Source organism: Uloborus diversus, chromosome 8 (assembly GCF_026930045.1).
Source record: "Uloborus diversus isolate 005 chromosome 8, Udiv.v.3.1, whole genome shotgun sequence".
Classification (NCBI taxonomy): domain Eukaryota; kingdom Metazoa; phylum Arthropoda; class Arachnida; order Araneae; family Uloboridae; genus Uloborus; species Uloborus diversus.
In genome coordinates, this window is record NC_072738.1 from 104,930,261 (window position 1) to 105,002,349 (window position 72,089).

The window sequence follows — 72,089 nt, forward strand, 5'->3', positions numbered from 1 at the left end:
TTTGCGAGGCAGGAATTGCAGGCAAGAAACTTGCTTTCAATTTTCGCGTAGCTTGGCCGTGACTGCTCTAATATTTCTGGAGCTTTCTTGGTAAATGAGAAAGGTTCTAATAGAATAAATTAAACCTATTTAATTTTTCTAGATAGTTTACGACTGGCTTTAATAGGGGAGATTTCTTAATATTTCAGAAAGGTTACTGACTTTTATCAGAAAACGTTCCTGGTTTTTGTAAGATATGTTACTGACTGAAATTGGGCACATCAGCTGCCTATTATTTTCCAGGAACGTTTCTGAATCGTTTTTACAGTGTATTCATTTCACAAAACTCGAATAAAAATGAGTTTAGGAAAGTAGCACTGAGAATTTTTAAACTTTGTCCAGCAACAATGAACATTCTAGCGAGTGCAAAAGATATTGTGTTTTTTAAGTCCTAATCATGAGCTTGTTGAATATAACACTATTGAAGAATGAAGAGTGTGAAAATAAATTGAAAAATGTCCAAACGTACAGAGTGCTTGAAAAATCCTAGACAGAGTTTAAAAATTCATGGAAAAGCAACAAATTGTCAAATGAATATGCGATTTCTGCCAAAATACAGGCGTCCCTCGTATAACACGGTACTTGTACAACACGGTTTCGATATTACACGGTACCAAATTTGTGTTTATTATAACACGGTTTCGATATTACACGGTACGAAACTTGAATTTAATGCTTCATGGTTTTGATACAATACGAATATTATATTTATAAAAGATGGAATTTCATTTTTGTTTAATACATTCTGTTAAATTTTACTAATATCTCTATTAATACTTTGATTTGTTTTAATGAAATTTGGTTTCGATATAACACGATACACATCCCTTGATTTACATTATTTCTAAGTCTCGTATAACACGGTTTCGATATAACACGATACATCTTAACCCGATTTTTCTCATGCACAGACATAATTAGTATTAAAAATAAGTAAAATGTTTTTTTTTTTTTTAAAGTCTCGTATAACACGGTTTCGATACTACACGAAACAAATTAACCGTGTTATACGAGGGACACCCGTACTTCACAGGTTCAAGAATTTTTTTGTGGTATCGTAAAAAATAGGTAAAAAAGAAAAGTAAAAAAAGAAAAGGAAAGAAAACAGAGTAATTATAAGTAACTTACTGTGACGACTGTATCGTCACAAAGTAAAACAAACGTAATGCGTGGTTTTTAATAATTTTACTAAACAGAAGGCAATACTTTTCACCACTAGAGTTTCTGCGTATACCGTTTGTGGACATGGTATTAACTTGAGTACCGTTTATAGATGTAGCTCCAGCCAGACCCGACGAGAGGCCATATCAACCTAGTCGGAAACTAGGATCTTAGGGAGGCCCGGCGAAACTGACGTAAAAAATGAATGAAAGAAAAAATGTAAAGAACGATTAAAAAAAAAGAGAAAGGAAGAAAGAAAAGGGGGGGGGGGATTTCCAAATAACCGAAAACGTACGGAAAAAGTAAAAATTATTCTTTTGGTATTTACTGTTGTGGCACTTAGAGTTAATTGTTTTCTGGTAAGCAGTTTTTCTTTTTCTTTTCTTTTTTCCCCTTTCTTTTTTCTTTCTTCTTCTTTTCTCTTTTCCCCTATTTTTTGGAGAGGAGGTGGGGTCCGACGATATAATTGACAAGGGGCCCGCCTTTGCTCTCTGCGGCCCTGGTTCGAACAACATACAGTGGCTCCCAAAAGTGTTCGTACCCTTTGAAATCTTTTAGTAAAACCAAAATAACGCGAAACCGAATTCGAATATGAAGTCCAATATTTTTTCACATCATTCCTATGTCATTCTAAATACAACCCATTGGTTTTTTTCAAAATATTGACGGATCTTCGTTTTGAAATGGGTCAAAAAACGAAGAGATAGAGAAATAACACGCCACAAAAGTCATCGTACACTCCAATATTTTCGAATAAATTCATGATTCAAATTATCATATGCCGTTCATTTAATATTTTTGCATTATGTTGACCCTTAAAAATCATTTCGCTCTAATTTTTTGTTTATTTATTCCCTAATATTTTGCTTATTGCTTTAAAATGGCTGGTATTCAATAAAAACAACAAACACCATTCGAAATTTGATTTTTTTCCTCACGGTAGCGGTAAATTGGTTTAAAATATCTCAAAATTAGATGATTTATACCATTCCATAGTAAAGTGCTAGATAAAATGCTTTAAAGAAAAGAATCGGACCGAAAACAAGGTAAAAAAAGGTCAACTGGCAAAGTTAACAAAGCGTGATCGGAGATTTAAAGTTAAAAAAATTATGAAAAAATACACATTTGAGTGCTGAAAATGTTTCTGCAGAGTTAAATGAAAAATTTTACATTTAATTTTCACCTAAAATTGTTCCCCAAGTTCTCTGATTAGCTGGATTACATGGGACCTCTTCCCGCAGAAATTTTCTTGGTCGTGCGAAAAACATAAAGCTTACGCTTTTCGTCGCAAAATCAATGATAAATAAGCTGAAAACGTTTTACAGTTACGTCTTACTTACAGATAAAAATTGAATTTAACGTTTTTAGTTAAATTGTTGCATAATTGTAACTGGAAGAAAAAATTTGGAACTTAATGTTAAAAACCTAGTTGGATCAGTTAATCAGGACGGTGAAGGTGTTATAGTGTGAGGGTGCATATCAGCATCAGGACTTGGTAGTTAGGAATTTTTCGATGAAATGATGAATCATGCCGTTCCTTTAAGTATTTTAAAACCCAATTTCGAACTCTTAGCCAAAAATTTGGTTATTGGAAACAACTTTGTTTTTTATCAAGACAACGATAAGAAGCACACGGTTTTCAACGTTTGCGTCTAGTGCCTCGAAAATTGTCCTAAAGTTTTAAAAATACTTCCTCAATCGCCAGATTTGAACTTTATGCAACATATTTAGAGATATCTGGTGGCTAGATTACGAAAATACGGCTTTGAAACGAAAATAGAGCTAGAAACAGTAAGACTCAAAGTGTGGTTGATCACTTACTCAGAAATTACGCAACAAAAAGAAAGAAAAAAGAATGAAATCTATTCCTGAACGTTTAAAAGGTGTTGTTAATACTGCATAATCTTCTACTAAATAATAACTTAATAAAAAGTTAGATTATTCAATAATATATAGAAATTTTTTAAAGTGTACGAAGACTTATGTGAGATAAAATTTCCGGCACTTTTTGCTTTTTTATTTTTAAAAAATTAAGTTTTTATATTTTTTAAAAACGTTTCATGTAGTTTTGTTAAAAATTGATAATAGATCTTATAATTAAATACCTATTCCGAAATATTAATTCTAACCAATGGATAGGAGACAATTTCGCTAAAAGTCGTAGGTGTACGAACACTTTTGGGAGACACTGTATGTCGCGCACATTGAACTCTGGTAATAATATAGGCAGAGCTGCCAACAAAAAAACCGTAGTTTCTACAAATTACAACATTAAACTACGACGTTACGAAAGCGTGTGCAAAAATTACGATTTTCTGTTTTTTTTTTTTAAATTCTTAATCTCAAGAAGACACACGCACACACACAAAACTGCATGAAACTAAACAGTTAACTTCAAAATATCAAATTTCTAGACGTGTGCTGCCGGTTTAGTTTTTATGCAGTTTGTTTATCATTGTTTTCAAAACGCGGCAAAGATGTCCTATTTGACGAAGTTTTCCTCTCCCTCCCCCCTTCGAAATATTAAACTCATACCGCGTGCCAAAAGAGGCTCGAAAAGAAGTTTCCCGGCAACTCTAATAAACTTGAAAATACTTTAAAATCCAGTAATAAATACCATCATAAAATAAAAATATTAAGCGCCGGCAAGGTATCGAAATTTCTCGTTCACACCAGATCTAAATTGCCCGTGATTAATTTCCTTTCGGTTAATTGCTGGGGCTTCAGTTTTACTTCCCTAATTACATCGTCGACATAAATTCACGCCGCGCTTTGCACGCTATCAACGCCTTGAACTTGTACATAATTCTAACGGCACGTGTGGAAAAAGAAATGTCTATCATTTCTGCCCCCAACCTCCGTATCTGTAACGCCTCTTTTATTAAAAACGGTGAAGTTGGAATGACCTGCTAATTAATCTCGTATGCCATCTGCTTCTGCTGTGGCAGCCATCTTGCAAAAATTGCTTCTAACAGAAATTTATTCCATGCAATTTTGGCGTTAGTTTATTGAGTGAATCAGTTGATTCGACGATTTTAACGGAGATAATTTTTATATCGACTGTCAAAATACGTTTATCGTTTATTTCGAACGCTGCTGAAAGTCGTAGAGTGGCTTTGACAAGTTGAGGTATGGTCTTGACCACAAATAGAATACTAATTAACGTTGAATCGAATCGGGTACTTTCGAAGTCGTTTTGCAGAAGTTTTTCAATTGAAATCCGCGTCAATACCGCGTCTCTTTTTCAATGAACTCCCCGAAAAGAAGTTACCTTCATCAGGGTCATGCCTCAACTTATCAGAGCCACTCAATGCTCCCTAATTATATAAATTGTAAAGGAAGCAAGCATTAATGAAATACGCATATAGAGCATCAGATTTCTTTACATTTCACAAAAGAGAAAATTTCCTAACTACAAATGCGTTTCGAATCATATATCAGTAAATGTAGAAACTTTCAACTAATATATGCTTCGACTTAAATAAAGTAAAGGTTTTTTGCTTTCCTTCTTTCTTTCTCTCTTCTTCTTCATCATTTTTTTTCAATGTGAGCCTTATATATATATATATATATATATATATATATATATATATATATATATATATAAACTAGAAGTGTTCTTTTCAATTGGCATTCCGTATGGAAATCAGAAGTCTCGGGAATCTTTTTAATTAAGCTCTTTTCTCATCGTAAATCGTAATCAAGTGTATATTTATACGACAGACAGAGGAACTACAGGTAAATAATTACATTGTAAAATCAGAACTGTTGAAAAAATTAAGAAAGGGAATGACAAGAAATGCAATCATCTTTTTACACATTTAAATTTTTCAAATGCCTAATGCTGTTAAAATAGTTCTTTTAAATGCAATCTTAAAAAAGCTGCTTCTTCTAAAAAATAAATAATTCAACTAGTACCCTGAACTTAATGTACTTCTTAAAAGTCTTAAATTTTAAGCAAATGACTTTAACTAATTTATTTTTTAAAAATCCTTTATTTTTCTCGAAAGATTCATAAACATTTTACTCGTAGCATAAAATAAACTAATAAAATAAAAGTATTTATAAAAAGCTCACAGTAATTTAATTGCACAGCAGTTAATCAGAAATAATCTAGTAATTTAAAAACAGAATCAGCATCACATTGAGTTAATTTCAATGTGTTTGCTTTAGAATTGTATTTTATGTTTGAAAAGTATGATGATGAGCCTGAGTTTCTTTCAGACTAGACTTCTTAGCGATTCCTTAATCTTTTTATTTATTTATTTGTTTATTTTTGAGGCTACTAACAAACAGCATGCTAAGAAAAAGAACTTTTTTGGTTGAGTAATTGTTGCCAACAAAATGAAACTGCTTAGAAGCGATTTCCTGCGGAAGACTTCATTTGTTTCTTTGGCGAAAATTGTTCTGCAAACTCCTCCTTCTAAACACATGTAGTGCGTAACTGTCATATCGAATCTTAATACAACGCTCATAGAAACAGTCAGCTAAATGGAATTTGGCCTCTTCCAGTCAATCCCATATCAGCTGTCTTCCTTTGGTACAGCGGAACCATCTGTGACTTAACAACATGTAGGTCAGTAAGACATTGCAGATGGTCGTATGATTTTTCCATTTCCTTTGAATTTATATTTTCCCTTATAGGTGTAACCATTAATGTAGATTGAGATTATAGTAACACAGAAGTTTCCCCAACGTATAATATTGCCATTTTTAACGAGCTCAATTTGTACCTTTTCAATATAAAGCATTGTACGACTAGCTTTTACTGTACTGAAAATATTTCTTCTCTCTTTCTCTCTCTCTCTCTTTTTAATTTAAATTTTATTAGTTTGCTTTAGAATTAACCTAAATACATTATTACAATTAGCTGCAGTTTTTAAGTGCTGTAATCAGGAAATCACATTCTAATTTTATTTCATACTTTTTAGTAGAAACCAAACTTATAGAAATATTCTATGGAATTCGGTGAAACTGAAAAATTTCGGAAAACCAAATGAAGACAATCGCGAGTTTAGAGCCGAAAACTGCGGTAGACCACGAAATTAATTGGACAACGTTTGAAAAGCTAAATCTATTCCAACTAAACGGAGACTGGGACAGAGTTAGGAGGAAGTGCGGAAAAAAAATAATTAAAAGAGTGAAAAAAGAAAGAAAAGAAAGTAAAAAGAAAATGAAAGAAAAAAGAAAAGAAAGTAAACGAAAAGAAAAAAAGAAAGAAAGAAGGAAAAAGAGAAGAAAGGAAGAAGAAAAAAAAAACACTCACGCACATACACACTGTTGCTACCTTTTACTGATTCGACAAACAGAAGTTTGACACTAGTTTTACACAATCTCAAAGTTTTCTTCCTTCGCTAAAATCAAAAACGCTCTTCAGAAGGGGAAGAATTCGTTCCACGGAACACTCTTTTTCATCAAATAAATATAAAACCCAACGCCTTTGAAATAAAAAGTGATCGTTCCCTCTGAAAATCTCATTCAACAGAAGCACATTACTCTGGACTCTACTCTACTTAATACTTTCCCCAAACTAACAACTTATTTTCTTACCATTCTATGCGTTTCCCATCGCGTGTTGAACATCACGTTTGCGGGACGGGGGAAGGGGGGGGGGGCAGAAAGTGAAACCGATAATCAGCACCAATTACCACAATCGGGAAATGTTAAATCGACCCCAAGTAATCGCAGTTTCATTAAAACAACGTCTTCTCTCTTCCTAATCGCATTAATGAACTTTAATGGCGTGAAAACGCATCTCTCTTTTAATGTTCTGAGCTCAGACCCCCCTCTTGAAGAGGACCGAACCTGGTTCTTCCACCTGCTCCGTTTCTTCCCCATGGGTCGTGACGTTACAATGGTTCGAATTACTTAGACATCTGTATTTTCTTATTTTACAGAGACATATTTCGAGTCCTTATTGCACCATCTGTCTTTTGGATTTGTAAAGCTTAGATGAATTTACCAGAGCATAAAATAAAGATATTTTTTGTGTACTTAAGTTTAGCAGAGTTAGTAGACAAGCAGTAAGTCATTTTGAGACTGTTATTGAATAGATTTAATTTTTACAATCAAAAGAAAATTCTTTCTTCTTTTTTTATAATAGTTTTCAGCGTGGATTTTCGGGTATTAAATAATAAAGTTATATGTTAGGGTGCATCTTTAAAGTTAAAACGATATTTTCACCGTTTGGACGACGTTTCTGTAACTTGGAACAATATTTTCAGTAACCGATATATATATTTTTAAACATCGGATACTAAAAAATAAATAGCAACTTTAAATTACGCGTAGTTTAACGTTTTAATTTCTTTTTTTACTTTTTAAGCATAAAAGTATTGATTTAACTTTATCAGACAATGTTTTTGAGTTAGACTGCTTAGATAACTCCCGAAATGTCTTTATCGCTATTATAAATAGGATGTGGTAATAAAAATAAGACACTACATTGTTAACACCAATATTTTTAAATGTTGCTATTTATCTTTAAAGTTCAAACGGATTTTCACAGTTCGACGACCGTTGTTTCGGTGACTTGATGCAATATTTTCAGACGCCGTGGCGGCGGTATTTTTAAATTTTAGTATATAATTTTAAACATCGGACAATGTTTGAGTTACAGATAAACTGCTTAAATAACGGTCGAGATGTTTTAATCATTATTATAAACAGGATTAGTAAAAAAAAGAGATACTACATTTTTAACACCAATTAAAATATACAATAGTTTATTGAAGCCTTCTTCAACCAATCAAAAGGCTTCAATGTGCCGCCATTCTTTGCTTTACCTGAAATCTGAAGTTAATGAACTGTCACAAGGTTGTAAGCCTTCCCTGAAATAATTACAAATCGATATTATCACCTGTATCCTGTGTCTACAGACTTTGTTTTGGGCTTAAATGAAAGCCAATTAAACTTGCTGTAACAGCATATCGGTTTTTTGTCCCCCCATATAGAGTAGGAATTCATGTAGATATTTGACCCAAAATGTGATCGAAGCATAATTTTTTCATTTTTTGCTAAAATTTTTTGAAGTACGATATATTTTAAACTATTGGTCGTACAGAATGCCACTTGAGCTTAAATTGTTCAAGTACTTTACAATGGATAGTTACATTTAGCATCAAAAGTTGCATTATTAGGAGTTGTAAAGGAAAAACTAAAAAAAGTCCGGAAATTTCTCAGTTTTTCCCGAAGTACGCAGCGAGCAGTTGTTTTTGAAAACTGCAAATTTAGATTTACAGTTTCCAAACTGACCCAAACAACATATTAAAAAATTAGAACTACATCTCGCTTTGTGATTTTAGTGTCTAATATAACTGTACTATAATTCAACTTTTAGTTTAAATATTTGAAATATCTGTAATAATGTTAAAAAAAATTTGATTCTTGTTTCTTGATCAAATTTTCAGTTTTCCAAATGAATAATTTAGCTATTAAGTTTGTCATGCAAAAAGGTTATTTTTTTCATGAAACAAGGATTGCTTGGACAGCAGACCCGAAACTTAAGTTACGGGTTTGCTGCTTAATTATTCGTTTCAAATGCTCCGCTATTCTTTGTTTTACCTGAAATCTGAAGGTAATGAACTGTCACGATATTGCGCGAACATAGCAATGTACGCCTTCCCTGGAAATAATTGTAAATCGATATTATCACCTCGCTCAACAGTCTAGTCTCGTATTATGGCTTCGGGAAAAGATTAGTACTTCTGAAGAATGTCTTCCAGCTAATTGAGAATTCTATTCCCAGTTTCTCCGCCGAGAGTTGCCAAAAAGCCCAAACACAGGTCCCCAAGGGAACGCCACGATATATGACCACATGTGGGAAAAGTTTAGCTGCTATCTCATTTATAATCTTTAATTTTCTTTTTGTGCTTCAGGATGGCTTCTTGACTCTGATGAAATCTCGGAAAGATAATTAACTGCTGTATTTTTTAGTGAGCTTTTAAATTTATTGTTTGTCACGTTAAGCTTTCGTGGTAATCACCACTTAATTAATCTCGATTGTTACTATGGGGGCTTTGCGAAAATGCTTATTCGTTTAACTCCGAGACGCTTAAATAGTTAAACGTCTGTAACTACGTGAGCATTTATTTATCCTCACCATTTTTGATTAATTGTTGTGTTACTTGGAATCTTGAGATACTTGTGAATAAATATATGTTTTTGTCGTCCATTTTTAGAAAATGAGTTTCTAAGAATACTGTTTGAGATATATATTGAGCAATGATAGACGCGCTTGTTCGTAACAAAAGAAAAGATATATAAAATGTTGCAGGATAAATTATTAGTTTATGGGCGTGGTTTAGTTTTCTTTTGGATTGCTGTTGAACTGTTCTGTTGCAATGCTATAGTTCATGGAAGAAAAAACTAAGTATCACCGTGTTAAAACTTGCAGATTAAACTTTAACAGCTGTAAAAAATTAATAAATTTTCAACTATGACTTATACATATGTATTGAAATAAATTGTATGACACTGGTTTGACCAGTGATGGTCCCACTCACTTAGCTGTGGGCGTATTAAAAACTAGTAATGTCATGCTTGATGAATTCAATTATTTTAAGGACACAAAAAAAAAAGTAACACTTATGTTTTTTCAATAACATTTCAACCCACCAATTTGAGCAAGATTAAAATTAAAAAATGGATAACGGAAAAATTGCTTTAGAAAAATTCGTCTGAACAACAACAAAAATAAATAAATAAATAAAATAAATAGAGCTATTCTACTGTTGAACTGTTTATTTATCGTTTACCGAATTTAACTTGTGTTTTATCATCAGTCATAAACAATAATTTGGAGTAAGAATGCTTAATAAATTAATTATGATCATATTTGCCCGTAACTTATATACTTACCTTTACTTGACTAGTTATGGGAACATTAGCTTGAAATGATCTTAAGTATCTTAAGTAATGTCAAAAAGGTCCCTATCTGATATGAAAAAAAAGCTAAGGAATCAGAACGTACAACTTTAACTTCGAACTGATGAATAACAGCGAGTGATGTCTTTAAGAAAGAAACACATCCAAAACTTAAAAATACAAATAAAATTTACTATTGGTGACAGAGAAGAATCAAAATAATAAATTACACTGATGACTTATGTTTTGAAAAATGTGGTTTTCTTGAAAGATAATGTTTTGAGAATCCACTAATGCACTGTAAAAACATTCCGAAACGTTCCTGGTTATTTCCGTGGAACGTTTCGGGATTTCAGAGGTTTTTACCGATTTCCCCGCAAAATCAAGTATGTTTGCAAAAAGGTTTCCGGAATTGCTAAAAGATGCACGAATGCAGACGTTTCACTGGTGTGAAAAATGTTTTTTGCTACCAGTTTAAAGGTTGACTGAGCGTGTTTATTAAGTGTATCATCGGCTTTAGTTTAATTACGGCTCGTCTGGATTTGACTAAGCTCCCAATGGGAGCAAATAAGTCACTGGATAGCTGCAACTTTGCGAGGCAGGAATTGCAGGCAAGGAATATGTTTGGTTTTTGCTTGCAATTATTCGCGTAGCTATGGCCATGGTTGCGCTAATGCTTCTGGAACTTTCTTGGTAAACCAGGAAGGTTCTAATAGAATACATTAAATCTAGTCAATTTTTCCAGAAGGTTCACGACTGGCGCTTTAACAGGGGAGATTTCCCAGTATTTCAGGAAGGTTACTGACTTTTACCATAAAACGTTCCTGGTTTTTGTAAGATATGTTACTGGTTGAAATTGGGCACATCAGCTGCTTATTATTTTCCAGGAAAGTTTCTGAATCGTTTTTACAGTGTAGTGTTCCTATAATATCAATTACAAATTTGATATTCCCACTGCAAGGCAAGTATGCACATTACTGCTTTAGTGCCCATACAGTCATTTATTCTAATAAAAAGAAAATAAATTAAACAAGCGGAGAATTTTTGATTTTATTGACATGCTTGCTCAGAACACTTGTATAGAGCGATTTTTAGAACCTTCTTCGTTTTGATCGATTTCCTTGAAGCCCAAGTTGCCAAACTTGTTTTAATTTAACTGTTAAGAACTCACTTAAAGAATTATTTTTTACGTAACCAACCCGTAAATATTCGTAGATCCTGACTCAAAAAGAGCATGAGTTACGTATGGTATGGACTAGATGCGGAATAAGTTTATACATCCTGAAAATGTGCTGCGGTCCTTGGAATTAATAAGTTTATACATACTGAAAATGTGCTGCGGTCCTTGGAATCAATAAGTTTATGATTCAACTTAAGTTTTACTTTCATTCGTTAATACTTTTTCTGTATTTTATATCCCGTGAAATAGATGTTTAGTAGTTCGTGGTACTATATTAAACCTTTGACTATTCAATGTTTCAGCAAAAAAGCATCGCTATATTTATTATAACAATTTACAGCCAATCCCCATCCTTGTCATTCCAAATGTTCACAAGGTTTATTCAACTGCTATACCAAGTAAATTCTATCGGTACTCCAACATCTAATACAAAAGAAATCCGAAATTTTTAAAATGAGAATTCATTAATTGGAATTCGTACTAATTTAAACTTCAATGTATATATATACACAGTGCTGGCCAAATTATTAGACTAAAGAGATTTTTTTTGTACACTATTTGTACTAAAATACTATTTATTTTACTGTTAAAATACAATGCATGCTGTACACTGATTATTACGTTATTTTAGCATAATTTAATGTTTGCAGGATGGCAGCACTATCTGCTTTGTTTATGTTCTTTGTTGATCTACCTACCAGGAACATAACCTCAATCAGCTTAAACAGTTCACTCGTTCTTTTTATTAGTGTGTTCTGTTATATTTAAAGTCAGTTTTAGGTAATTAGTGAGTATGTGTATGCGAGAATATATAATAGTGAGTATAAGCAATTTTTTTCCTCCTTTTTTAAAAAAGTTAAGAAATGGTGTAAACCTTGTGAAAAGTATGCCAAAAAGACTTAAAATGCTCATCAAGAACAAGGGAATGCATACTAAACATTGGATAATTATTTCACTGTTCGTCAACGTGTCTATAGTTATGTAATCAATAAAGAATTTGCTTTAAAACAGTCTTAGTCTAATAATTTGGCCAGCACTGTATGTATAGTTTTCAAGTATTTTCTTTTACATTCCTATTGAATACAGTGAATATTACCGTCAACTACAACATAAAAAGTTTCATTCTTAAAAAAGATCAAAGCAATTCTGTCTTCCTAAGCAAATATGGTGCGTCTATCTCTTTATTTGTTTTCACGAAAGATTTGCTACGCTTGTACTATAGTTTAGCTGAAGTCGAACAAATAGTAAAAACTACTTGGATCAAAAATGAAGTTAGAATTGTACTCGAATGATGCAAATCATTATATCGTAAAAAATAAGAACTTCACATCATAAGTTTTACTTCAGTATTAATTTTATTTCAATAATTTTGAAGAAAACTTTAATCAACCTTGTCTTCGTTGCACGCAAGATGCAGGGCTTGATTACTGAACAGGCCGTGGCTTTGGCCCCCAAATGGCTAACATTGCTTCAGCCAATGGTTTAAATTGTGATGTTTGACCACGTGGAGGAAGGGGCAAAACAGTGTTTGTCACAGAGCTTCTCAATATCTCAATCGGGCCCTGAACGCGTTTCAATTTTGTTAGGATTTTGGAAGACACGAATGTGCTTAATACGATTGTGAATAAGCACGATAAACATGAATTGAGGCGGCGAGAAGCAAAGGGATGTTAATGGAGGATTTGAAGTTTTGAGTAAAACGCATTTAAAGTTCAGATCCTAGGTAAACTTTCATTGAATTGTTTTCCTAAATCATGCTGTATGGCAGAACCTACCAGGGCTACTAGTACGATCTCTTTCCCCATTACAAAGGAGAGGTTCCCTTATCATTTGCACTAGTTATCTTCAAAAATATGACTCTTACATCCCTGTTTCTCATTGCTTCAATTTTGCTTTCAAGACAGAAGAAAAGTATCAGCCTAAGGAAGTCGGGAAGATATAAAATAACTTCCTAATTTCGTAAATAAAGTTGACTCCATTTCATACAAAAATCAATCACAGTTTATTGAACATCATGTTGTTACAGCTCAAGAAGTCGGCGCTCAATTTCCATTAAAAATCTATCGAACACGATCTCGTGCGTCTTTTACTTTTTCACAATGAGGTGTTGCCATTCGGCAGTTTGTGCTAAAATGAAATAAATAAACAGTGCCGATCCTAGCAGGTGTGCAGGGTGTGCACCGCACAAGGGCGGCCAAAGCAAGGGGCGGCCGCATGCCGCATCATATAGTTCTTTTAATCAAGCAAAATTTTTTCAAGAATTTCTCACGAGATAACTTATAATAAGTCAAATAAATATGCTGAATTTTAAATATTCAATTATCAAAGTAAGTGTCGATTTCCCGACAGCATAGCATAGTTTAAGAAAAATAGATTGCTAGGGAACATTGTGTTGGTTCATTGTCCATTAATATCTACTCTTTACACACATGTTTCATTTGGTTGCAAAATTTGTGACAGAAGCAGTAATCAGGCATGAATACAGGGGAGGGGAGATGAGGGAAATGGCCCCCTCCTGAAGCAAGAAAGGGTGCCTTCTAAAAGGAGCATTCAGGGCCCAGAGCGGCCACTAATGTTTATCCCCCAAGCTTTTATAGACCTAAACAATAAAGACATATTTTATATAATATTTTTAAAAAAAGCTGTACTGATTAGATACTCTCGCAAGCATTTCAAACAACAAATTCTGTTTTCAACAATCGCAAGTGCGTGGAGAGACGGTGGAAAATTACGACTCCCCTGAGAGTCAAACATAGGAATGACGAACTAAAATTTTGTAATTTTCCCCCTTTACAGCATTCTTTTTCGAATTAAAATCGCGAATGAACTGCCCGGTTTCAGATCAGGACTCTTGCTCCGGGTAGTAAATTTAAATGTGGCTCCAAAATGATGACATGACCTCCTTGACGAGACTAAAGAAGGCTTAAAATTGCGTTTTTAGGACTAATTTTGCTGTTTGAACCACCGATCTTAAGGACCCAATTAAATCTCTGATTCACCCCTTCCACCTTAACTTAATCAAATATAGCCTGAAAATGTTGGCTTTAAAATCCAAAATGTGTTTTCAGAGGACAGCCCTTCTTAATGTCATCAAAATTTGCTTAATGATATTTTTCGTATTTCTTTTTCGAAATTTTTGCGATGGAGGGCCCCGAAATCCATTCCCAAACATTACTACCAAAGATAGTCTCAATTAGCGTCTTTAGAGAGGCCCCTATCCCACCCCCTCAGTTTTAAATTAACTTCAGTTTCAAAAAACAGTTCGTGAGGGCACCCTGAACCCCCGCCCGCTCTTTGTCTCATCGTTATCAAACAATGCGTAAAATACGATTATCTAAAAAACTATGGAGGAGAACTGCCTGTCTTATGTAACTGTTTACGGCGCTAGGGCATATACCCATCAATCGTGTTGAAGTGAGATGGACAAAAATCTATAGTTGTGTTTTTCAGATATTAATATCGAAAAATATTCGAAAGATCCGCCGAAGATTCCCAGTTTTGTTAACGTCACCAAAGATAGCATAAAATTGCGTTTTTAGAAATATCCACTTGGGAGCTTCAAAACCCTTCCTTCCCAAAAATAGCCTAAAATGGATTTTAGTTTCGCAAAATATTTTGGTTCGGAATGTTTTCACGTTTTCCCTATCGTTTTCAAATATAGCCAAAAATGGGTTTTTGAAACAATAGTGCAGAGAAATTACCGGAGGAAAGCCGCCAGATCCCCTACCGTCACCAAAGACAGAATAAATTTGCGTTTTAAACTTCAATTTCGAAAACTTTCGGTAGGAGATGATTGAATCTCCCTCCCTCTAGAAGCGTCAACCAAAATAACCCAAACCTGTTTGTTTAAAACTTCAGTTTCGGAAAATTTTCGGGAAGAGCGCCGATCTTTCCTAAGCTATGGTCACAAAAAATAGCTTCGAACTGATTTCAATTTTGAAAGAATTTTAGGAGAGAACAACATTACTTTTCCCCAAAAGTCTCGAAAAAGTTCCTAAAATTGTCGTAACGAACGTCAATTTCGAAAATTTCTCCGTGCACCTTCAATATACCCGACTCTTTTCTCCTTGCAACCAAACACAACCAAAGATTACTAAAACAATTTTTCGTACGCTAATTTCGAAAATTTTCTGGGAGCGCTCCCCCTCCCCTGGTTCCCTCACCTGGTCCCCCTCCTCCGTCCTTTCTCTGATGTCACCGAAGACAGACTATAAAATCCGTTTTTACGACAAGTAAATTTTAGTATCTATTACTTTCTTCAAAGATATAAATTGTACCTAAGGAGTTTCTTACTATAAAACTTTTCTTCCTTTTTATAAGTTCATCATTCTTGTTTTTTTTTTTTTTCTTTTCTTTTTTAAATTAGAACTTGATATAGAAATCTGAAGAAATATTTATATGAACGTCAAGGATTAGTCAAAATATGCAAATTACTCTTGAGGGGCGGCACATTAGATCTTTGCACACGGGTGGCCGACACCCTAGGATTGGCCCTGTAAATAAATAAATTTAACACTTGAAATACATTACAAATATCGATGAGGTGTTGCTTATATGTTACTAGAGATTACTTGGAATATTACTAATTGAGAAGGGCGCCTCAAGCCCTTTGTTGTTTGTCCCTAAATTAATTTTTGAAGTTATCTTCAGTTCATTATTTTTACCCTTATAACAGGAACCATCTCGAAGGGCTCACAGCTTGGGCGGAAACAGACTTTCAAGCTCCATCAACAGGTGGACGATGAAGACGAATCAAATTAATTCCAAAAGATGGAATAACAGTAATGAGAGAGAACTCCACGCAACAGATTTTCGATTTCTGACAGTTTCCCTCCTCACCACCTGTTGGCAGTTTCTAATCCAATTTTCGGAGGAGAAAGCAGGTCGCAAAAGTGGACCACAACAGTACTGGAAAAGAATTTCTACTTCTATTTCTCGGTATCGGTTTTCCTTTTGTGCATTGTGACCCCGTACCTGTTTCCTGGGACGCAGCACAGAACGTACGTGAGCTCCTTCACCTACTGCCAGCAGCCTGGTAGTGTTCTGTAGGTACTTCCGGGTGGAGGAATTCTCACACAGAAGTTCGATGCCCTGCTTGAGGGGTGCGGTGGGAAACCCCTGAAGATTCTTTTGGAGGGGGGAGATAAGAAAAGAACCCGTAAAGAAGCTTCAGAAAAAAAAAGTCTCTAGTATATAGGTATGGATTTTTTTTTTTTTTTCACCTACATGAAACCGCTATGTGTGGCAAAAGCACGTGGTTGTGTGCTATTCCGGGAAGTCAACCAGTCAAGCTTCATCCCCCTCCCCTTTGCCATCTTCTTTTTTTTTTTATTTTTCTAATATGTCTGATGCACGGTATATAAACACAAGTTTACAAGATCTAAGACTACCAATATCTGCCCATCTGTTGATTACTACTCTGTTTTCATATACTCCCTCTGTTTTCACTTTTATACATTCTGTGACTAGATAGCTTGTGCTCGTTTTAGCGAATTTCCTCTATTCGAACCAAATATTTTCATGTAAAATGGGGTTGCACCGATTCATCGGCAGTAATCAGTAATCCGGCCACATTGCCTATTATTTAAAATCGGCCAAATTTTGCCAATTAATGTTCGAAAAAATATTTTTTGAGTAAAATTACTTTAAGTATTCATCGAACAAGAACTTATGCTGAATGAATGCATTAACAATAAGAATATATGTAAGTTCATTGCTTAAAAGAAAAATTGGTGGGGTTGAGCTATGCATGTCCAATGTCCATCTCAGTTCAAACTTCGATACTCCCATCGGAAATCTACTCCCATTCGAACCTTTTTTTTTCTTTCGTTATTGAATTCACAGTTTATACGCATAACTAAAAAATGTATTTTACAATTTGTTTAAATTTTTTTTTCATTCAGAAAACTGTTTTGATTGTTTAATATTTTTTGATTTTGAAAAAAATGTTTTTCCATAAAAAGTGATGTGATTGGAGCGATGCCTTTTTTTTCTTTAAATTAAATTTTACTACTTCATATACGCACGTGTATACAATGTTCTGATTTTGTGATGTGCCGGATATCATAGGGAAAATAAAGATCTGTATCCGTATCCGTTATGTTTTTTATCGATGTGAAACGGAACTTTTATATTTTTAAATTTCAACATAGTATTTGAATTCTAAATGTAGGCAAGTATAAAACATTTTTAAATTCCATTTAAATTTGATTTTATTTCTTACTTAAATTAAGGATCTCATTTCTGAAGTCAATTTGTAACCACCGACTCAATAAGGAATTGAGAAATAAGTTTGACATTTGCATATGGGGGGTGTGTCTGCCTGTGCCATCGTAGCTCCTAAGCAGATGAACCGAGTTTCATAGTTCTTTTTTCGTCAAATGGTGGGTATTGAAAAAAAACGAATTGTTCTGTGTTTAATATTTGCTTGGAACTTCCAACTTACATGCAGTTGGAATTATAATGTTGTTAAGCAACTACAATTCTAAGTTATTATACACAGGATTGGGAGCTTTTTCATTGTTGGAACAAAAGGAGAAAAAGTTAAATGATTTCAAACTTCTATCTGCTGTTAGTTTCTATTTGTTAACAATATGTGCTCTGACCGACGAGATTCATCTTAATATGACGTCGGCCTTCCGGGGCGGTTTTTTTTAATTGCTATTTTTACTTTAACATTAGTTTTTGTTATTGATTTCGGGCTTATGTTCTTCTCCATTTTTGTTCTTCTTGGCATTCCCCCCCCCCCCAAAAGTGAGACTAAATGGTCTGTTTACTGTTTGTAAAGGTGTTTGGTTGTGTTATTTTGTTGGTAGCGGCGAGTCGGGAGGAATGGATCAGAGCTTCATATATGCCGAAATAAAATGAAATTTTTTTTTTCTCTAATATTAGTGGAGACTTCTTTAAAGAATGACACGTGTTTCGGGACTTCAAGGAACCCCTTTTTCAATGCAACAAAATGTGCAGTAAAAAAAACCGCCCACACGCACATAATACAATGATTTCACAAAGCTATGGGGTGGGGGGATCCATTGCTCCCCACTGAAACCCCTAATTGACAGGCCTGCCCTGCCCCAAAACCCAGATGAAAGTTCCTCCTACCATTTCTACCAGTTATTTTTAAAATTTTAATTTTGACAACTGCATCAAGGTGGTTTTTGATGTGCCACAGTATTTTCGAATTTGAAGAAAAACGAAGAACAGATGTATTTTACCTGCGCAAGAGGTCAGATATAATGTTGCTAATTTAATTAATTGCCAAATTGGACTGAGAACTGCATACCAACGGTATTTTCCCAGCGTGTAAAGAAATCATACGGGGAACGTATACGATAGCTTCCGATGAAACGAACGAGATGGTCAAAGGGCCAATTACACACGATGTTACCAGGCGAGGATTTAATAACATGACGCGTGAGGGGTGACATTAGAAAAACATTGGTTGAGAAACAAAAAATAGCTGCAAGATTTTTATATCAAGTTCATGAATCAACCGACATAAACGGTGCACTACTCTTTCTAATTAGGACGGAATTCAAGATCCTTATTTTTTCTGCGAAGAATTTTTTCGGCTTGCAAACATATGCTTAAATCTGGTGATGAAATATTCAACACGTTACAATTGCATAAATAAATAATTACATAAAATTACAATTGCGCAAACGCTTGCCGTTATGGAGCAGTGGCAATGACAGGAAATGTTGAAGGGTTCATGTTGAACGCGAGAAATTGAAGTTCAAAGGTTCAAATGTGTATTCTCCATATTGTGATAATCTCCTGGCAAGCAGATGAGTCAACCATGGTTAAGCAGTGAAAATCTTCAACTTCATGCAACTAAGACCACAGGTCTCATATTTTCATTGCACTTTATGAAGAGGTGGAGGCAAATCGCCTTTTCCTGCGCTTTTTCACACGGAGGTTAGCTAACTTTGTTGAAGCAAGGTCCAGCCAGGAATTTTCGAGTTGAGAGGATGAGGTACAAATTTCCGATGTTACACGACGAAATGAAACATCTCATTTTATTACTAGACAAATATTTTCTGGGAAAACAAGCGTACGCAGTTGATATTTTTGAGAATCTTAACGAACGGAATTGAACAATTCAAAGACGCGCTGTAAAAAAAATCCGAAACGTTACTGAGTATTTCCGTGTAACGTGTCGGGATTTTAATGGTTTTTATCCACTTCCTGGAAAAATCAAATATCATTGTCAAAAAGATTCCTGATTTGCTACAAGTTGCACGAATGCAGATTTCTCACTGTTGTGAAAAATATTTTTAGCTCCCAGTTTAAAGATTAACTGAGAGTATTTATAAGCTTACACTGAATTACGGCTCGTCAATGCTGATTAAACTAACAAAGGGAGCGAAAAAGTATGGACAGAGTAGCTTTACAAGAGTTGCAGGCGAGAACAATTCTCGATACCTGCTTGCAGTTCTGGCTTAGCTTTGGCCATGATTGCAATACTGCTTATGGGACTTTCTTAATAGATCAGGAAGAGATCAAGTTATTATATTATAACTACCAATGTTTGCTCTAAAAGTTCCAGACACGACTGGCAAAATCGGGGAGATTTTTGAATTTTTAATAAAGTTTCTGAGATAATTTCAGGAAGGTTGCTAATATTAACGGAAAACGTTCCTGGTTTTTGCAAGATATGTCACTGACAGAAATTGGGCACATCAGCTGCCCATTATTTTCCAGGAGCGTTTCTGAATCGTTTTTACAGTGCGCGGTAAGATTGTTTATATGAACATTTGGCCATGATTCAGAACAAAATTTTAGCATTACTTTTTCTTGACATGACTGAGTTGACGCCTCAGCGAGGAACTTAATTTGAAAGCATGAGAAAGGGTCATACACTTCAGAAACGACCGCTCCTTAAAACTGGGGTTCAATGAAGTGAGAATATGGACGTATATTGGCTGTGAGTAAAAAGAGTATACATAAAAACTCTGATCACGCTATCCAGAAGTTACAGTTACCATTTTAAAGAACATATCTTTTGTGACATGGAATTCATAGCATTGTAAATTTTCAAGCGCAACAAATATAATTTCTATATCCTTGATTTGAAAATTTTTCGCTTTCAAAGCAAGGTAGTGTAGCTTGACAACATAGAGCTGAATAAAAAGCGTCACAATCTCTGAAGACACAGGCACAAATGTGTCAGTCGTATTAAATTAAAGTTTGGTATTTGCTGACCGTAATAAGCACTAAAAACTCATGAAGCGAATAAATTCAATTTCTAAAGAAACTGAAATAATTTAAAGAATTCGAAAGGTTAATTCTTCAATTCGTATAGAAACACTTTTTTTTTTTTTTAATCCTCTCTTCCTTGCTTTAACTAGTGAATGATAACAGCATTGGGCATATTTACATATGAAATTTGGTTCAGTATGCCAGAAAGGGTCAGTCAAAAAGCTTGAACCTTGCCCCAGTGCAGCGGTCGGAAAACTATGACGAACCACGATCAGTAAAAAATTGGATCGCCAAAACTACTTTGGACGTAGAGCTCACACAAATAAATTTCTTCTGTGGACGACAATACCTTTTGGAACCACCCACACCAGTATTTATAACTAAACTATAGATTGGGGAAACCTAACCTGGCAGCATTGCAGATCCTAATCACAGCATTACTACGCTTCCAGGGTTTGCCATAGCTAAAGTTTTCTTGTTTACCATGTTTTCTAAATTATTAGCTGACTGATTTGAGCCACTTGCTTGACTCTCATAAAAGGTTCACAAATGTTTGGAAAGCAAATATTGCTCAAAACTTACGGCGCCTACCTTAAACATGGACTCTTTGCATAAAAAAAGAGCTTCCTGCATGAACCTCACTTGCAAAATCTCAAGACTGTAAATGTAATTTTTTCTGTTCATTTCTGAATACAAATACGCCTATCAATGGGGTTGTTTCAGTCAGTCAAAAGCATTGCTTTTTGTCACTGAAGTTGATAGAATGAGCAAATAAATAAATAAATAAATAAATAAAATAAAAAATAAATAAATGAATAAAAATAAAATAAAATAAAAAATAAAGTAGCATGAAGCGACGAAAAACTTATTTTCAAAACGTTCAATTTTCAAATTTGTCCGATTTTTCAAACAAGACGTGGCTTTTATGACGTCACAAGTGATGAACTTTGGCACGCTCTGGACTCCGATGAACATTTCTCATAAGTATCTGAACCTCACTAAAAATTATCTGCCAACCCCTGCCACAGTGCTTCACATGAGCTCACGTAAAGAGACAAAATCACATAACTTTCCCTATTCAAGTGACGAAGATCAATGATGTCAAAGATTCATGGGGTGAAAACGACATTACATGTGCGATTGCAAATTTTGAATAATGTTGAGTTTTTAAAAATATTGTTCTTAGTAAAAGAGGGGAAAAAACATCTTATGTAATGTTGGGAAGAAATGCAATCGAGGGAAGGAATCTTTTAAAAAAAAAAGAGCCGGTGGGGGGAAAGATGTTTTGTTACCATGGTAACAAAATCGTATAACGGAGCAACAGTAGTGCCATCTACTGAGAGAGATAGTATTTAATTTAAAACATTCAAGTAAATCGTTTTCAAACTTAAAATTATATTGGGTTAATTAATAAATACTGTTCCACCATGCTTATTGAATTTGTATGAATAAAGTAACGAAGACAGTTCATTTTTAAAGGAGGGAAACCATTTTTTTCTGGCAAAAATATAATATTTTTTCATTTACTTATCAATACTTCTAATAGTAAATACGGAATGCGTTCTCGTTCTTTTTTTTAGAAGTCAAATTTAAATTTCACAGAAATATTTTTTCATTTTTACATTTTCTACTAGAACATATTTTTTATACGAGTTTGTATGTGAACTTATGAACCATTTTTTTTACCTGCAACATGAATAAGAAAAAGGTTAATTAAAAAAAGAAAACAGGAAAAACAAAATGGGACTGGGACCAAGCTTTTGTAGTTGTTCATTTTTTAGAGTTTCGAAAAAAAAAAGTTCTCGCTTAATCCTAAAATAAGTAACAAAAATAAAGTAGACTTGGATCAATAGGGAAATTTGTGAAACGAAAGTTTTATAACAACGAAAGAAAATAAGAAACAAAAAATTAATTAATAGAAAGAAGTACAACTAATAACAAATGGAGATCAATTGATTTATATTAATAAGTATTAAATTATTTTTTAATACCGAAAAGTTTAATAAAACTGTTTAATATGTTTGTTTATGTATATAGTAAAACTGTATTCATATGAGTACAATGTGGAAAATATTTTCAGTTCGTTCTCAGATCGGAATGTTATTTACTTTATATAAGTTATTGAATTTCCAACAGCGATAAGATAAAGGTCATTTTGTAATCTTTTTTCCTTTTTTACATCGAGAAAAGGCCTTCGAGGAAAAAAATCAGATGAATTCATGGATGAATTGAAATAGACTATGGTGCTGCCATCTTTAAAAGGAAAGGCAAACTAAATGAAAAATAAAAATCGGCTGTAATCGCAAACTCGATGCAAGAGTAGAAAAAGAACATTTTCGTTACCATTATGTTTCCAATGTTCTTTCCTTTTTGTAGTATACAGTAGAACCTCGTTTATCCAGCTCCCGTTTATTCGCTTAAATAATAATTCTAATTTACGATCCGAGAACGGCTCTACAAATGCGCCAAATATTAGCTCTTTATTTTTATTAAATACACAACTCCTACATTGGTATATATAATCAAATATAAATGATAAAGTGCTTGCAAGTAACAACCCTATGTAATTGTTTTACAAAGCATCGTTGTTTGCTGTAATAAAATGTAAGTCTGCTTATTTACGAATATGTTTTACTTATTAACCCGGATTTTGGTCCCAGTTTGTCTGGATAAACGAGGTTGTACTGTCGTATTATTTTCTATGTTATCTGATTCCAACCCTCTGACCTTTTTTGCACAGTTGATAATATTACATACTTAAATTGATTAAAAAAACAGCAGTAATGTAGCACAAAAATTGCAAATTATTTCACACGTGTTTAGGGGTTACAAAAAAGTATTTTTTCAATGAACAAGACGTAAATGTATTTGATCGAATGCTCGTGTATCCATATGCTCAAAAGCCAAAATACACCCTTTGATCATTATAATAAACCGTTTACCCTACATGTGTATGCAATAATTCGCAAGTGCACATTTTTGTTCATAATTTAATTTTCATCACAAATTTTATTTATCGTTTCATTTTTACTGTTTGAAATATTATTTGTTTCACGAAATGAATAGTTCTCTTTCTGCGTGTTAATTAAGATTTGCTGTGTAATCTTTATTTAATGGGTTTCTGCATTTGAGCCAATTGTTATAAGGAGACGCAGTTTGGGCCATTCCACGGAAACCGGTAATTTTGTCCCGCACGTGACGCCTCATATATTTCGTTAAAAATAACAATTTAAAAAAGTAACGATAAGAATTTTATTTCTTAGCTAATTACAAACGAATATTTGTAATTTGTTGAGAAATTAACAAATTACAAACATTTTTTTGTTCCTTAAACAAAAGATATCGTCATTACTTTATAAATAATTATTATGAAAGGAAATATATGAACCGTCACGTGCGGGGCAAAGCGACTACTTTTTCGTGTTATGGTCGAACACATAACTTTTATCAATGGTTTAAACTATTGTGCCTCAATAAATGGTGCATGTTTCCTTTACATTGGAACCTTTGCTCTCAAAATCTAGTTTATTTTAACATTAATCTATTAATAGAGCAAAAATATTAACTGACTCACAAGCAACAAGAGATTGACTTTGTATGTCCCGCACGTGACGCATGCAAATAAATTAAATTTTAAGTGACAAAATTGTTTAATAAAAATATAACTGTGTCAGGAGTATCTTTGTATGAAATGTACGGATTGAAAAATGTGCTTACCCCTGTTTAATTAAAATATTAAGATCTATGACAAAATGTTAGCATCTTTTTGTCCAACACATGACGGTGGAATGGTTCAGTAATAAACTGCTGCATGTTGCATTTGCTATTTCCTCATTAAAAGCTTTCATTGAACTTTAATTTGTAGTTGTGTTTTTGTATTTAAACACACATTAGACTTTCATACCTACATCATTCATTACAAAATCATAGAAAAATTTCTGACTTCCTGTTCCTTCCAGAATGGAACATAATTTATTATCTATAATATCAATATCGTATTTCAGATTACATATAACACTTATATAAAATACAGGATGTCCGAAAAGTTCTTAACCCTTTTAAAAGTTATTGAAAAGCAACAAATTGTCATATAAAGTATGCGGTTTATACAATTTGTTTTTGATAAGTTCAAGAATATTTTACGTCATCATTAAATTTTTTTTTTTTTAGTTTGAATTTTAGGATCATGAATTCAAATTATGTTTTTCACAACCACGAATTGCGATAGGACCCAACTCGTTGGGTTTCTTGTTTCTACTAATGGCTTTTATCGCAACCACAATTTGAATTCAAGACGTCAAAATTCAAATGAATACCAGGGGCTGGATGCTGTTTTCGCCAACAAAGGTTATCGAAAAGGTCGTTTATAAATAGTTCGATTCGAGGCACATGGACGGCTGCATTACAAGCAGAGAAGAATATATCGAAGGACACGGACGTCATTCAATGTGTGTGAGCACCGTGTTGCTCGAACTAAATGTAAACGGTACTAATTTGATCACGTGTACACGAACGGTGCACACAATAAACTCTGGTAATGAAAGGTATTATTTCTTTCTGTTTAATAAAATGATTGAGCACCTCACATGATGTTTGTTTTTCTTACTGTGACGATACAGCGATTATATAATAATTACACTTTTTACTTTATTGCTTTTTCACAATGTTATAAAACATTCTTGAATTTATGAAAAAGGGGGGGAGGGGGGATTATGATGTATGACACTTTGTTTTCAACACGCATGAGACAAAAATAAATTGGTTATCACTGAAAATTGTGACTGTGATGCATGTTGCCTATAAGCCAATGACTCTTCCTTTTATTGCCCACTAGTGGTACTCGCACGGCTTTGCCCGTAGTTGAAAATTAAAAAGTCATTTGGTTCGCCTGTATATTTACAAATAATGGATGACGAGTTTCTCGCCAATTTGCTATGTTCATTTGCTCACCAATGTTACGGTTCCGCGTTATGATAATTTCGTAATTTACTCGTCCATCTTATGATAATTTGTTCTTAAAATTGGAATAGAAAGAGAACAAAATCGAATTCTCGAAAAATCGCTTCGAGGTGCACACCCACATACTACAAACTAATTTTGTGCCAAATTTCATAAAAATCGGCCAAACGATCTAGGCGCTGTTCGCGTCACAGATATCCAGAGATCCAGACACACTTTCAGCTTTAATATTTAGTAAAGATTTCCTTCTTTCAGAAAATTAGTAAAACGTCATTTACACCCACTGCATAGAAAAAAAAATTCTTCGTCTTACTTCATGATTTCGTATTTTTATGCACAGAAAAAAGATTGATAGCAACCACAAATTACTGTATACAAAAAAAAAAAAGTTTTTTTTTTTTTTTTTTTTTTTTTTTTTTTTTTTTTTTGAGGAATAGAGAAATGTCTAATTTCTGTATTTTTGTAAATAAAAATAAATATTTAGAATAATCCCAGATTTTAGAAAATTGAAGTTAGAAGTGTCTCGAAGTTAGAAGTCAGATTTATATTGCCAACAATTTACATACGTATATGAAACAGAATATTTATAACAAAATATCGTGTGCTTTTGGTGATCTAGATCTGATGCTATAATATCTGAGAAAATAACAGCATTAAAATTCAAGTCATTCCTTGCGGAGATTTGGGGGAGGAGGGGGATGCCAAAAGTGTTACATAAACTGCAATCAGTTTCAAACTTTTTTTCTCCATAGTGAACTAGTCTTTTAAACTAAAATCATTTCATTCCAGCCAAACTATTCTGAAAGCTCAGTCATGTGGTCTTCCCCGAGATTTAAGTTCCCCCTTCTTGTTGAGGGAGAACTCGCAGGAAGCTTTTACTACCGTAAGAAACTGCAAGAAGTTCTCTCTCTCTCTTTTTTTTTTCACTTCCCTTCTTTTGTGTGTAGAAAACTTTCTTTTCCTAAAGACTCATCAGGAATGTGAGGGTCTTTTGGTTAGTCATCCCAACCTGTTGAGAAGTATGATGCAGAGGACGTTCACCTCTATCGAAGGAAGTAGCTAGGCCCCCATTCGGAAAAGATAGGGGGAGAAAGTTTGGAGAGCATGAATCATATTTCTGGATTCCCAACCTGTGTGCTCTGACTTGATACACTTTATGATGCTTAGGCCTCCAACGCAGCCCAAAGGGATCATTATTTCATATAAATGTGATGAGAACAAGATTGCAACGTTTAGATAAATTTTTATTAAAAACGTTAAAAAAACAGAAAATTCACAAAACTTCAATGCATTTGCGGCAAAGGTAGGAATTGTGTCACGTATCTCAAACTTTTTATGGGAATTTAGAACAATTAATAGCACCTTTTCCAGTCTATGCGTCATCGAAAGTAGAAAAATACTTTTTTTTACTAATTTTGCTAAAAATATAGAAAAATGGGATGTGATCAAAACTTTAACGCAATTGCAGCGGATCAAGAAATCGTGAAAAAAAAAAAAATAAATAAATAAAAAATAAATAAATAAATAAGTAAACGAAATAAAAATAAAATTAATAAATTTGTTTTTGAATTTAGAAAAAAAAGGGTTCGCCCCTCCCGAATGTGCTGGCAGCTGCAATTTTTGAGTATTTAACGTTTTTAAGTATTTCAAAAACTTCTTTCTGTAATTTTCAAAAACGTTTTCGAGAGAGGGTTAGAAACCTCTTTTTGCAATTTTTTAAAACGTTGCCGAGCAATTTAGAAACATTTTCTGTTTTATTCAGAAACGTTTTGGAGTACTTTAGAAAATTCTCTGAGGTATTTTTGAAAGTGATGTGCGCCGTTCCATATATTCAGAAACGTTTCTGAATTTTTGAAATGAAATTATTAATGCGAGGGCTTTGAAATTCTGATCAGCAACCTTTTTGTGTGATGGTAGTGATGTAGTTGCTTTTTAGTTTTTTCTTAAATAAGTTTAACAAATTTATTTTAAGGCTGAACCTAAGCAAGCATATGTTTGTGGATTTTGAGCATTCAGGCAAGTCAGTGCCAAAATTGATTTGGAAAAAATCAGGCGCAGAAAGAATAAAAGCGTGGCGTGAAAGAAAATGTGCATGTGAAGTGACAGTTTAGAACTTAAAAACAAAGAAAAGATAAAAGTTTCACTTCTACCGTGTGTCTTTACACAATCTTTTCTTTTTCTTTCTTCAGTGTAAGACCTTCAATGATCCATTCCTACTGCGGTCCATTTAACCAAATGTTTGTGAACAAAATGGGTATCGAAAGTTATTAATCAAATAATTACTAGCAAGAAAAAGTCTCCTGAATGTTTGCTAAAAGCAAAAAGTCAGTATCAAAATACAATAAAAAGTGCACAGATGAAGCAGCATACGTAGTAATCATATTTTAAACAAAAATACTGTCTTGAGTTGGACGGCTATTTTGTCCACTTTCATTTTTCATAGACAAGATGTAATTGGAGGTAATTTACAAAAACACAAAATGAAAATTCACTTAGTTTCCATACGTAAAATTGTTACTATTATGTAATAGAATACTTATACTATTATTCTATTGCATAACTATTAGATTGCATTTGTTAATCATTGATACTCTGGGAGAAAGTCTATATTTTTTTTGTTGCTATTATGTAATAAATTATTGATCTAAGTCTATTGCATAACTATTGCATTGCATTGTAAATCATTGATACTCTGTGAGATATTCAGTAAAAAATTATGATTTTACTCTAAGAAGTTTCGGCAAGCACCCTGCAAATTTTGGACAAAAGAATGGAGTCAATAAGAGACAAAACTTAAAAAACTTCATTTTATTAATGTTGTTTCGTTAATGCATACAGAATGTCACACAGAATGGGAAATAACTTACATAACTCCCAAATTGTTTTATTCATCATTTTTTTTTAGGAGAACTTTAAGAAATGTGTAGAACTGTAATATTTTTAAAGTTAAATTTCTAATCGTTAGATTTACTTCAAAAATCAATCGATCAATAAATAAAACTGGCTTTATTGAATTTACTATAGTTTTATTTGATTTTAAATTAAAGGAAGAATTCCTACTGTTCGTGCATGTCTGCTGACAAAACACTGAAGTGATCAGGAATCAATTTATGGTTATAATCAGTAGCAGCTTTGAAGGTCGTCATTTCTAAAGATTCATAAAACTTTAACGGTCTGGAACGAGTAAATTAATGTATTCGTGCAGCTATTATGATTCTGAAAAAAAATTGTTTTTAATGCGCAATTTTGAGACCAAACATTCATGTTTTGCTTTTAGAAGTTTAGAAAAGAGAATACAAGTTTATCATATGATGTGATAATTACTAACTTTTTCTGATTTACTAAAGTGTTCAAAAAGCAATGTGTGAAGATTGGATATTTATTACATAGCTACTAATAGTGTAAAGAATCCATCGACAATTTTGATTCTTATAAAACATTTTTAGCTGAAACTTAAACAGTTAAAAAAATTTCGGTTCTTATGTTGTTATCATTGAATATTATAATGAGAAAATGCATAAGTGTTAACCAAAATGCGAATCGAAGCGAAAGCCATTTATCACATTAGAAAGTGCCTTTTCCGTGTAAGAAATTCCTCGCATTTACCGGCTGTACTTAAAATGAACTGCGAAATTGATTTTCCATGAAATAATGAGAATTTTTCTCGTAAACTTATGGTATTGAAATTAAAAGAACCTTCAGAGTTTTAAAGCAGTATTTAATAATTTTTAAAAAAAGTTCAATATTTACTTCCAGTTTTCTCAATATAAACTCCTCACTTACTTTTCTGCTTCAAGAGATCTGTAAAGTAATAACAACAACAATGTAATAAAGAATAATAATTTTGACAAAGAAAGAGAGAGAAAATAAATTAGCTATTTCAATTGATATCAACATGCTTAACGCAATGAAATTATTCTTTGAAATTTTAGCAGTAGCGTAAGTTATTATAATTTGCATATTCCTTTAAAAAATAAGAATCAAGGTGTAAATACATGATTTTTCTTCATTAAAAAAAAAAAAAAATCCAGTTTCTTAACTAAAGTCAACTACTTTTTTATTTAAATTTATTTATTATTTTTTGTTTAAAGTCTAAAGAAGTTTCAGTTATTAATTCATTTACATTTATAAATATAACTAAATGTCGAATAGACACTTTTAAGAATTACAAAAATATTATGTTTCAAGTATAATTTCAGCGAAAATGTTCATAATGCTATATAAAATTTAATGTATGCAAATGCATGTGATTCAAATAAAATTTCGCATAGATGGCATGTAGTACAATTTTAAATACAGAAAGATAAGGGAATTGAAAAATCAAACAGTTGCAAATATAATTACAGTATACGTTTTGTAATTTGGTTTTAGCACTTCAACTTTTTCATTTGGTAACTATATCTTTTAAACATCTTTTGTTTTTTAAACTCACGTATACATTACTTTAAATTTTTTACCAGAGTTGATAATTGAAGCAAGATAGATGTTAAGGCGTATTTCCATTTTATACACGCATAGGCGGATTTACGGGGGTGCCAAGGGGTGCGCCGCACCCCCAAAACTTTTGGTTGGGTTTTGAAAAAAATTAGTAGATTTCACTCAGAAACGCAGTTGAGGGTAAAAAATCATAGCTGCTATACTAGTAAATTTACTTGAATTCAGTGTATCACCACACGTCGCTAGTGCCAGAAAAACATAACTGTGCTCAGATTAAGAATTAATTTTATCCATTTGGAAAAAAAAAAAACAATAAATAATTTCATGCAAATAAAGAAACTTCGCAAGCAATTTATTGTTCAGTGCTGTGTTATTGTATAGAATAATTGCATGTTCTGTAATTGGGTATTTATTCGTAAATCAATACCAATTCTTCTATTTTTAACAACAATGGCTAATAAAGTCAAAAAAAAAAAAAAAAAAAAAACTATTGCAAGAAACTTTATCATTAAAATCTACACGGAGATCAACCGAAAACCAACATTTTTAAAGTAAATTTTCAATAAATTTTGAAGGAGGACTCTTGGACATTTTGCTGCAGTGGTGCATCCAGGGGGGAGGGAGCACAAAACTGGTGACCCTCCCCACAAAATGCTGAGTAGATGTTTTTTTAAATAATATTCTTTATTATTGAAGAGAAGAAAAGATCTGATTTTGGGAAAACGCAGTTATTTTACGAAAAAAAAAGGAATGTTGGGAAAAAATCTTAATTTCTTTCAAAAAGAAATATTGACATTTAAATTTTTCAACAGCTTCAGATTATTAGTGGCGAATTGTGTGCCTCCTCCTCCCTCCTCGCACAATACTCTTTCTTTCATATCCCCCCTCCTTTTTTTTTTCATTTTTCTATTTCGTTTTCATTTTTTCTATTAAACCTCAAAATTTTTCTTCTCCAAAGCCCTTTCTCTAGCCAAAGTTATTACAGAGTACCTCAAATTTCGTTTCTTGGGCTTCACTTTCGCAAAATTTCCAAGGAAGATCTTCTATTCACATAAATGCATCGAAAATCGTTTAAACTTGCGTTTTTGGAGCTTCAGTTTTGAAAAACTGCAGTGTCCCTAACGTTACCAAATATGGTCTTACACTCATGTGTTTAAGACTTTAATTTCGGAAAATATTCGACCAAGGGCCTCCGACCCCTTTCTCTAATATCATCTAAGAGTGTTAATATTTTGGTTTTGAAAACTACTATTTCGAAATATTTAACTGAGAGAAACCTTTTTTAATACCATGGAGTATTGCAGAAGAACTTCATTTTTAGGACTTCAATTTAAAAATTTTTCCAGGGAAGAGCTCCAGAACACCCCTTCCGGTAACAGCATCAAAAATTGTCCTCCGTTGTATTTTTGGAACTTCAGTTATGAAAAGTTAAAGAGGTAGCGTGGTGGAGGGGGGTACGTATTTCCATCTGATTTTCAAAAAATCGATTGGAGACAGTCTATGAATCTCATTCCTAACCCAAACTATAAATATGAACTATAATCACATTTATAAGACTAAAATTTCTAAAAATAGCCTTGGTGCCACACGTACCTTTCTTGCCCTAAAATATCACCAAGAACTGTAAAACTACGTTTTCAAAACTACTATATTAAATTTTTTCTTAGGCGTGAATCCCATTCCAAACCACTAGCTGGATTCACCCATTGCTTCTAATATCGACTTTCGTTTAAGACTTTTTCTGCAGTTTGAAATGTTAAGAATTGCCCATCCCCTAATCTTACTAAATATGGTTTACATCGTGTTTTTTAGACTTAAAAGTGTGTCCCGCCCTAAAATTAATTTCTGATTTCGCCACTGCCTTGTTATTCCGGGAATACCCCCCCTCCCCAGATCCCTGTTATTGTTGCACCCCCAAATATTTCGGCCTAAATCCGCCTATGTATACACGTATGCATTGCACATAGTATACACAAATACACAACGTATCAATTGTGTATTTGTGTTTACTATGTTGTATTTGTATTGTATATTTGTGTATACTGGATGTGAGGAGATGTTCATCAAGCAATACATCTCTTCACTTCCAGATTTTAGTGTAGGGTCTAAAGATTACTTCATTGGATCCGTTTGAAAAAAAAAGAGAGAAAAGAGAAAAATAAAGAAGAAAAGAAAGAAAGAAAAAATAAAATAGTTCAGGATGAAGTGGCGCGTAGAAGTGACTTAAGAGTCTGTACAGGACACTGGCTTCTTTCTTTAAATTTGAATATTCAGGTTGAGCAAGGGGAGTAAGGAAAAAGTCTTAGAATAGATAAGAAAGGCACGCTTCTTCAACTCTAGGGACGAAATCAAAAGTAAGGCAAAAAGGTTGTTCTGATTAAGAAAAAGGCAAAACTAGTGAAATTTAGAATTTTCAGGAGGATTTCTACAGGGCTTAAATGTAAAAAATGATTAGAATCAATGATTTTTTAAAAAATCAATTGATTCATATTGTAATTAAAATCACACATTTAAATTATTGACGCCCAGATTCTCATGTAAAAAAAATCCTTGCTAAAAGATTCGTAAGTGATTTAGTAAATGATTGAGTGAGTAAACAAAATGAACTATTTCATTTTGCCCCATCCACTTTGCCACGCACGTACTTGACTAATTGTACAAAATATTTAAAATACAAATGAGCTTAATGTTATTTAAATAAATACTGCACCGAATATTAGAAGATCTCAAATATTATTTAAAATGTTAATAACAAGAACTTAATCATTTCATAATAACGCAAATTATTTTTAACTTGCAACAAAATATTACAATATGAGCGCCAATTTTTGAAAATTGCCTGTTCTATCATGTCGCTCATTTGGAAGTAAGAGTCCCACAATACGAAGAAATGAAATTTTACAGGAGAAGCGTTTGAAGTTGAATTCTTCAGGCAATTTGTATTAAGAATTAAGTAAGTTTACTGTGCTCTCCAGTGGTTAGGGCAAAAAATTTGTCATTATTTTCCAAAGAAGGTAACGTCCTTTGAAGGCCTTTAAGCGAAAAAAAAAAAAAAAAAGAAAGAAAGAATTAAAAATTTCGTAGGGTGGCACTCTTTTTCCAAATGAGCGATATGCTTCAATCCTCGGCGGTATTTTTTTCTTGCCTGGAATAGATTACATGTGCTACTATATAGTTAAAATATTTCCAGATAGGTGGTGCTAAAAGCATCAGAGTAAATATTTCACCATTTCGCTTTGTCCCGCTATTTCATTTTTCCCCACATTCCCCTACTTTCTGTTTATACTGAAAGAAAAAAGTATTGGCTTGAAATCGATATCAAATTCAGCTTAACTGGTTGAAAAATGAAGAAATTAGAGAGATCTTTCTAAAATCATACCAAAAAGGTGACTCTAAAAAATGATTAAAATCGAATTTTCAAACAATCTCTTCAAAAAATCTATTAAAAAATAATAATAATTTGAGCTCATTTCATAGATATCTATTCTTAAAAAAATAATAGACATAATCTGAGACATGACGGCACGGCCGACTGTTTAATTGGGGTGATTTGACGTTGACTGATCCAGTACCTAAATTGAAACGCTCATCATCATATATATTACGCCATGATGAATATTTTAATTTCAGGAGATAAGAGTTTATATTATTGCAGTAAAATATTAGTCATTCAAGGTAACTGATCCAAAATTTCTCTATTTTTAACAGCCACCACCTAAATTTTAATGGGAAGTACTGTAGTCATCGGAACAAAATTGACTATAGAAACTTTAAAACTAAGGAATAATCCACCAAAATTAAGAAATATTAATTACAAAAACCGATTAAAATGAACTATTTACCGGGTTCAAAATTATATTACCTCTTATTGGAGATTTTTGAACCGTGTGAGAAATGCTATGTAAAAAAAAAAAGCAAAAATAATTCAATTTTGAACCAGTCAAGACAGAGTTAACCAACTTCAAATCGACATTCAAGAGTAACTTTACTTCAACTAATAATTATGAGTTATTCCAAACAGTAACTTCAGAATTATTGGACTATAAAATTAGCTACGTATAGCATTGCCAACTTATTTTATAATATTGAAAGCAGAAAACTTGATAGTCTAACGTAGCAAAGTGCTATCTCCAACCGTTTCTTTTTTGAAGTCAAATACAGTAAAACTCCTATTACCTGAATCAATTGGGACCGGACCTCATTCGGTTAATCAAAAATTCGGATAATTGAATCTTCTCCGAAAAAGGCTCTATTTTAATCAATTACTGTATGTATGTTCAAAATGGAAGAAAAAATTATTTTTAAGGAAAAATAGGTTGTAATTAATTAAATGCAATGCAATATTTTTATATGTAAAGCAACTTACAAATGCTGCACACATTAGAAACTTCTTATGGAACTTCCGTAGGAGACTGATTCTCCATCCCAATAATCTAATACATCATGCTACTATAATGTTCGTGCGACGATTATACTAGCTTCGTGGAAGAGAAAAACAATTCGGAGTTTGGATAATTGGAGTCCTATTGGGTTAAGTTCTATTGGTTAAGGTTTTTTTTAGTCACTTTAAAAAAATGAAGCTGCGGGCTCGTTTCTGTCTCATTCTCTCCATCTTTTTTTCTCCTTTGAGAAACGTATTTTAAAATCGGTGCCACTTTCGGGTTACCACGAGTACATGTTTCCATTGCTACAGAATTAAAAGTTATTTAAAACATTTCATTTATAATGAAAAAGAAAAACCATTTTATTGATCTGCAACAGTAATCTAATGGGGTCGTTTCCGAAATTTTAAAAGTATTTTTTTCTGAAAGAGCATGATTAAAAACATTAGGATCGGACCATTTTTTAAATAATTTGACTAAGTATGATATTAAAAAAAATCTCTAATCGGTGCGCTTTCATTGTTTACGCTTCTGCCGATGGCATCACAAATGATGAAACGTCATTCACTGAGCACAGTATTTAATTCGCTTCTTTACTTACATATGTTGGCAACGATATGGTTGATAGCAAGTGTAGAGCGCAATATTTAATTCGCTTCTTATTATCTTAACGTGGAAACGCGGTAGACAGATGTGCCAAAGTACATCATTTGCGAAGTCATAAGACAACGACTTATTTTCAAAATTGTTATTTTCAAAATTGAACATTTAAAAAAAAAAAAATTAATTAAAAACTAAGCGTTGGGAAAATGAAAGTTTTTTTCCCGCTCCATGTTTTTTTTTTTTTTTTTGCTTATTTTATCAAGTTCAGTGACTAAAAGTAGTACTTTTGACTGGTGGAAACAACCCCATTCTTAGGAGAAAATATGAAATAGATCTGGGAGTTATAATCCTTCTTTAACTGCCAAAAAAATTAAGAAAATATCTTTCAGACTTTGTAATAAATGATTTCCTTTTATAAGACTTTAATTTTTCCTTCGAATTAACTCTTATAAAAGATCCCAAGCAATGACTCGAAAAGGGCACTTAGAAAACATTCTTTCAGATGTCGAACTTTTCCTACAAGCTGGAAGCAATCTTCCTTCAAAAGTTTGAGAGCAAACGAAACTTTAAACGAGTTTGAGTAGGGACATTAGAGATGTTATACCCCGCCCTATTCTCGTTGTTCGTCATTAAGCCCCTTGGGCGGTAAAAAAATGAATAGAAAAAGGAGGTCCTTCCTTGTTCGAATGGCTTGTACTAGAATATGTACTTACAACTGTAACTTTTTCTTGCAAAAGTCTCCAAGAAGTTTTTCTTATTTTTTTTATCTTAGATGTTTCCATGCTTCTCTTAAACATTTTCGCTTTTGGTGCTTTTCCACAGGACCTGTTAAAAACCAATAAAGTAGAGGGTTACATTTTTGAAAACATAATTAGGTTATAAAGGGTGTCCCAAAATTAATGCAAGATTTGAATTAAATAGAAAACACAGTTTTTAGTACTTTAATTGTAATTTTTTTATTGAATCGTGAAGTACATAGGATAGAGTTATTTATGAAATAAAACATCGGGCAAATGGCCTCCACGGCTTTGCATACACATACACACTCTTTTATAAAAAATTTCCATTTCCATTTTGCATAAATCTGGCTGAATTTCGTTGATGCAGCGTTGAATCTCTTCCTTTAATGCACGGGTGGTTTCAGGCTTGTTGACATAGACCCGTGATTTTAAATAACCCCATTAAAAAAATCTAATGGTGTTAAATCGCATGATCTAGGGGGCCAATTTTGATCACCAAACTGGAAATGTCTTATGAAGTAATTGAATTGTTTCTCGGGCTGTATGGCATGTGGCGCCGTCTTGTTGAAACCACATATTGGCCACATCAATACAAGGACGTAGCCAAGGGGTGGGTCCATGGGGTCCGGACCCCCCCCCCCTTCCCGAAAGACACTGTCTGCTTTTTGTCAGTTGTTGCACCTCACGTCAACAAAAATTTTTCAAAAGAGAAAAATTTTATGAAAACCGGTATTTTCCCCTTAAATATTCCCATTAATCGGCAATTCTCCCGCATCCTAGTCAATTCAGAACACGAGAACCTCGTGAAACTGCAATTCCCTCTTGCCGCCTTTCTTCTGCTGTGTCGCGTACTCCCTCCGAAAATGACGAATTTTCGCTTCTGCTTTCAACTCATCTGGGTTGTGACCTTGAAATTCGACCCCTTTCCCTTGATCCACCAGAATGCCATCGGCAAAGTAATTGAAAACAAACATTTATTGTCACTTTCGCCGTACCCCCAGTCTCATTGGCGTGGTTTTCGTTCTTTTTTGTTTTGACTCTTTTCCCGTTTGGACTTGATTTCCTAGACACATGCTGCACGAAGGACAGCCAGAGTGGGGTGCATCTGTTGTGAATCAGTAATTGAAATTCTTATTATTTTCTGTTTTAACACACAGTACTTTTCTACTACACACTTATAGGAAATATATCTAGAACAAATTTGTAATCAAAAGAAAATTAAGTTTACACAAACTAGGTAAGTTGTAGTTCCCTTTTAAAGGTTTCTTAATAATATGAGCAATTTTGTGTGCTAATGTGTTTTCTCATTTAAAAATTAAGTTCAGACAGAAACGAAAAAGAAATTCTGCACATTTCGTGTGTTTGAGGATGAGAAAAAACGAACATTAATTATTAATTAATTTATTTTTGCTGTTTATATTTTTGGGATGATTCACTTCAGATTCATTTTATGTTTTGATTAATAATCTTATTTAAACTTTTAGTTTATTTTTAACAATAATAGATTACTTATGTCCCCAGAAACTTACAACTTTTAAACTGTAATCCTGAAAAAAAGTTCTTTTTTTTTTTTTTTTTTTGAACATTTGTGTCTTATTTTTAGCTCAAGATAACACTGAGAAACGTCTCTCCTTTCTGAGAAACAAACTAGATTTTTTACGGATGTTTTTCCACCCAATATTTAAACATGACCATGAAACATATTACGTGCCCAAAAAGAATTTGTGTTTGAAGGTAAAGTAAGTGAATAAAAAAAATTTGAAGTTGACGCAACGAAATTACTTTTCGCTGTATCAAAATTTTGTAAAGCGGAGAATGAAATTGAAAATTACTCGAATATTTTACTCTGATCAGTTTATGAAATTGCAAGTTCGGCCATATTAACACATGTAATTTAAAAATAATTATTTGAAATTCGTACTTTTAGGTCTTACTTAATTGTGAGTCTATGGTTCCAAGAAAAGAGCCGTTAGTTACTTTTAACTGAAGAACAAAATCTTTCTTCGATGTTGTTCCGTTTTTCAAGTAAAGCATATTTATATTTGCTTCATAGGAATAAATTTTCTGATTGTTATTTACCGCCTTTGTACTGAGGAATTATTTAGTAAGCATCCATGCATCCATCATTAGTAAATTGCGAAAATGCATTAAACGTAAAAACGGACATGTGCATTTAACTATAAATTATCAGGTTAAAATCTCTGGCACTATTTACTGCGTTACAAGCAAATAATTTTAAAAAAGGTGAATGCGAGGTAAATTTTATTGTGTTTTTCACTTCTATATTGTTATTATTATTATTATTTTTTTTTAACTTTTAATTTCTTCAAGTTAAAATCACTTGCTATTTCTTGCACTACAATATATTTTACTAACATCACATAAAAGAACGAAAAAAAAAGTCAATACCTACGTTATAAAATATGATATGCTTTCGCGAATACAGGATGATTACAAAATTGCGCCTTTAATGGAAGTTATACCAATTTGAAAATGAAAGAATCAGAAGTGTTATTATTGTTATATTAATTTTAGAAGATTGATTTAAATTATTACTGGAATTTTAACTACAATTATTCTAAGAGTTTTTACAAAAGATTGTCTAGACTTTGGAACACCAGATGACTGAGGAGCAAAAAATTTGCAAACTGAGGCTATGAGAAACCGATAAGTTTTGTTTCCAAAAATTGGCTAGCTTCATGCATACATATTGCTGAAAATGTATCTAATTTGATGCTGCTATATTATCGCAAACGGGACGAAGACTACCTTAATGATCAAAATTTGGCGTTTGACTCCAAATTATGAAATTTTCGAGTCTAACACTTGCTTACTGCTAATAAAGACAGTAAAGTAACCAGGTTATAACCAAATAGTGTCACGATAATTCGTAACAGAGCATATTGCCATTTTCCCTGTAGTTGTTTACAATTATTTTTTTCATTTGAAAAAGACTGATTTGTACAGAAGTTGTTTTGTATTAGCAGAATAAACAGAACTCGTCTTTGGTGGTGAGATGGGTGGGTGCAATGCCTCTCTTGATCTTTAAAATGAAGCATCAAATTGAAAACAATCAGACGAAAATTGCCAATACTGTTCACACACACACACACACACAAATCAGTCATGACCTTATAAAAAAAAACATTTATAAAAAGCAATCATTTACATTTTTTCCAAAATGTTGTTAAAATAAAAATACATAGATGCTTAATTTCATTCATTATACATTCCATTACTCGTCAGGTAAAAAATCTCTCAGATATTCGTTCGGTTTGACAAAATGAAACCCCTAGTGCAGTTTCGCATCGCAAAGAGCTCAAGTGTCTCCATCTGGTGGAAACTCGGCGTCAAAATTTCCTGTGCCAGTCACATCCGCGCCTTAATGGCAGCATATGAAAGACTAGTTGCCATATTGGTGGTTCGCACTATGTCCGAAAAGGCTAAAGCCTCTAACGAAGCCCCATTAGAAAGAAAAAAATACCATAACGGATCCTAAGATAGCTTATTTTACCAATTCGTTGCAAAAAAAAATAAATAAAAATAAAAATAATAATAATAATAACGATTAAAAAAACGTTAATACGCCTTTTTTTTCAAATGATTGCAGCAAATGAAGTCTCCGTCTCTCAAAAAGTTAATAGTTTGTTCAAGCTTTTAAATGATGGTTAGAAATAATAATAAGAAAACGGATAAAATTAGAAATTTCATTCAATTTCGTAATACCAAGAGAATGTTATAAACGTAAAAAAATAAAGAACTACTTCCAGTTTTTTAAATGAAACCTTGCTAATATTTTCGTCGACAGGGTGGTTGAATTTTGCCAGAAATCTTGTTCAAATCGAACAGAGTGGCGGAATTACGTTATATAGCATTCATACAGTTATACATTCGACTCGATAGATATAGATTTTTTTATTTTTTCAAATAAAATGACTTGTACATATTTTGTTGAAATGTCAAACAAAGCTTTAATATTTTATTAAATTATCCCCTTCATTTTCCAAGTAATCCCTAGAACAGTGTTCATTTTCTGATTTTCTTTTATTGTGAACTTTTTATTAATAGGAATTATATCACTCATTTTCAAAGCATCAGAACAGAGGAAGTTTATGTGATGGAATTTTTCTATCCATGTTTGGAAACTTAGTATGGCATAATTTTGAGTTTAATGTTAATTTTATAAACTGACAATAATTTCTTTGCCACTTAATATAAAATTTTTGTTAACTAATTCTAACTAATTGCTCTATCAATTTCAATTATTTAATTAATTTTAGTTAATTATCATATTCTCATAATTAGTTTTAATTGGATTTATTTTTTAACGTAAATATGAGCTACTAAGTCTGCTTTAGTATGCCTCCTCTTTTGAAGTTCGTGCAACCTTGGACCCCCCCCCCCTTAGCAAAGTTCTAACTACGTGCCTGATCAATATTATCCAATGCCGGCAGAAAGAACTGTGTTATCATGTCGCGGTATCGAGCACAGTAACAGTCACTGCTTTACCAGCCTCATTTTCAAAAAAGTATGGCCCAATGATGCCTCCAGCCCAAAATCCACACCAAACTGTGACACGTTGTGGATGCATTTGTTTTTCAATAATCACATTTGGGTTCTCCAAACCCCAAAATCGGCAATTTTGGCGATTAACAAAACCATCAAGATAAAAATGTGCTTCATCGCTTAAGATAATTTTGCTCGAAAAATCAGCATCCATTTGATGATGTCCAATGACCCATTCAACAAACTCTCTTCGGTGTGCATGGTCATTAGGTTTCAGTTATTGGGTTAGTTGAATTTTGTAAGCATGGAGACACAGATCTTTAGTGAGTATACGCTGCATAGAGCTTTTTGAAATTTGCAGTTCTTGTCCACGCCGCCGAATTGATTTTCCTGGATTGTCACCAACACTTTCACGCACTGCATCGATATTTACATTTGAACGGCTTGTTTTTGGACGACCAGTGCGTTTGATATCCCTAACTAATCCAGTCTCCTTGAATTTTCCAATTAATCTTTTCACCGTAGACGAAGTTAAAACACTATTCCGACCATATTTTGAATTAAAATTTCGAACTGCGGCTGCTAAACTTTCATTATTTTTGTAATACTGTTCAATAATAAAGACACGTTGTTCTATCGTAGAACGCTCCATTTTTTTTAAACCCTAACCTCTCAGCTATCAATTGTTCTTTTTTTTTTTTTCAGAGATGCCAACACTATTTTGCACAAATGGCAACAAAATCAAACCTTGCGTTAATTTTGGGACACCCTTTACAACAGCGTAACTAGTTACTAAATTTAACTATGATGAGTTGTTTTTCACATGATTTAATGCATTAATTTTATGTTTTTTAAAGGCTTTATAATGAACAACATACATATTACCATTAAACGGAAGATCATACGTTCGCCATCATCACTGGCTTGGTGAGAATTTTTTGAAAATGTTTCTTGCACAAAACTAGTCCCTCAGTGTTAAAAAGTCTGGAGAATTTGTAAGTAAATATCACTGTAATATGGAGTGGTTACAGTACTGAGAAAGTTTTACAGTAATTATATTAGAAAATTGAACAATCGCAGAGCCAATCGGTTGCTATTTTAGGTTGTTTTTTTTTTAAATCGGATTTTGCTGTAAAAAGGTACTGGAGATAAATGTCGTACTTTTTGTCGTTTTTTTTTTTTTTTTTTTTTTTTACTTCCTTTTACAAAAGAGGAAGTATTGTTCTCGCGAAAAAAATTTCACTCAAAAATCGACCTTAATTTCTATTTTACTCACGCCCGAATGAATATTGAGTTTTTTTTTTCGACTTGACCACACGTGGATAAGTGCCTAAGAACATATAGACACGCGAAATATCCATAATGACAATTCCCGAGTTCATTACAACGAATTTTCTCGTGACGTCTGTATGTACGTGTGCGTATGTATGTCGCATAACTCAAGAACGGTAAGTCCTAGAAAGTTGATATTTGGTACATATTTGATAGACTCCTAGAGGGGTCTACCTCCCCTTTTGGTTGCATTCGGGTGTTTCTAAAGGGGTATTTTGCCCCTTTTTGGGGGGAAATCATTGTTAATTTCGATCTAAACTCAAGTGGTGTTTATAATTTGGCAAACACTTGGCGATATATCGCCAGTATGGGGAAATGACATTAAATTGGAGTAAAAGGAAGTCATATGATGCACACATCAGCAAGTTTTGTGTGTTTGTGTGTGTGTGTTGGACACATGAATTTCTAATGTAAACTAATCACACGTGTCTGGATCGAGAAGGTAAACTTTTTAGCAAAGGGCTAATTAATAAATATATTTATTTTTGTGCAATGTACTAAGATTTCAAAAGTGAATAAATAAAATATAACCGGGCAGTTATTTGTCAGTTGTGATGATTTTTACTTTTAAACTTTGCTACATAAAGATTTCAGAAAATAAATTTGAAGTTTGAGACAAACCGTATAGTAACAACATCTAAAATTCTTCAACAATCAGTATTAAAATTTAGTTAAGGATATTTTTTGAGCTATTGTAAAATGTATTTTAATGGTAACACTGAAATAAAATTTAAACATTTTATGTTTGTTCAATCAGTTGAGCTTTAAAAAACACGGATATGAAATTTTCCTTTCTCTAAGAATGACCCATATCTAACTTGATCTTGAAAACTCAAAAGTGCAAATTTAATATAAACATAGCGAAGATTACGAAGCAAAATAACAGAAGAAAGTTTTTAATTTATCTTAATATCTTACATTTTATATGAGTTCACGGGTAAAGTGTTTAGAACCGCGGTTTCCAAAAGCATTTGGTGGATCCTCGAGCAAAGTTAAGTCACAATGACATGAACATTTGAAACACAGAGCATTTTTTTTTTCTTTCGTTTTTTTCCATTAACTAAACAAAATTGGGCTTTTTTTTTTTCAATTTTTAACTAACTGATAAACATTCTAGATTTATTGTTATAATTTTTATCTACACTCATTAGCTATATTGTCCGGATACACACTCGTGTTCTGCGCCCCTATTTTTAACGCCCCTATACAAGCGTTTTTTTACGCACTGAAAATTGAGCATTCGCCTCAATAATTTAGTCAAGTTTTTTTTTCTTTTCATTCTTTGTATATTTTGAATAAAATTTAGCTATTTCAAAAATGGGTGGAAAAGAAACAAAAAAACATTGGATTTTCAAACATTAGACATTAGATTCGAGTATTTTTTTTTTTTTTTTTATTTCCAGCTAAGTTCAAAGTGTGAAACATTCTAAAGTTAAAAATCTTAACAGTGCACACAACACTTCTTTTCTTGCCATGTTCCACTTCATACTTAAAAAGATTAGTTTTCTACAGAATTAATCACTATTATTGTCTTTACTGTTTCCATTTCACTCCTCCAAACTGAATTTCCCTCCTCTAAAAATTGTTGAGGAGTTTTTTTCACTCCTTGAAGGGGAGGGGGGAAACGTCAAGGAGTTTATTTATTCCTCGAAGGGAAAAAATGTCAAGGAGTTTTTTCACTCCACGAAAAAAAAATTGCGCCCCCTCCCCCTTTAGTGTTACAGACAGTGCATGCATTATTTTATAGCACAATCACTATAAAACACGGCTTTCATTATATCTTTTTTTCTGGCAGGCCAGTGTGGACTGTGAGGCATAATGTCTTCCTCTCAAGAGTTATCGGAATGTCTTCTTGTTCAACTTTGATCTCCAGATAATCTCACTAACAGAAGAATCTACCGAATCAACACATCTCATTCGTGGTCTACGTCATTTTCTAATCCCGATATAACACGCAAAACGAAAACGTGTTTTTTTTTTTTTTTTTTTTTTGTCTCATTAGTACTTTCTGCGTGTCAAACATGAAGATCACATGCCATGGCAAAAGGGACTTCCGGATGAACGTATTATATTGCAGTTCGTTCTCGAGTCATTAATAGATAAAGAAAAAAAACACTAGCCAGCCATTTCTGATGAAAACGCAAGAAATCAGCACGATTTAAATTTCAGCATCCCTTTCAACGACTTAGCAGCTCAAATGAGAGAAGAACTTACCTATATGCGACTGGAGTTTTTTTTTCTAAAGGAAGCACTCCATTTCCTCAAATAATTTACGGAATGTACTAATGTCATATAATAATAATATTATTTTAAAAATGTAATAAATTTACATGTATACTGTAGATAAATAAAACGCAACATCACCCTTTTTCTTTTGCAATTATACGTTAGGTGACAGATATACTAACGCAATTGAAATATGAATGAAAAAACGTAAAATATAATCAAGCAGTTCATTAGAAATTAAAATACAATGATATTATTATAGTCTCTACAGGACTTCAAGTGCAACCCTGAAATTTATGTATCTTGATAACTTCTATCATAATGTCTTTAATGCTAGCTGTTAACTTTTTGTTTTGATTGTTTTTTTTTTATTTACAAACTTTCGAGACCGAAATCAATAAGAAATATTTCGGTATCATCATTAGGGTCATTCTCACAGAAACGGTCATTTTCATGCCCCTGTAATAATTTACGAATGTTTTATGACTCATACATATTTTTAAGGGTTCAAATACTTTTCCATATGGAGTTAAACAAGATCATTAAAAGTAAAATTTCTATATTAAATGCCTTTAATGCAAGTCTGAAGTGCCCAAATCTCATTCTCTCACTTGTCCCCACTGTTAGTAAAAAATAAGCAAAAATTATTTCGAAGCAGACAAACAATTAGTTCACGTTTTTGTGGCTTTTATTTCAAAATACTGAAGCATTTAAGTGAAAAAAAAAATTTAAAAATACATTTTTATTGAAAGTTAGTTCGTGTAATTATTTTTAAGTTTGTCCACGGCGGTTGATATCATTCCCTCACAACAGTCAATTTCTTTCCCAGAATCGCAACGAAATAAATTTTTTCCCGCAAAGTAATTCACAGCTGGAAACCCAGAAAAATATTGCAGCATAGAAGAGGGTGGCCCAAAGCGGGTAGGCCTTCCTATGTCCCCACCCCCCATGGTGTGCAAGCGGCGATGCTTACGTATGTGGTGTTTACCAGAACACCCCCGAGTTTTAATCAGCCCCAGCGAAGCAGCAGTGAAGCAACATGGAGCAAACAGGCTTAAAATTTAAAAAATGATACATTTCTAAAAAAAAAAAAAAAATGAAGTTTGTAACATGTGATTAGTCGAAGACCAGTATATTTTTTGATTGTCAATAATATTACGTTATTCTGATACCATCCATCTACAAACTACGATTTTCATTTCTTTGTCCTTTTTAAATTTAAGGTTATGATTATTGAAATAAAAAACGTGCTTTCGGGCAAAGCGGATACAGGATTTAATCATATATTCATTTATAATTTCTTGACGCATGTGCTGAATTAGATTTTCTATTTCAATAATATAACAAGTATAACTCTAAAAAGGTGCCGTAAAGTGGGTCAACTTGAGCCTCTAGGGGCTACTTGAACTCATGAGAAAAAAAAGTGTTTAAAATGAGTTATATAACTCAATGTATAGACTTAAAAATCTTTCTCCGTGACAGGTAGCAGTACTAGGCAGAGGCTGGAGCATGAAACGAAGTTTTTGCTTTTCCCGTCTTTTTCTGATTGAGGTTATGATTGCAAGTTGTCTAAACAGTTGTTTTTTGTGTCTGCAAACTTTCACATGTAAGTTCATGGAAACATCTGATATCATCAAGGTCAAAATAGTTTTCTGTCTGCATTCTATTTCTTGATAAAATAACAGTGTTTTCAGGTTATTAGCTATATAATTAACACAGTAACTAATATAAGTTAATAAAAGTGCACTGGTTGCCTTAAAATGGGGCTACTTGAACCCAGCGTTCAAACAACCCCAAACCATATTTCATCACTAAATTATGTTAAGTAAGGTTTGTAATCTTTTAAAATAAAGAGGTTAGTTACTATTTATACCCGTTTTTTGCAGATCTGGGGATAAAAAGGGTCCGAAAGTAAAAGAGAACCCCTTGAAGTAGAAAATAATGCGGATTATTTAGAGGGAAAATTACAACTGTGCCCAGATTCAACTAATTTCGGAGGAATGTCTTAGAGAGTGGCAGCAGCGTTTTTTGACTTAAGTATATCAAATCTAAAATGGAAATTAAAAGATCGTTCACAAAACAAGCCTGGGCATCCTGTTGTATTTAGTAGCTAGGAAGAGCAGGTTTAATAAATAATATCAGAGAAAAAAAAAATTCACCCAATCCATTAAATTGAGGGTTTTCATTCTTTCTAATGTTTAAATATTGAGCATTTCAATTGGTTTTAGTTGTAATTAGATTATATTTCTATTTGAGAAATTATGTTTGTCTAAAAATATGTTTTTATGTATGCGTTGATTTTATATTAATTTATATAAATAATTTGCAATTTATATAAATAGTTTACTCATATAATGTACGTTTTGAGTTTATTTTTCAAAATCATTAGTCCTTATTGATACCACCACTATTTTTACAGATTTTTCTAACGGAATTGCTGAGTGGGACCAAGTAGCCCCAGCGCGGGGCTACATGAACCCAATTTTTAAAAATAGAAAAAGAAATATAAATAGTTAAAATTGTTGTTTAAAAAAGGCTTTAGGTGGTAGCAGAACGTCTGAAAAGTGGTAAAAACAAGGTTATTAGTTCGCATTATGGGTTTAACAAAGCATTCAGTGTAAAACTTGCAAAGAGTATGAAATTTCGGGTCCAAGTAGCCCCAGTTTACGTTTTTTTTTAAGATGGCAATAAATTGGTCTATTAATTTAATCAGTTATTTTTTTATGTTTCATAAACAAATGTGCTGACTTTAAATTGGATAAGTACAGCTTTTTAATATATTTTTTTTACATAATGGCAGGTAGCTAGTCAACACTACTTTAATCATTTATAGCTTTCACATTTGATTGGCAAACGTATCAAATCACAGTTAGTTAAGCTTACTCGCTTTGGGCTCCCTGATAGGGCAAAACGTAGGGTTTTACAAGTGTTTGCAAGGGAACCGGGACGTTCTCGGCAACGAAAAAAGTCAATTTTTAGTTGCAAATCAAGAGGTGTTTATTCGTTTTAAAATCAAGTGGAACTTATAAACCATTGTGTATAGAAAGAACGTAATCTTCTCATCATATAAACCAGTAAAAATATTTTTTTCTTTAAAGAATATATTTTGAATAGTAAATAGAAAATATATAGTTGCACGATAATTTGAAAATTTGTGACTGCAAATAGGTACGCTTAGCAAATACAATTCTGAATTAAATCACTCTAAACTTCAATACTATACAGGCAAAAGCTCACAAATTACAGTGAGCCTATTATTTTTCAATTACCTTCAAATTAAAAAACCACAAAAAATGTCAAAATATAGTATATAATAAAATTCCGATAAAGTACGATATTTTTCACTAAAATTAGTCTCCTAAAAATACAATAATACCTAAACAAAAGAAAAAAATATATTTAACACATGCAAAATGCTTGTATATGTTATAATACAAAGTTTCATAATCATACATTGATATGAATTTTATCTAAGCGTACCTAAAGTTTTAAACAATGTGTTTTCCGAAAAACGGGAAAACGTGTTGACCTTGACAATGCTGGTAAGCATGCGATACGCTTCCCAAACTGCTTACGACGAGGCATTTTCTGAGTTTATCTTATGTAAATAGAAAAAAAGAGTTTAAAAAACATTTAATGACCATTAAAAAAATTAATAAAATAAATTGTGAAAAGAGCCGCGGATAATCCGAACCGTGGATAATCCGACCGCCGATAATCGGGAATTTACTGTATATAGAAGCCAATTCCGCATCGAGCCATGTGAACGTAATTCGTTGAAAAAAATTCTTTTCAATTTTTCCCGGGGTGAAAAGAGCGCGCGTCCCATCCTTTGAATGTGCCAGAAAAACGTTTTTCCTCTCTCCTGTAAAATTATCATAGTGTGACTTACGTCTTTCTGGCTCTTATAGATGCAGAATTAACGTCCACTTATAAACATTAAAAGGAGCTTGATATGTTGTCTAAAAGCATTGGTTCAAAATATCCTCTTTTACCTTTTTTTTTTTTAAATATAATGTAATAAACTGTGAAGCAAATAAAAAAAAATCATTATTAAATTGTTTTTTCCAACAGGATAAATAAATGATACTTAAAAAAATTATGTTCAATCGACGTTCGATATTTTAAATCAATTCTAAACAAACTATTGCAAACTTAAAATCAAGTTTTGATCAGTTTTGGTAAAATTGAATAACAAAAAAGCGAGAAAAAATATGTTAAAATATTAATCAAGTGCTTAATAACAATTTTGTTTGTTATATTAATGAAATGTGACAAAATTTTCATTACTTATTCTTTTGTGCGGCATGCATTATACTAAAATGCATTCATATTTTTTATATAGAACTAAATGTTTTTTTTTTTTTAACCAAAACTCTTTTCCAATGGGAATAAATTTTCGTAGACGTTCTACTTAATTTTTTTTAAGAAAGTCACTAGAGCTAATGAATACGTAATTTTGATTAATATAAAGAAGCAATTAACGATACAAGCTTAGAAGAAGAAAAACACTTCATCGTGAAATGAATAAAATATGAGAATTAGAAGCACTTGCTTTTTTATGAGGTAATTAATCTCAAAGATAAAAAAAGCAATAAAGAGAAAAGACAAAACAAATAAAACACATTTCAATGAAAATAGACGCCGCTTAATCAGTTTTTTTTTTAATTCAGTGTATACGTTTTTCCATTGGCGAAAATAAATTAGCTAGATTTTTAAAAAGCTATTAATAATTTTGTACTTTTCTTCATATTTAAATTGATATGCTTTTTATCTATTTCACTTTCTTTAAGTCTTTTAATAAAAATAATTAGCATAATGTTTTTTCACGAATAAGTAGTTAAATCATTACTTACAAGACGGACATTTTTAATTCTGTTCATTTCAAAATCTACTTAATTAATTGTGAAAAAAAAAAATGCTCCAAAAAGAAACTCATTTCTAAAGCTTCTTGAACGCTTTATTGTGACTTATTTGGAGTTTATGCAGATATTTTTTAAAAAAAACTATTTATTACAATTTTGCTTTATGCTCAAACAAATCTCAAATCCTTAATTTGTTAAAGTAGCAACGTTTTGTGTTTTGAACGAATTTTAAGAAATTTTCATGAAATATTTGAGAGCTCATTAAGCATCAAATATAAGAAGAAGTAAATTAAAGTTTCAAATGAAGGAAATTAATTTCATGTGAACAAAGTAAAATGAATGTAAACTTCTGTTTGAAAGGTTTTCTGTGCGGAAAATATGATTACTCATCTTTACCCAAAAGTTTTTTTTTTTTTAAATAAATTTTTAATTATTTAAAATTTTAGCTTTTAAATGAATGCAGATTACGAATTGCGGTGTGTATCATAACTTTAAATAGGGAGATTTTTGTTATTTAATACACATATTTTTAGTAAATATAAAAGATAGAATATAAAAAGGGGAGTGATACATAAGAAGGAATACTGCAATGTAGAAAATAAGCTATAAACGTCGATTTTTGATTAATTTCAGATAACTTTGCGGATTCTGCGCGTACTAAAAACTGCAAAAGAATGTAAATATTTTTAAAGATTAATGGGAACAGTGTTAAAAGGAAGCATTAGGCGGTATTAGAAAAATTTTTTTGAAAATTTTGATTTTTATGAAAAATATTTGAAAACTGACCACTTTTTGCCTTTTTTTCAAACTTTGCAGACAATGTCCGATCAGAAGACATAAATATTAATTTTTTTAATTATTTTTCCCATGTTTAGGATGGAAATACAATACTTTGTTTTCTATTAGAAGTTGCTTCTCGAAAATATCCTTTTTTCAGTCCACCCTAATGAGTAGACAACGCAATAATCTTTCGATGCAGCGTAAATTGATTATGAATTTCAGTTGAAGATTATGATTTTTAAATTATTCTACAAAAATGAATGACCAAAATCATAAAAGAAAACAAATCACATCATTGTTTTTTGTGAACAACGTAGAAAAACAAAATATATTCTGGAGAAAAAGGAAGAGGTCTACCACAAAATATTTTGCCTTTTTTTATTTTTTGCATTTAATAAAAAGTAAATTAATTTATTGTGTTTTCTGGTAATTTAATTGAGTATTTGTTATTAAAAATTTATACGGTTGATAAACGCTAATTTATTTATTCAATAAATTATTTGTAAATGTTTTTTTTTCCCGGTTGTTGTTCGTTTCTCACTGGTCCCCTGACACTTTTATGTTAAAAGTGGAGAAATTATGCATTGAATTACATTTAACTAGAACTAGCCTGTTGATGCAAATAATAATAAAATAAGTTTAAAAGCCTTACATCAACAAAATCCACTTCCTACTCATTCTATACATATATATATATATATATATATATATATATATATATATATATATATATATATATATATATATATATATATATATATATATATATATATATATATGAAATTTTGAAATGTGGAAAAAAAATACATTTAACAAATTACAATGAATACACACACACTGTGTGTGTGTGTGTGTGTGTGTGTGTGTGTGTATTCATTGTAATTTGTTAAATGCAATTATTTTTTCCACATTTCAAAATTTCAACATGCTTAGAAAAAAGGAAGTCGGATAAGTTAGTTTGGAGATTTTCTGAAACAGACAGGAAAGAATATGTTGTGAACGTTATAGACAAACGCTACAGTGAAAGCATTCCATCCTTATGTAATGTTACATCACAAGATGACACTTTAGGTCACATCACTAATCCAAATCCAGAATCATCTAAATCAATCTATCTCAATACCAAGCAAATGCGTGGTAGATATCACTACTGTGTGTCAAGACGACATGAAATTTACCTTGCCAAATACAATAGTTCATACGAAAATCAAACGACAACAATCATTCGTATTTTTCCAGGTAAATTTAGATTCTTTCAAAGTTAGCTATTTGAAAAAATATGTGTCTCACTGTTCACACTCACCAGGAGAACTGTGAGACAAAATTGCATTTCGTTTTAGTTTTTTTTTTTTTTTTTCTCGTTTTGTAAATTCGTAGTTTTTTCTAGATCCACTTTTAAAATACTTATTACTGTGATAAATATTGTACCATTTGAAATAATTTTATTTCTGTGCTTTTTAATGATAAAAAACGTGACTGAATTTTCGTGTCTTCCCCTACTTTAATTCCAAATATAGCCTCGAAAGAACTATACCTCTAAATATGGTTACGATTTTTTAGAAAATCCAAGGGAAAAAGTAAAAGTACAGAGAATGTAGATTTTATATTTGATAAAAAATATTTGAGAAGTGATGAGTCGCAAAACATATGAAATAACAAGACTCAGAAATGAAATTATTAGCCTGCAATGAAATGCATGAACATAATGAAGGAAATAATAAACTGAGAAACAGCTTTTCGTTGATAGACGAACAAAATAATCAGATGAAGCAGGATAATCTCTTTATACCACACTAGTTATGCCCCTCTTCCATCATTTATTTATCTTATAAAAGAATTATAATATGCACAGATTGCTAGAGAGAAAAATTTAAAAACGAAAAAAAAAAAATGGGAAGGGGTTTACGTTCTCTGATTTGGAGGATTATATCCTACGAAAGCTTCTGTTGATGTCATTAAGTTTCCTAACTTGTTGCGAGGGGGTTTGTAAACTTTTTAGAATTGTCACACATTTTTTGAGACCCAATTCATTTTATCTCTTGTGAGCGATAGGACTTGCAGTAAAAAAGGCAAAAGCCCAAACAATCAAAAAAAAAAAAAAAAAAAAGTTAACAAAATTTAATTTACTTTACATATTAATATTATCATCCCATCTCAAATATCAGCCCAACGAACGACACATTTTTATTTATTTATTTATATATATATTTTTTTTTTTTTTTTTTTTTTGTCAAGGGAGGCTTCATGAGGTAAAACATAAATAAAGAAAGAAAAATAAAAGAAGTTTATAAAAAAATAACCCTATTCTTTAAAAAATATGTTTTCCTTTATTTACTTCCCGTATTACTTCTTCTTTTATTTACTACTTCACCATACAAGCGCAATGTTTTAAAAACCATCCTTATCAACCACACAACAAAAATTTAAAAGAGAAAGATATTTATACTTAATTCACTTCACATTATATTAGCGCCCTAATTTAAAGGTTATCCCAATGGACAGCAGATTTCTTGCTAAAAGCAAAGGCGTGGTATAAATAGAAAAAAAAAAAAAATCACGTATTTTCACGTTTTGTGTTGTAATTAATACTGTGGCATCATGGACACCAGGAATTTTTTTAATATTACTTTTGAATGTTTTGTCTTTTTTTTTTTTTTAATGTAAAGCATCAAACATTCTAACTGTTAAACATCAAAATGGTACGCATGCATCCCTTATTCCTCTGATGCCTTCTTCTATTTCATTCTTGTAAGTTTTTTTTATGGTATTGATCGCTATTCTGCCGTGTGCAGGCAAACGGCAGCAGAAATGAGGTTTCGAGATATTTGAAGAAATGCGTTTTGGATTCAATACTAACAATAGGGAAATGTTGGAACTAGACATCTTTTTCGCGCCTTTTTTTTTTCAGCAGAAACCAAATAAGCGAGCTTGTACAATAAAGATAACGTACGACAGATGACAAAAATGCAAAAAAAAAAAAAAAAAAAAAAGAAAGAAAAGAAAAAGAAAAATTTGCAGTGACTGCCCTTTACCTGCACACGGCAGTATTATTGTTTTCACTGTTTTCATACCCAATCAACTCTCAAAACTCAAAGTTCCAAGGGACCGGCTAAAACCTTCGCGTAATCGGTAGTTCCAGCTATCGGAAGTTCCCTTTCTAGCCTTTTGAAGAATATTTTTTTATTTTCTTTTTCAGGAATAGCGTGTAATGGATAGACTATAACACTTGCAGTTTGGATAAAAATATTGGTAATGAGAAAATAATCTTTAAAGAGAAAAAATTTTACTAAGGTACTTTGAAAAAAGGAAGTTATTCTTGACTGCTTTTATTTTTTATTGAGTCTTAAAACAGCATTAAGTTTGCATGTCGTAGGCTCAATTTTCTTTCCCTTGATTTCAGTTTGCGTTTCTTTTCAAGGTATTTTTTTCCTAAAATCAGATTATTTTGAGTCATCCAAAAAAAATAAAGGCTCCTTTTTCAATTTTAGCCAAAATTTTATGTTTCTCCAAGATTGGCCAGCAATGAAATTGTAGATCGTCAACCACGGGAAAAAGTAAGGCTACTCAAATTATCCCCCTCACACAAGCTGATAAGCAAGCAACGTGCTACAAGGGGAAACAAAACACTTTTTTCTTATTTTGGCTGCATTTTTATGCATAAAATGGAAACAAAATTCTCGTAAAACCTTCGACTTAAAAGGAGTACATTAGAGATATAGAGACGATTTTGCATTGAAAACACTGAATTATTTTGGGACCGAATGAAAACTTCGAGATAAAAGAATATTCGAGCTATACAGATTCGAGTTATCGAGAGTCGACGGTATTTTATTTCCTAGAAATGAGTTTTACTCTTCTAAAAATATTAATTAGTGTTACTTTCAATACTTGAAGAAAAAAAAAAACCCTGGAAGTATGTCTGGTTTTGAACATCTTATGAGTTGTCTTTGCAATTATCCGAACGAAGGCTGATCTCAACAAGATAATCGTTGCTCAAAACAAAACATCTGTATTTTCACTCACACCTAATTAAAATCTCAGTTCGCTTCCAGTAATTTAGGATCAGCTCAATCTCTAAGACGCTACCTTATTCTGAGTAAGTAAAGCTCTGCTGTTTCTGGCTCATCAACAATCCCTCCATGTAAAATAGGCTCAATTTAAAACCCGATGATGCCATAGTCAGTAAGCGGGCTGCGAATGGAATATTAAGCTCTTTTAATATAGTTAGGAACATTCTTTATGTTGCCATTCCTGTTATCCGAACTAAAACCGAAAGAAAAAAGGGAGAAAAAAAAGCAGGATAGGATGTTCTCGGCATTCGAATTTAACAAAAATAAAAAACATCTAATTTTTATCACACTGCATAAAAATCTCACTTCGAATACAAATAACCGAATAATTCAGGATGAGCTCTATCTCTAAAACGTTACCTTATTCCGAGTAACTAAGGCTCTACAAGATGATGGTTCAATTCCTGGCTCATCAACAATCCCTTCCAGGTAAAAAAAAGGTCTATTTAAAACTCGATGATGTCGTATTCGGAAAGCGGACTTCGAAAAGAATATATCTCCGCCGTTCATTCTTCATGTTGCCATTCCTATTACATTAACTAAGGCCGACTGAAACAGGATCGGAAATTCGGCACACTAATTTAATTAAAGCTAAAAACATCTAATTTTTATCACACTTCATAAAAATCTCCCTTCGATTCCAAGTAACTGAATAATTCAGGATGAGCTCTATCTCTAAGACGCTACCTTATTTCGAGAAAAAGTAAAGCTGTACAAGATGACGGTTCAATTCCCGGCTCATCAACAATCCCTTCCATGTAAAAGAGGCTCTATTTAAAACCCGATGATGTCGCATTCAGAAAGCGGGCTTCGAACTGAGTGGCGTGACCCATTCTTCTCCCCATGTGTCATTCCCGTCTACCTCTACCCTGCGAAGAATTGGCGAGCTACCCCTTTCACTGAACTGATTCACCCTTTTCTGCTCCGCTCTCGAATCTATTATTCACAAAATGGTGACAGGGACGCCATTTTGGCTCCCACCAATTTGTTGGTACTTTTCCATCTTGGTACTCTGCATAATTTGTCTTTTTAGTATCACTTTACCTTTCTGATCTGTCCAAAAAGTGATAAATGAGGTCTTTTTTTTGCAGACTCCTCCGTGCGTGGGCCTAGTGGGCATTAGCCAAGACATGTCTCCCCCCCCCCCCCCCATGCATTAATAAACATTGTTATTTTGACAGAAAGAAAGAAAGAGAAAAGTATATTTTGTGACGACACTGGCAACTTTACCGAACTCACGACAAGACGACTCGATCTTCAGAATAAAGAGTCACCGTGAGAGAAATTTCTTCTTTCTAAAATTTAGACCTTGAATGCCAAACACGAAGTTAGATTTTATTTAAGAATCAGTAAAGCTGGATACCGAAAAAAATGATAAATTTGATTTTTTTCAAGATTTTTCACTTTATTTTTTTTCTTTTCAAGATGAGTGTTAAATGCCGTAGTTTTTAAGTGTTTTTCTTTCTCTTTTTATATTTTTTAAGTTTCAACACATTTGTGAAAATCCAATAGTTAAATGTTCAAAAATTTATTAATTAGTTATTCCTGCGAGAATTTAAAAACTCCTATACATAATTGCCAATGCATTCTAATTTTAGATTTGATTAGCATTGTTTGCAAAAAACTTTCGAAATCACTATAATTATTCAGGCACGATTAACCTTCGTAACGTTAGTCTGATTTACAATAATTTGTCTTCATTAAAAGTACCAATTTTAGAAATGTCTACAAAATAACTTAGGAAAATGTTTTAAAAAATATCAGTTGAGGTTTTATAATTTTTATAAAATAATAACTAACAAAACAATAAATTCGATCATTTAATTTATTCCTTAACGATAACTCTGAAAAAGAACTGCGGGTATATCCAGGAGACTTTGCTTCGGAGAAATTTTGTCATAGTTTTCTTTTTATTTCACAGGAGTACAATGAAGGATTGTTTTTTAATTTAGCCATACCCTTTTTTTTCTTTTTTAGTCTTTTTTAAGAGCAGTGCAGATGTTCTTTACAACTCTAATGATTAATATCTCGAGTATGTAACACTTCTCATTTAAATTTATGACATAAAATTGTTTTCACTTTATTCTATAGCAGTGAAAGGAAAATCATTTCTCAATTTAAACGAGGCTCTGAAACTACTCTATTTTTTTTTATTTTTTTCAAAATCAAGAAATGAAATGAAGACATTTTAGCATAGCACTTTTCCTCCTTTCGAAGACGCTATTAAAATTTCCTCACGAACAATTAGCTTAAACACGAAACAGAATGAGCTAAATATCTATTTCTTAAATGCTTAAGAATTCATTTTTTTTCTCCCCAAAAAATCATATTTAAATTTCAGATTGAACCATTAATTTAAACACCAAACTGAATGAACTTGGGCGAGCTAATAATGTCCTTTTTTGAAATGCTAAATAAATATTTTTTCTTTCCCTTTATGTCAATGATTTTATGTACTTTTCGTTGCGAGATTCCCAAATAAGTGCTCTTTATCGTATGTTTTGTGTAATAACTTCAGCTTACCAGATTGTCAGCGTTCTTTTTGAACTTTTGTTAATTCAATACAGCTTTGAATGTTCACCGTAGATTCATCTTTTGCATTGATAATTTTAAAATGTTGTAGTAAACATTTCATCAAATATAAAAATTTTCTATCAGTATAATGGTAACATTTTCCATTAATCTAGATCCCTATGAACACCGCATCAATGTTTCGAAACGTTCATTTTAAAACAAATTAAGAAACTAGTTATTGTTTAAGTTAAGATAGTTAAAGCTCTTGTTTCAATAACATATGTTTTGTATAAGAATTTTAGGGAGGTATCTACAGATTAAATTTTTGTTCAAAGTTTGAAATGTGCAAATAAAAAAACTTGCATCAACAAGTATTATAAAAACGTATTACTAACATTTCTAATTGATGAAACTGAATTGTTACTCCAGGGTGGCGACAGGAACTGTGAAAAAAAGTTCCCTGACTTTTCCCTGATTTCCCTGACATTAAGTTCAAATTTCCCTGATTCACGTTACCAATGACATAATAGTTTTCTTTCTTTGCTCTACTTGAAATCCATTGTATGTTTGTATAAATTGCAGTATTTTAAACGTTTTAAGCTGTGTAACTTGTTGAACTAAAGATATATTTTTAAAAGATGCTACTTTTTTAATAAAATGGTTTTTTTAAAAAAAAACCCTATCAAGACAATTTTTTTGGGAAAAACCCTCTACAAAACAGTATATTAAATTTTTCTACAATGGAAAGATTATACAAAATTTAAAAAAAAAAAAAACTTTACTTCCAGAAACCACTTAGCATTAGAATTTTAAGAAGCTATTAAAATTACTCTTAAAAACAGATGTGTATTTATGATAGAACTAAAAAGTAATTGAAATTATTTTGAACTAAGTTTTCAAACAGTATAATAATTGTTGCAAGTATAAGAAGTAATAGTGAAAGAATAGAAGTAATGTAGTTATTCTTATATAACTAATTGACACATTCGTAGGGAGCTTTTCTCTAATCAAGAACATAGGTTTTAATGAATGAATACAGCATTTTAAGAATAAAAAAACTAAAGATATTTACTTAAGTATATTAGTTAACTCTGTTTCAAATGATTTCAGTATGTAACGAAAAAAAAATCTTAGATTGCTTTTGCAACAAACAACTTTGAAATGCAAGAAAAAAAAAGCAATTAGTTAATTTCAAAATATATAAAAGAAGAATACAACTTGATTATAAAATTGAAGAATCACTTAAGTCTGAAGAAAAGAAAACCTTTATAATCTGCTGTGACAACAAATAGTGTAACGGCAAAAAACAAAGTTTTTTTAAATTGAAAGTTCAATTTTAGCAATTAAATTAAAAACGCGAAGAAGTTATAACTTTTAAGCTTTTATAGTATTAATTCAAAAACCAAAGATTTCTTCTTGAAATCGTGATTACAGTACCCTAATTACTTCGAGACAATGGAATAAAAGCAAAGGAGCTAAGGCATTAATGAAGGCTTCCTCTTTGCCTGTATGGTTGTTTATTTTACGTAGCATTGAAAGCGTAAAAGAAAAATTCAAGCTAGGTAAAATAAACAACCTAACAGACACAGAAGCAATATTCGAAAGTTTATCCTGTTGTTAATAAGTAAGATTTAATACTTTGACGTTGAGGGAAAAAGATGCACAAATATGCGGCAGCGTATAATCGCACCTCAGTAATTTTACTTTTTTTTTTGAACAGATAATTGGCAGAAAATGCGTAGGGAATTAAAGTACTTAATTTTTTAAAGCAAAAAAAAATTTTTTTTCTTCATAAAATCAATTTTCCCTGATTTTTTGTTATTTTTTCAAAATTCCCTGATATTTCCCTGACTTTTGCCTGATTAATAAAGTTCCCTGACTTTTCCCTGATCTCCCTGATTTCCCTGATCTGTCGCCACCCTGTACTCTGCATTTTAAATTTACTTTATACTTAATGTTAAAAAAATTGTGAGACAAGAAATGTGATAAGTAAAACTATTTTTACCTTTTGTCCGTGACATTAAGTACAATAATGACTTTTTAAGGTTTCAAAATCAGGCTATATATGTACTTTTCTTTCCACTGTCAGTTTCAACAATGCTAATGAAAGAAAAATAGTCAACAAAATAGCTCTGGCATTGAAATTAATTTCTCCTACAGCGAAATTCTTTTCAAAACTTATTTATCTACAAAAAACATTTATTTTACATTTTACAAGTATATCAACAAAGAATATCAAACATATTGAACAAATATTCTTTTCTAAACTGCTACAAAAAGGCAATAGTTCATTTTAACTAAATACAATGTGCATAAAATGTAATGAATTTTAATTCAAACAAATTGTGTTAAAAACTGCTAAGACTAAATAGCTGTAAATTTAATACATACCGCAACCACTTCGATACTTCGAACAAAATCTTAACTTAGAATATGCAAGAAAGAGAGTAGTAAAATACGTTAAACATTCAAAATTGTTTTCCATCTCCTTTCATTTTTTAATTGTTGCTTATTATAAAATAAAATAAAAGTAACAGAAATAAATAAGTTGAATAGTAATCAAGAGTTTTCTTTTAGATTTCGCTCTTGTAACTTTTATGGATAAAAATTAAGAACTTAAAAGTTTTTTAAGCAGCCTGATTTAAAATAAATTTCACCAATCTAATAGCCTGTTTTATATAAATTACAAAGCTCAAAATTTAATACCTGTACTTGAATAAGAAATACGCGATGTAATGTTTCAAATTCAAGAAACGGGTTTTATGCATCGATTCTCACTCGGAAAAACTACAAGAAATCCAGTCACACCATTTGGACTGGGTGGGAAAATGCAAGTATTATGAAAGAGTAGTAGTTCTTTTTTAAATCTGGATATAGTCACTCATCATTATTTTTATTTCATGATGGGACAATTTAATGGAAAGTATTTTGGGGATTGTGGATTAATTTTAATGCATACATCATTCATTTAACACAATTCGAAACTGAACTAGCTTTGCTTCCTTTTTTTCTTGACTGAGCTGAAACTGCGTTTTCAGCTTCAAAAAATATTTCAATGTTCTCAATTTATTAAAATATTCTTACTAAAAATAGATATCAAAGGACTTTTAGACCTATACGAAAAAAATAATAAGAACGTCTTAGTAATTTAGAAGAAAAAGAAAGAAAGAAAATGATAGAAAGGTAGAAAGAAAAAGAAAAAATATGTTACAATAAATAAATTTATATTAGAGGATTACATTTTCAAATTGTTCAATATCCTAATTTTGAGCTCACGAAATAACTAAAGAGTTTTACGAATCGAATTACCCTTGTTTCAGGAGCATTACAATGGTTTAGTTCATTATTATTTTGAAATGAAAAAAAAACTTTTTGAATTTGTAAGATACGTCGAACGATGTTGTTACAAATTAAGCAACTCTTGCTACACATCAAGCAATTTAAAGAAAATGAATTTCACAGATTTTTATTTATATTGCTTTACCTTTGTACCTAAGATTTGATTCGCCTATTTATTTAACAACAATTAATAGTTTCCTAATTTGTTTTAAATGGAATTAATCTCAAAGTTTTAAGACCGAGCAATCAAACATAAGCCCTACTACTATATAAGTAACAAACAAAACTAAGTATACAAGCAACAAGTATACAAGCAAAAAAAAAAAAAAAAAAAAAAAGAAAAGAAAAAAAATCGCATGCTTAAAATATTGTCTCGAAAATTTCTTTTTATTTATTTACAATAATTTAATTTCTGAAAGTACTTTTGCAGTAAAACTCATTTTATGATATAATACGAGAGAAAAAAATATGTCGGGGAATGTAGGAGTGAAATAGTTAAGATAATTTACCGTTTTCAAAATGAATTAATCGGAAAATCTTTGAAAATTACAATGCACAAAAAAAAAGAATAATGTATTTTATAATAAAACTTGCATTGAAACATTATTATTATTATTTTTTACTTTTAGCAGTAAATTTGTACTTAAAAACAGAAAAATTTTTCGCTTTTATTTTTTATGAGCAAAGTGAAAAATAAAGTACTTTTCCAATCAAATATTTTCTATTCAATTAATAAAAAATATTTTTGATCAAATGAATGAGTAATTAAAATATAGGCTGAATAAATGAAAAGATAATGGTTTAATAAACGAAGAAATAAATTAACTAATGTATGAGAATTAAATAAATGAGTGAATAAAATAGTGACTGAATAAGAAAATGAATGAATGAGTAAGTAAATAAATATTAAATGGAGGAATGGATAAAATAATGACTGAATAAGAAAATAAATGAATGAATGAGTAAATAAATAAATATTAAATGGAGGAATGCAAATGAATTAATTAATAAATGAACAATTAAGTTATTCAATAAATGATTAAAAGAGTAAACAATTTAAACTATTTCACTTTGCTCGATATGTTTTTGATTAATTGTACGAAACACTTAATATAAAAAAAATTAGCTGAATATTAAATAAATAAATATTGCACAGAGTATTAGCAGATCTTAATTTTATATCCAAAATGCTTTCAAGAAATTATCATTTTTTGACAACAAAATAATTTTTAATTTATAACAAAATATTACAATATGAACATCAATTTTGTTTAAGTGATTGTATGATCATATGTTTGAGTCAGGAGCAATTTTTCCCTGACTAGAATATACCAAATGGGGAACTGCACAATTGAAATATTACCGTAAGTATTTCACCATTTCACTTTGCCCCACATTCCCCAACTTTTTAAAAGTGTAAATGACGCTAAAAACTAATGATCTACAGCTAATAATTATTATAATGATGGTAGTTTAGATTAGAGAATGCATAATGTTTAGATTTAAAAAATTAGAAAAAAAAAAAGAAAAAAACGTGTAAGCACGACTGAAACTAACATTTTGTTTACTCTTCTCGTTTTTTTTTTTTTAAATTAAAATTTCTTTGTTTTTTAAAATACTAACGTTATTGAAACTACCAGTGCATTGGATTTCTTCATTTTTGATACGAACTTGAAAGTCAAGTTTATTCAAACAAATTTATGCAAATAAGAAAATTTGATAACGACAACAAGGCACATTGAAATTAAGTGTATTCACAAAATTCAATTAATAAGCTCGTTTTAGAAATCATGTTTTAAATAGGCAAGAAAAGTTAGTTGTCTGAAAATTAGTATTTCATTTTTATTTGTAAATGTAAAATCTTGAGGGTTTTCCTGAAAGTTTTCTGTTTTTCAAAGCACTTTTAATAAAATAATAACTTTTAAAACCTAATAAAATAACAAGAAATGAAATCTCTATTATTTTGTTCAACTTTTAAGCATTTAAAGTTATTTAATAATCTTGAAATCCTGATACAGCACGAATTTAATGTTATTAAAGAGAAGCAAAAAGTAGCACAAACAGAATTATTTAAGAGATGAAAAAAATGTTCCCTTTTTGTTTAGAGAGAAAATTGTTAAAAATTATGACTTAAACATTTATAAAAAAGGGAGAGAAAAGTAAAAAGAAAAGAAAACAATATTGATTTGTCATTTAACACATTTGTGTAAGTTGTGAAATTATATAATTTGTTTAAATGCACGTCTAACAAATTATACCACTCATCAAAAAGTATTCATACTAACCTCACGATTTTGATGGAAAATCGTGACAGCAGATTTAACAGCAGATTTTTAAATTTTCCTTTGATTTTACCTCATAATTTGTTTCATGATCATCTTTTAGAATTATTTACCATCTTACCTTCACAGAAAAAATGTTCAATTCCACCAAACGTAACACATACGAGGACCGAAAGAAAATCCGCCACAACTCTAGAAGCCAGTGATACATAAACAAGCTGCAGACATGGCATGCGCTATGCATACCGACGCTCAGCAATATTCAAACTCCCTCTGCTTTGAATATCGCCATTAGCATGGCGGCTCTCCTCGCGAAAGAAGCCGCCAAGCACATTAAACAAACAGTCGAGTTTGCGTTCATAACTCAAAATCGCTTCCTAAGATCACAATCTGCGGCATAAATTAATTAATGACCGAGTGACAATAAAAAAAAAAAACTTTTTCCACGCCAAATAGGCAAGAATCTCCACGGTCCCAGCGCCGCTACCGCTCGGCCGTCGAACACAATCGACTGTCACCGCAGCGCTCTCTCCTTCGCAGCCGATCCGCCTTTAACCTGTCAATCAATCGGAATCGTCGCGTTTCATTGGTTCATTCAAACGCTCCTCTGCAACATGGCGGCCGCCGAGGCCGGCTTCCATTGGAGCCGCCATGTTTGTCGGTCTCGGGTCTTTGCGACCCCCGACCCCCAGCGGCGGGTGGCCAACGAGGTTAGGTCTATTTTTTTTGTTCTTCTTTCTCCCCCCCTCCTCCCTTCCTCCTCTCCCCCGGTCCGCATCTCTGCGGAATGTGTATCTGCGGGTGGTGGGATTCGCACTGTTCGGAAGGTTGGGTGCAACATGGGGATATGTATGTGGAACCCAGCAAACGGTGAGCTGTGTTATAAGGAGAGCAATTTACCTCTACGGTGCAAGTGTAATGCCTCACGGATTACAACGATGCTAAACCTCGTGTTTATGTGTGTGTGTGCGTGCGTGTGCTGAACCCTTTCGAATGCTGCTTTTTCTGCCTCAACAACAGTGATGATGCTGATTACATGGCGCTTCTCCTGGTGTATATATATTTTTAGTGTGATGGTGTGAAGGAACTTTAGGCCTAGAATGCTTATCGGCCTCTATCTTTCGCATCGCTCAGCTTAAACCTGTTCGATTGTGGAATTTTGTGCACTGTTTGTTTTGCATTGTTCAGAATTATAGTGATGATAAATGGATGATAGCGATGCTATGTTCGGTAAGTACCGCGAAAATTTAAATCTCCTTATCTGTGTTTTTCATCTTCGTTTTTAATTCTCTTCAACTACGTGTTTTTCTTGTTGAAAAAAAAAAAAAAATCTGGATTGTTTACACACACGTTCAGTATGAAAGTACTTATTTCAGCATTTATTTTTACCTTCTAACTAGTACTGAGAAGACGTGGATCTCTATATTTATTTTTTATGTTTCATTTTTTTTATTGAATTTAATCTGGAAACGTATTTAAAAAATAAAATTAAGATGTACACGGAGAAAAAAAACAACACTTCGAAAGACCTATGGTTTTGAATTAATCCCATCAAGAGTAAAAAAAGAAAAATTCTGGTCACTTTCACTAGCAATAATTAATAAAAACTTGTTCAAGCATTCCCCCCCCCCCCTTTAAATTTTTAGTTTTCTTTTTTATCCTTAAAAAAAATATTTTGCCTCTGAGCAGGCAAATTTTAATTTGATCTAAATTCAAAAGGTTACAGTTTTTCATTTAAAAATATTATTTTATCTGTACACTTGCTCTTCAACAATATTATTATCATTTTCTTTGATTTTTCACTTTCTTTCTCTCTCTCTCTCTCTTTTTTTTTTTTTTTTTTTTGTAATACTTTAAATTTTACCATTGCTTAACACTATTTTAAAAATTAAAGTTGGCAATAATGTCAAAAATATTGACTTTCTTGCATTGTTTTTTACAAAGAATAGTTAACATTATAAATAAATAATTCTAACCTGTTGTTGATCTTGAACTGCAGATGAGAAAAGGGGAAATATTGGTAATTTTTGCATCTGTAAAATATGCTCCCTTTTCTTTCTCCTTTTTAAAATATCAACAAGAGTGATACTGAACAATAAATGTAAACAATGCATTTTCATTCGTATGGCTCCCTTTTTTATTTTTTTAAATCTTTGCATAAGGCAGCAGCAGTGATAGTGAACATTAAATGAAAACAATGCGAATTAATTTGCAGATTTTTTTTTTTTTTTTTTGGAAGCCAATGTTTTATTTTTTAAAATCTAAATAAGTTGTTAAATTTTAGAGCATTCCATAAATTGAAAAAAGAAAAAAAAAAAACTTTAAACTTGCATGTACCTAGTATAGGGGCCGTTGGCATTTAATTTGTGCACGTAAAAAAGCTAACGCCCCCCCCCCCCCAAGAAAAACTAAAGCAAATTTGTGTTTTTTTTTTTTTTTTTCACATTATGCATATTTGTTTTTGCGTTTAACTTTGCTTCTAATATTTGTTTCGCACGCTAATTCCCGCTAACACAATTGCTAAGCTTTTTTTGTTGGCGTATTTGTTTATTTCAATTTTAGAAAAGCAATGTTGTTAACATTGATACCAAATATTGAATACACGTTAATGTCGATCAAGCAATATCTTCAAGCATTATCTTCAAAAATAAGTCGTAGCATTTATTATTATTTTTTTTTACTGCACATGAGAACATGAAATTAATTAAAAAATAATATTGTTTCAAGCTGCATGATTTTTCATTTTGAACCAAGCAAGCGTTTTGATTCATGATATCAATTTTGCCTAGCATAATTGTCACAAAATTAAGATTATATGTAAATAAAAAGTAACAGGTGTCGATTTGTATTTATGGCATTTTAAATTAGCTTTTAAAAAGACAAAATTAATGCAATTGTTTATGCTGTGATTGCTCTTAAATCATTCAAACTTGAAAGGAAATGCTCATCCAAAAATTGATATAAAGAAAAGTTCTTTGTTAGGATAATGGATTGAAAAGAATAAAAATTGAATTAGTATCTACATTAAAATTTTGAAATTAAACAAATCTTAATATCTAAAACTATCAACCTTTTTTATCGATGTATTTTCTCAACTCGTCATTTTTTAGCAGAGATATTAAAAGTTACGAAAATACATATGTTATGCTTAAAATGTTTGTTTCGATTTGAACTATCTTAATTTTAGCTGATTTTAAAAAATCTCATTTATGGTATAAAAAAGTCACTTTTGACTTTGATGACTTTGATTTAACGAATCTCCTCAGATTTGTCAAATTTTTATTGCTCTCAAAGAATTATGAATCTGCAGCTTAGCGTCTGATTTTTTTTTTTTTTTTTTGGAATTGAAAAAAGAGGATCCTTGTAGCCCAGAAACATGTGCATGTATTTATTTTATTTATTTATTAAATTTTATTTAATTATTTATAAGTATTATTGTTTGAAGTTTTCTGTTTTGATAATATTGTTTCATTATTTAAAGTCCTTTTTTTAAAAAAAAACTTTATAAAATTTGGATTATAGACTATATTATAGACTTTTATTTTTTCCCCCTGACTTCAGATTTCAAAATAACAGAAAAACAGCTTAATGAATTGAACGTAAAATTAAACATAACCACGAGTATTACTTAGAATTGCTCTATACGAATTAGAAAAAGCACCCATGGATTCATATGCCAGGTATTTTTGGAATTTTTTTTATAAATCGATGATCTAAAACCTGCAGCAGACCATGTGCTATTAGATCGCATGAATTGAGAAGTATTAAATCTAAACAATGTTACGAATTTTAAGAAATGTGAGCGTGCATTTTTTATTTTATTTACACACAAAATGTTTTTTATGCTAAGGGGAGAGAAAATTTGTAAATTAAATCAACATATAATAGCCTGCCTCGCCTTTCCCAAATGCTAAATAAGAGTTTAAAGTCGAATTTGTGATTAATGAGTTACCCAATTCAAATTTTGATCAAAATATTGGGGAAACATTGCAAAAAAATCATTTCCTCTAAAACTTTCATTCATGCTTTAATTAAACATTTCTGAGCTTTTTTTCGCATCGCATTAAAAAATCATATCAGAAAATGAAGTTTAAGCAACTAAAATTTAATTTTACATTTATTTGAAAGTAATATTTAAGCCTAAAAGTTGTTTTTCCATAATTTATGAAGCATAAGTTGCAAATCGTCAAAACCAGGATTGATTAAAAGCTGAAACATTTTATATTGAACACATGACGCATTAAAAGAAAAAAAAAAATGCTTGGTATGCATCCTGCGTACGCTATTTGGTAAGTAATAACTTCGCATATTGCTTGCACCTGTATGTTTTCACAGAAGACAGCACGTGTATTGACTGTAAAACGTCTTTTACAGAAGCTGTTTGTCAGCATATTTTGGTCATTTTTATGTTAGTTCTTTCCAAAATAGGTTTTTTTTGCCCCCCCCCCCCACACGCCCTCTCTCTTTTTATTTTCGATATTAAAAAAAAATTATAAATCGTAAAATTATTACCACAAGAAGCAATATAAATTTAAACCGTAGTGACATATTGAATATATTATATAAATGAAGTAACGCATTTAATGGAGCTTAAACATTTGATGCTATTGTATCTATTGAATTGGTAGTTATTATGGCTTTGTATTTTCTATTAATCTATAGTTTTATCTCTAATAGTCTATTATACAGTAAAGGATTTTAAGTGTTAATGAAACGGCAGAGCTTTTCATAGAAGTAAATACTAGTGTTTTTATGGAGGATATTTTTTTTAAGTGACAAACTGTAAAGAATATAATTATAATAAGAAATAAATGAATCGATGCTGTAACATCTGTTTTTTATGAAGCACATTGCAGTTTGATAAATTGTGTAAAACTGGTAAAGATTTACATTATGATATTTTATGAATTATCGTGGTAAAAAAATGTTTGAAATTAAAAACATATAAGTTATTCATTTATTTTTTAATTAAGATTTATTTGAAAACTTATGAAATCACTAGAAGATTTGGCCAAGTTTACATTAAATACGAAATCAGAATTGAAAACTTAATTATGAAACTAAAATTTGAACCAAAACAAATGCAGTATTTTCAATATAACTTTTTAAAAATTATTTTACTCATTTAAACTAACTTGTTATTTCGTCGTTTAGCCTTTAATATTCGAGACTTAAATATTTTGCAATATTGTATCGCCATTTTTTATTCTGCAAATGCACTATTGGCGAAGGAACTGCAATATATATCACAGATGAACAAGTTAAAATTAACTGCAAATATATATGTTTCAAAACTGCTATTAAATGCATTATAACTCCATACCATAAAAAAAGCTTCTTAATGAAATAATTTAATTTTTTCATGTTCATTATTTCACATAGTGTTGTGTATGTGCAATTATATGCTTGATTTTTTGACATAAAAGATTCCTTAAATGAGAAGAAACAATATATTTATTTATTGTTAAGTTGTGGAATTTTTAATTTAGAACGCAATTAATTATTTGAAGAAATGGAAAAACTGATGCTTGTTCGAGACTGCTTCCTAGTTATTCTGCCACTGGTCCCAAGTTATTCTTTCGCTTAGGGTAGCTTCGAACCATATTTTTTACATTACTTTTAACATTACAAAATTATATGAGTATAACAATTAGCTGTATTACACCAACTTATTAAAATGTAGAAAACTGATAACTTGCCAGAAAGGAGCCATTGACCTTTCTGGAAATTTCTTTCGGTCAAATATTCTAAAAGCCATAAAGTAGTGCTTTCGTCGACCCTCATGTGCAAAATTGCCCTAAAGACTAACGGAATGTGGGATCAAGTGAAGTAGTTACGATGAGATATCTTTTGCAAAATAAACTAATTGGAATTTTACATTTAAAGTTACAGCATATAAAGATAGAATAACGTACTTTTTGCAGTAAATTTGTACTTTCAGAAAACAAAAAGGAAAATGTGCACTTTTTTTTCATGGAGCAAAGTGGGAAAAAAAGGGGGAAAATATTCAATTTATTTTTTTTCCTGGGAAAAATAAGATATAAAATATTTTTCGAGTGAAATATTTTCCATTTGATTATTAAAAATATTTTCGATCAAATGAATAAGTAAAATGAAAGAATTAATTAATGAATACGTAACTGAGGTAATAGATGAGTAAACTAATGAGCGAAATAAGCTGTCTCACTTCTCTCAACATTTAAAATAAAAATATCATGGTTAATATTTAGCTGGAGCTGCCAACTGCTACGAAAAAATCGTAGTTTCTACGAATTACAGCTTTAAACTACGACGCTACGAAAGCGGGTCCAAAAGTTGCGATTTTCTGTTTTTCTAATTTTATAATCCCAAAAACGCAAGGAAAAAAAAAAAAAAAAAAAAAAAAAAAAAAAAAAAAAAAAACAGCATGAAAACTAAACCGGTAAGTTCAGAAAATCAAACTTCTACAAGTGTGTGCTGGCAATATCTGCGCAACAAGCATCCATCGTTTTTCGAAAGTTGCATGGTGTAAAGATGGATCGGTTTTTATATCGCGACACTGATCCAGTCATCGAATCTTCAGCAAAAAAGCGGAAGAACTTCAAACTTTCCATGAAGAATAGATTTTTTTTTTAAAATTACGTATTAATATTTTCTCTATCATATTTGAAATTTGTTGAGTATCATTGTTTTTGTTCTTTATACTGTTGACAATTCATCACTGTGTTTAAATCTGCAGCAGCGGCCACGTGCCCCCCCCCCCCCCCCGCAACCTGCAAAATGCTGCGACGATTTTGGATTTTAAAAAGTTGGCAGCTCTGCTTAAATAAGTACTGCACTGGACGTTAGCAGGCCTTCATAAAATATTAATTAGAAAACTATTATTTTATTATAAGAGAAAAGGTTTTTGTTAAACTGCAAAATATTCCTGTGTGCGTAGTGTGTATCAAATTGTGAAAATAGTTTGTAATAGGTATACCTTGATCGTATATGGTTGGAGTCATGTGTTTAAGAACATGAATAAAACATTCAAAGATAGGTGGCGCTACAAACTGTAAAGATATTTCTCCATTTCACTTTACCCCTTATTCCCCTTCTATACTTTGTATTGGTGTTACTCATACATATTGAAATTAATGGTCATAATATTGCTATTACTAGGGTTTTTTTTTTTTTTTTCGTTAGATCCGGAGACAAAGTAACTGAAAATAAATAAACTTAGTCTTATTAACGCTTTGTATAAATTTTATGATTCGCCAAAAAATGAATTGAAGATATTTTCTTCACAAAAATATTTGATGCCAAAAAATTGTTTCTATTTAATATCATTTTTTAAAATCGTAAAAACTATAAATATTTCCGAAATATTTAAAAATTGAAGCTTCAAATGAAGTTTGATTGATATTGTGGGGCATGGTGGAATAGTGTTGAAATAAATGACCCAGCTTGTATAATTTTTGTACATTAACTTACCAAAGGAGCATGTCTCTTCATAATACAAAATATAATCAGTGGCGCACACAGGAATTTTTCAAGTAAGGGGTCCAGAGTCTAAAGTCGGCTATTCTCATATCATAACACTCCAATACGGCGTCAAACATATTCTTTTGATTTTATCGACTGCCGGGAACAAAAATAAATAAATAAATAAATAAAATATTTAATAATGAATAAAATGATATTAATTAATCAAATTAATTATTAATAATAAATACTTAATTAAATGACCAAAAAATACAATAACTTGTGGAATAATTTCACAATTTTTCTTTCATAATTTGAAAAGAAAAAAAAAGGCAAATGACTTGCTATAGACCAAGAATCTTCTTTCACTTCCTGAATATTTTGTTTTTCATTTTTATGTACGTTTTTATAATTTTGGTCACTCAGTTTCACAATATTATTTTAAAAGTTATGTTTTACAACTGAAAAACTTTCCGCGATACATAGTCATTATAGAACCAGGAGGGAAAAAAAGCAATGAAAATTTTTTTGATTTTGTTGTCACGTGGAATTCCCAGTGCATGCACTGAGCTACTATATAAATTTGATTATAGACATCAGTCGAAAAAATCGAAGTTGATTGGGGGAGGGGTCCGATCCCCCTGGACACCCCTCTTGTGTGTGCCACTGAATATAACCAATATCAATAAGCTTTGCAGTTATAAGACTTATTAGCAATTTTTCTTCTCAAATCAAGGCTTCGTAATATTTATTTTTTATTTTAATTTTGCACTTTGAGTGAGCTTGTTTAGTTATTCGCATGTCTAAAGTTAAATTGTATGATCCATATGTTTTCAAATAGCTTTTTAAGCAGATAATTTTGAGTCTCTCAATATTTTCTTCCTAAAATGTTAAATTGTATTCGTTCATATATTTTAAACAGCTTCTTTTTCTCCTGATGTTTGTGGTATTCTGTCGATGATTTTCGGCCTTGAATGTTACATTGCATTCTTCCTATTTTCAAACCAATCGTTCGTGCATTCTGTCCACTTTTTTCTTCTAAAAGAGTTAAATTGTATTCATCCATATGTTTTCAAAAAACAAACAAATTCTTTTCCAGCGGATGGTTGTGGCATTCTGTTCATATTTTTCTGCCTAAAATGTTAAATTGTATTCCCTCATACATTTTTAAGTAACTTATTTTTTAGTGAATAATTCTCCCACTCTCTCAATATTTTTATGCCTTGAGTTTTATATTGTGTTACTCCTTTTTTCAACCAACTTCTTTTCAAGAGAATGGTTCTGTGGTATTCTCTTCTTATATTTCTGCCTAAAGTGTTAAATAGGTTTCCTTCTTATAAGTATTTTAAAACAGTTTCTTTAAAACGGAAGATTCAGACATTCTAACATTATTTTTTTTCCAAACGTTTTAAATTGCATTCATCCATATACATTTTCAAGCAAATAATTCTGGAATTCTGGCAATATTTTTCTACTTAAGGTGTGAAATGGTATTTATTTGTGCTTTTTCAAACAGATTCCTTTCAAGTGGATAATTATGACATTCTCTCAATATTTTTCTGCCTAAAATTTCAAATTGATTCATTCGTTATGTCCAAGCAGCTTCTTTTCTAGCGTATGATTCTGATATTTTCATGGGAGGAGGGGAGGGTCATGGGAGTCATGACCCCCCCAACCCCCCAAATCTTCGACAAAATTTGGACAATCCGTCCAAATTGTGTCCAAACATTTTATGAATAACAGAATTAAAAAAAAAAAAAAGAAGAAATACTAAGCACTTTTCATAATGCACTCAAAAGGACAAAACAACTTTTCATGGTCAGAAAGACAATTTAAGTATTTCTGTAGTTTTCTAAAATTCCAAGAAAATGACACCACAAACAAAGAAAAGAGCGGCTGAAATCATGAAGAGAATTTCTTATCATTATCTAGCTTTCAATCCTAACTTTGAGTGTTGAAACAGGCATATTTTTCTTATTGGGAAAGTTTGGTTTGAAATGACTAGAACCGTACTTTTCTTCGTTTGTAGTGTCATTTTCTTAGAATTTTTGAAAACTATAGGAATACTTAAATTGCCTTTTCTGACCCAGAAAAGTTATTTTGTCCTTTTGAGTGCATTCTGAAAAATTCTTAGTATTTTTTTAAAAAATCTGTTATTTTGTTCTTTTTATTGTAAATGTGTTTCAGAAATGGAATAATGTTACCATCACGAAAATTCACGTAATTTTGACATGTTAACGCTCCGCACTAAAAGAAAAAAAAAAACCCTACATATGTGCCTAAAACTTTAAGCATTTGGCAGTAAAAATTAGTCCTTGTTCCTCTCTAGGATTTATTTGTTTGATAATTTAATCCGAACCATTTAATTTTTTAATTTCCCAAACTAATTTATGTTTCAAAACATAGATATTACTTGTGATAAAGATCCTAATCTATGTCTCTTTACTTAGCTCCGTTATCGATTATTGGCATAGATTAGGATAAAATTCTACGAGAGCAATGATATAGAATACATTTCATGCTTGCTCCAGAGAAGTCGTCGTTCAAAATTTTCATTATGATAACTATTAATATTGCTGTTGTGAAGCAACGAATATTTGTAACAATGGGTTTTGTATTTAATCATTTAAAGGGGAAATTACTTGAAATTTACTGTTTTCCATCCTAAAGGAAATAATTTTATTTTAGAGCTTAAAATTTTCAGCGTTAAGTTGTACCTTAAGATTAAGCACATCATTTAGTGAAATCCCAAAGTCTCTAAGTGGTCTAGTTGCTGAGATATAAGCAAAAGTAGGACTCTGAGATTTTTCCGTGACAAAAATATCAAGTATAATAAAAGTGCTTTTAAAAATGGAATCGACTTAAGTAATCTTTTCAATTTCTTAATTTTTTAACTTAAATATTTGAAATACTACTTCATTTTATTGCTGATAAAATTAATTAGTAACGTTTGTGCCCTATTCCTGGCCGATCTGGTTCCTTTTTTTTTTGACGCCAAGCACTTTCAGAATTTGTTCGTACCTTAAAACCGTAGATTCATTTGGAGGGGGGGGGGGGGGGCATTCTTCACCAGGGCCTCCCCTGAAATAGAAGTCTGTATCCGCCCCTGACCCGATCTGTAATATTTCTGACCTGTGCCACTGTCATTCTTTCCCATATATTTAC

The 72,089-nt window shown here is 31.6% G+C and overlaps 1 long non-coding RNA gene across 1 annotated transcript; it reads right to left on the reverse strand.

The window, feature by feature from the left end:
* Positions 1-13,254: 13,254 nt before the first annotated feature.
* On the reverse strand, positions 13,255-35,688 carry LOC129227337 (uncharacterized). The gene is made up of 3 exons (XR_008580830.1): positions 35,541-35,688; positions 29,189-29,206; positions 13,255-13,372 (listed from the first exon to the last, which is right to left on the reverse strand). It is a non-coding gene; the product is annotated as an uncharacterized LOC129227337 (long non-coding RNA).
* Between the last annotated feature and the right edge of the window lie 36,401 nt (positions 35,689-72,089).